The sequence below is a fragment of the Lepus europaeus genome, chromosome 18, assembly GCF_033115175.1.
Source record: "Lepus europaeus isolate LE1 chromosome 18, mLepTim1.pri, whole genome shotgun sequence".
NCBI lineage: Eukaryota > Metazoa > Chordata > Mammalia > Lagomorpha > Leporidae > Lepus > Lepus europaeus.
In genome coordinates, this window is record NC_084844.1 from 72,581,665 (window position 1) to 72,653,515 (window position 71,851).

The 71,851-nt window shown below is 44.1% G+C and overlaps 1 protein-coding gene, 2 long non-coding RNA genes and 1 pseudogene across 5 annotated transcripts; 1 reads left to right on the forward strand and 3 right to left on the reverse strand.

Annotated features, from left to right (window-relative positions):
- Positions 1 to 2,079: 2,079 nt before the first annotated feature.
- LOC133776544 (zinc finger protein OZF-like) lies at positions 2,080 to 6,620 on the reverse strand. The gene is made up of 2 exons (XM_062215529.1): positions 6,533 to 6,620; positions 2,080 to 4,463 (listed from the first exon to the last, which is right to left on the reverse strand). Exons 1-2 carry the CDS (start codon positions 6,615 to 6,617, stop codon positions 2,995 to 2,997), a joined length of 1,554 nt encoding a protein of 517 aa, XP_062071513.1. The 5' UTR covers positions 6,618 to 6,620; the 3' UTR covers positions 2,080 to 2,994.
- A 255-nt stretch (positions 6,621 to 6,875) lies between these two features.
- LOC133776545 (uncharacterized) lies at positions 6,876 to 46,554 on the reverse strand. 3 transcript variants are annotated; one of them, XR_009868433.1, is made up of 5 exons: positions 46,455 to 46,554; positions 45,385 to 45,464; positions 39,385 to 39,514; positions 31,565 to 31,697; positions 6,876 to 6,997 (listed from the first exon to the last, which is right to left on the reverse strand). It is a non-coding gene; the product is annotated as an uncharacterized LOC133776545 (long non-coding RNA). The 3 variants fall into 3 exon arrangements; XR_009868435.1 differs by lacking the exon at positions 31,565 to 31,697; XR_009868434.1 differs by lacking the exons at positions 6,876 to 6,997; positions 31,565 to 31,697 and adding an exon at positions 38,764 to 39,253.
- A 17,233-nt stretch (positions 46,555 to 63,787) lies between these two features.
- LOC133777368 (uncharacterized) lies at positions 63,788 to 69,019 on the forward strand. The gene is made up of 3 exons (XR_009868539.1): positions 63,788 to 64,809; positions 65,798 to 65,928; positions 68,020 to 69,019. It is a non-coding gene; the product is annotated as an uncharacterized LOC133777368 (long non-coding RNA).
- The window catches only part of LOC133747012 (adenomatous polyposis coli protein 2-like), a 3,790-nt pseudogene continuing 955 nt past the window's right edge, over positions 69,017 to 71,851 (reverse strand).

Genomic DNA, 71,851 nt, shown 5'->3' on the forward strand with positions numbered 1-71,851 from the left:
TTTGTAGTCATCTGTAGAGTGAACCAGCTAATGGAGGACCTCTCTGTGTCTCTACCTCTATCTGTAACTCTTTCAAATAAATAACAAAAATTTAAAATAAAGATAAAAATTGACATACCGTTTGACAGTTATCTTGCTCTTGGCTATATATAAGAAGGAAATTTTATTAGAAGGAAATGAGAAGAGCATATCAAAGATACAGCAATTTTCCCATAACACAGTTCACTGCAGCCATGATTTGAAACCAATCTAGCTGTCCATCAATGAAAAAAAATGGACAGGGGAACATCATTTAGATACAAAAAAGAACAAAATATTATTAAATTAATTGAAATAAGCCAGAAACAGGAACACAAATGTCACATAGTCCTTGTCACATGTGGAAGTGAAAGAAAATAATGGATCTGAACACAGAACTGTGATTATTAGAGGCTGAGAAGGGAAGCAGCTAGGGATAGAAGGGGATTGGATAATAGGTAACAAAATACAAAGAGGCAGAAGGAACTTCTGGTGTTCCATAATATAATGAGATGACTACATTCAACCATATTAGGTTCTGTGTAAAGAACTGGAAGAGAGGAGCTGGTAGTCTCAAATCATGGAGAAGAATTAAACTGTAGTTGCTTGGGGGCCAGCATTGTGGCACAGTGGGCTAACACCCTGGCCTGAAGCACCAGCATCCCACGTGGGCACCAGTTCTAGTCCTGGCAGCTCCTCTTCCAATCCAACTCTCTGCTATGGCCTGGGAAAGCAGTAGAAGATGGCCCAAGTCCTTGGGTCCCTGAACCCAAGTGGGAGACCTGGAAGAAGCTCCTGGTTCCTGGCATCAGATTGGCACAGCTCCAGCCATTGCAGCCATCTGGGGGAGTGAACCAGCAGAGGAAGACCTCTCTCTCTCTCTGCTGCTACTTCTCTCTGTAACTCTGTCTTTCAAATAAATAAATCTTTAAACAAATTGATAAAACTGTAGTTGCTTAGCTTGATCAGTTTCTACTGTGTAAATGTGTGCAAATACTGCACTACACCCTGTAATAATGTCTGACTAATACACACTGATCACAAATTATTTAAATAAAATTTTAAAAACCAGAAGCATTTCTTTATATTAACAATGAACTATTTGAAAATGAAATTAGAAAAACATTTCCATGCAAAACAGCATAAGAACCAGGATCCAATGTCTTCAGTGTTATCAGTGATGAATCAGATTCACAGCCCTCAGCACTCAGCTTTTGCCATAGACCTTACCATGGCAATTGTGGGCATGTAATAGTAAATCAATGGACAGGAACACTTTGTCTCTAAATCTGTTAAATAAATAAACAAGGGATTCATCAAAGAAAAAGAGATACCAATTTGGATGCCAGGTCACAAAAACACATGCACTTGAGCTATCCTCCACTTTGTGATGCCAACAATTCTTTCAGACATGTTACATTTTCAGAGACTTTTCTGTTATCTTGCTAAGCTTCCTGGAAATCTGCCTTACAGCAAAGGGTTTCCCAATTCCATTACACTCATGATTTTTCTTTTGTGTGAATTATTAGTTTACCATCTAGAGATTATTTATGGTACAAAACTTTTCTATGCATGCATATTTTCTCATTTGTGAGTCTATTCATGGGAATTGAGGACTGATTTATAGCAGAAATACTTTTTCCAAAGTCATTGCATGGAATTTTGTTCCTTATGAATCCTCTGAAGTCTGCTGATGTCTAATTTCTGGCTAGAGGTTTTATCATATTTACAGCATGCAAAGAATATTACCTTTTGTGAATTCTATATCTATACAAGCCTGAAATAAAGAAAAGGTTTTTACACAATCATTATACTCCTAAGAAACCACCTGTGTCAATTCTCTGATGTACCATTGACTTCTGACAATATTTTCACACTAATAATATTTATAAGCTTTCTCACTTACATGAGTCTGTTAGATAGGATGTGATTTCCAGCAAAAGGTTTTGTCACAATACTTACATGAATTTTGGGGAAAAGCTCTTCCACCTTCATTATATTGTTAAGGTCTCTCCCTTGTTCAAACTCCATGATGGATTATGAGGCATTACTTATGTGAAATGACTTTCTCACATTTATTTCATTCATTAGATATATATGTTGTGCATTCTAAGGAGAGATTTGGGCAGAGCTTTCCAACACTCATTACATCCATTATGTTTCTCTCCCATGTGAATTCCCTGTTGTCTTATGAGGTATGGCTTGTAATTAAAGGGATTTTACTTTCAAAGGGGTTTTTCCCTATATGAATTTGATGATGTACAATGAGGGCTGAATTATGGTAAAAGGCTCTGAGTCATTACATTCATAAAATTTCTCCCCATGAGAATTCTTTTATGTTTGATGAGGTCTGATTTGTACCACAAAGGCTTATTCACATTTATTACATTCATGCATTTCTCCCCTTGGTGAATTCTCTAATATTTCATGAGATATAACTTGTACAAAAAGGTCATATAGAAAATTCCCTGTGTGAATTCTCTGATATCTTATGAGTTATGAATTATAGCAAAAAGGCTTTCCACCTTCCTTACATCCATAAAACCTTCCTAAATTGAGCAACACAGATATAGGAAAACTAAACACACCCGCAACCAGATGGAAATGATATCAGTAATAAAGACCCTCGCCACAAAGAAAATTCCAGGACTGGATGGCTTCACTGCTGAATTCTGACAGACATTTAAAGAAGAACTAACTGCAATTCTTCTCAAGTTATTCAAAACAATTGAGAGAGAGGTGATTCTCCCAAATTCTTTCTATGAAGCCAGCATCACCTTCATTCCTAAACCTGAAAAAACTACAACAGAGAAAGTAATTATAGACCAATTTCCCTGGTGAACATACATGCAAAGATCCGCAACAAAATTCTGGCCAACTGAATCTAACAATGCATCAGAAAGATCATCCACCCAGACCAAGTGGGATTTATCCTTGGTATGCAAGGATGGGACCAAAGGCTTTTCCACAGTCATTTCATTTATAAGCTTTCTCCATGGTGTGACTTCTCTGATGCGTTCTGAGGTTTGACTTCTGGCCAAAGATTTTCCCACAGTCACTGCATTCATAAGGTTTCTCCCCTGTGTGACTTCTCTGATGATTTGTGAGTGCTGATTTCTGGCTAAAGGCATTTCCACAGTCATTGCATTCATAAGGTTTCTCCCCTGTGTGAATTCTCTGATGATTTATGAGGTTTGACTTCTGGCCAAAGGTTTTCCCACAGTCACTGCATTCATAAGGTTTCTCTCCTGTGTGAATTCTCTGATGATTTACGAGGTATGACTTCTGGCCAAAAGCTTTTCCACAATGATTACATTCATAAGGCTTATCCCCTGTGTGACTTCTCTGATGCTTTCTGAGGTTTGACTTCTGGCCAAAGGCCTTTCCACAGTCATTGCATTCATAAGGCTTATCCCCTCTGTGACTTCTCTGATGCTTTCTGAGGTTTGACTTCTGGCCAAAGGCTTTTCCACAGTCATTGCACTCATAAGGCCTCTCCCCTGTGTGACTTCTCTGATGAATTATGAGGATTGACTTCTGGCCAAAGGCTTTTCCACAGTCATTGCATTCATAAGGTTTCTCCCCTGTGTGAATTCTCTGATGATTTATGAGGTGTGACTTATGGCCAAAGAACTTCCCACAGTCATTACATTTATAAGATTTCAACCCTGTGTGAATTCTCTGATGTCTAATGACACCTGACTTCTGGTGAGTGGTTTCTTCACAATCATTACTCACATGAGGGTTTTCCACTATATGAGTGCTGTGATGGAGGGGATGGCAGAATTTTTTAGTGAATGACTTCCCACAAGTTTTACATGCATAGGATTCCTTCTCTATATTTGGTCTATGATTCATTCTAAAATGTGATTGGTAAATGACAGGTTCCACAGGCCCAATATATTTATAAACGTTCTCTCTTTTGGGACTTTGTTGATGTATACTGAGGTTAGACTTTTTATGGAAATCTTGTAGTATTTGAGTTGTCTTGCCAATAGTGGCAGTTGGCTTATTGCAGGTTTCTACCATAAAAAGCTTCTCAGATTCATAGAATATATTCTTCCTTTTGAAGACTTTCCCTTGTCCAATTTGTTCAAGTGCCTGCTCCATGGTCTGAATTTTGTGCTGTTCATTAAGAGGCTCACAGAACTGGAGAGTGTTCCCAGGTGCCTTAGTAGCATCAAATTTCTCTCCAGCTTGTAGCTGATCAGGCCCACAATGGGGATACACATTCTGACATACACTGCATTCTTCAGGTTTTATTCCTGAATAGTTTCTCTTTTTGATACTCAGTTTTGGAATATGGCTTATACTTAAATTAAGTGTTTTTCTGAATTCAACTCTCTTGGGAGTTAATGTGTTATTATTTTTCATAACATTCTGATTCAGATTTTTCTCCAGACTTTTCTGGTTGGTCTTAATCAGTTCATCCAGTTTCATGGCAACTGAAGTGAGAAAAAAAAATGTCACTAAATCAAATATAATTGCTTCTCCTAGCATACTCATGTAAAAGGAATGAAGTTACTTGTATTTAAGAGGGATAAGATGTTAGGAAAAGTTCTGCATTGGTGCCTCCTCACATAGGGCACCAAAAAGTTAGGAAAAGAGTTGTAGAATAGAGGAGACAGTGTATCAATTTACAGCCAGACGGAATTTATTCAGAGAAAATTAATCCACAGAGGTGGGTGACTAACTGGCTGTGTGTACAAGATGGAGCAGGTGGCAGAAGGCCCCAACTCCCAGGGGCTAGACCTTTATAAGGAGGGCTAAGGCTGGGCATGGGGGTAGGGGCCAGCAGTGGAGGGGAATTCCAGGAACTGGGTGGGGGGCCTTGGGAACCTGGAAAATAATGCAGGGTGGGGTATGAAGGCAATAGGCTGTGAGACCCAACTGAGTTTCAAGGGCAAGGAATACATTCCAAAGTTTATATCCTTTGAGCAATGAGGGAGAATGGCTCAGGCTCATATGCTCATTCCATCATAAAATTTTAACAAAATGATTAGAAGATACATATTTATGAATATACAGGTTTTCTCCATAATACATTAATATATTAAATTGTATCCATAGATTTTCCAATGTTCATCCATGATCCTGTTTACTAACAGAATTTTTTTCAAGTATGATTGAGTGGTTTTTGTGGTAAGATCTCTTAAGTCACTGCTTGAGATGCCTGTATCTCAAAACAGTGCCAGTTTAAGCCGAGGCTACTCTGCTTCCAATACAGCTCTGGGATAATATATACTGGGAAGCAGCAGATAATGGTTCATGTGCTTGGGACCCTGTGATAGAGATGAGTAGGTGAAATTCCAGGCTTCTGGCTTCAGATTAGTCATAACTGTTGCTAGTATTTGGGGAGTTAAATAGAAAATATATTTCTCACTCTTTCTCCCTCTTTCTACTTTCACAAAAATGAATAAGACTTCACAGAATGGACTAATATTTAATAAATATATTCATCTGTAATCTAGAAACCAATTTTTCCCTGTCCATTTTTTAATGTATTTTTATTTATTTATTTATTTGTCAGAGTTAGACAGAGACAGAGACAAAGATCTTCCTTCCATTGGCTCACCCCTCAAATGGCAAATACGGTTGGAACTATGCCAATCCAAAGCCAGGAGCCAGTTGCTTCCTCCTTATCTCCTTTGTAGGTGCAGGGGCCCAAGCATTTGGGCCATCCTCCACTGCCCTCCTGGGCCACAGCAGAAAGCTGGACTGGAAGAGGAGCAACTGGGACTAGAACCCAGGGCCCATATGGGATGCCGGCACTGCAGGGGGAGGATTAACCAAGTGAGCCACAGTGCAAGCCCCTTTTTCAATTTTAGAAAAATTGTGGGTTTTATACTTCTGTGATATTTCAACCATAAATATGGGAGTTTTACTAGATCATTTCCTTGAAGGTAAAGAGTGAAATGTGTCTATACTCTAAGAAGGATCACATTCATGGGACAAGATTTGAATATGTGGTTGTCTCATGTTCTGTCTTCCCAGGGAAACAGCATTTGTGAAATTTTTCTAATGAAATTCTCTGTTTTATATGCACTCTTACAGTTTCCCCATATTTCTAAGGAAACCTGACATCCTCAGCTTCTTTGAACTGCAACAGTTACAGAAAGTCCCAATAGACCACCTTGGCTATACATTCCCACCAGTTTAAATAATTTGTTTCTGCAATCCAGAGTCTGCTCAATTATTGAAAATTGATTTCTAACTCATTGTGCAGACGTCAGCCCTGGTTACCTCCTCTTGTTTCTTTCTATAAACACCCCTCTGTGATAATTTGAGTTTCTGGAGGTTTTTCATCAGTTGTTGATTTTCACATAAAACTTCATTTCCTTTGCCTTTACCAGAGATACTGATCTCCATAGATACTGTAGAATGTCTGTGTCTGAATCACAAGACCAGCTGTCTTCAGGAGTAAGACTTGGGAAAAAATCATGGAAAGAACACCAGTCAATATCTGCTGCACTGCTTCTACTTTGGCCTCCCTGCCCGTTATGTGCAGACTGACCTGGAAGGCTCTGATGTAGGCATTCTTCCCCCATCCAGGGCTCTGCTCCTTGCTCCAACTTGAAGATCAAGTCAGGTTTGGTCATGCAGTACCCTATTAATGGAAACAATGTAGACTTTGTGAAATCACTATCTTGGGTTAATTAAAGAAGTACAGCTTGGTCCAGAAGCTATGGAACAAATGTTCCAATTTGAAATCCTTCCCAGGTGGTAGATATTCAGATTCTTCATGGACTCAAATTCTATACCTGTCCCTCATTAAACTTTATGAATAGTGCTCACTTCTTTGTCAAATAGCGAGAAAATGTTACCATTGGGCATGTGAAGTGTGACACTTACCCAGGGAGAACAGGCTGCTGTAGGTCTCCAGCATCACATCCCTGTACAGGATTTTCTGAGCTTGGTTCATGTTCTGCCATTCCTCCCAAGTAAAGAACACAGCCAGGTCTTCAAATGCTATCATCACCTGGGATAAAACACTCCTGGTCAACATGTCAACTCTGTCACATAACAAACAATGGCAGTTGTATATCTTCTACATGGGTATGGAGGAAGAAGAAGCAAGAATGCCATTTCATTTTAGATTGGTTGAGCATTTGGACAGCCTCACAGAAGCATTCAGCAGGGGATCAAACCTATGGTATAAAGGCTGTGAAAAATGCCCAAGCTGGAGGGAAACAGGAATTTCTGTTCACAAAGGCCAGACTATGTCAAGGGTATTTGCACAGTAGGCTGAAAGGGAGACAAAAGTCACTCTGGAATGAGCAATGTTCAGAAGAATGTAGAAGTATTCAGGGAAAAAGACAAGAAACCATCAGGGAAGTTATGAAGGGATTGAACAGTGAAGAATTTCCAGGAAAACACTATACACAGTCAATGCAATTATGGCAGAGAAAAAAATATTTTAAAAGAGACAGTAGGACTTTAACTTAGTGTTTATGATGCCAGCTCAGATATTCTCTCTACATTAAATTTCCAAAGTTGGATTTCAGTGCCAGCTCTGGTTTCCAGCTCCCGGCTAATGCAGAACAGGGGAAGCAATGGTGATGCCAACCAAGAAGGAGGCCTAGATTCCATTCCTGACTCTTGGCTTCAGTTGTGCCCCATCCTTGCTTGATATGATTATTTAGGCAGTGAAGAAGTACATGGGAGCTCTCTAGCTTTCTCTCACACCATCAACTTCTTTCTCTACCAAGCTCATAAATATTTGAAAATAAGGGAGGAGATTCAAGAAAGAATAGAAAGCAGCTTTGGCTTTTTCTATAATTATTCTACTCATAAACATTTAAAGAACTGAAATAACATTATAACAAATTAAAGTAAAAGCAGTGGAGTTATTTACCCAAGGACAGAACCTGAGAAATTCTGCAGTATAATCTGCATTTGTGACTGAGGGGAATACAGAGAGATTTGTTTGAGAACCTGCAGTAGGCACCAGCATTGTGGTGCAGCAGGTAAGTCTCCACCTGCAATTCAGGCATCCCATGTGAACAAACAATTTGAGTCCTTGGTGCTCCACTTCCAATTGAGTTCCCTGCTAAAGTGCCTGAAAGAGCAGTGAAAGATGGCCTGAGTATTTGGGCCACTTCCATGGTTATGGGAGACCCAGATAGAGTTCCAGACTCCTGGCTTTGGCCTGGCCAACCATTGTGTCCATTTGTTGAATGAACCAGTAGATGGAAGATATCTCTTTCTCACTACCCATATCTCCCTATCTCTATTACTCTGCCTTTCAAATAAGTTAATAAATAAATCTTGGGGCTGGCACTGTGGCACAGTAGGTTAATGCTCTGGCTTAAAAAACCGGCATCCCATATGAGCACCGTTTTGAGACCCAGCTGCTCTACTTCTGATCCAGCTCTCTGCTATGACCTGGGAAAGCAGTAGAAGAAGGCCCAAATCCTTGGGCCCTTGAACCCATGTGGGAGACCCAGAAGAAGCTCCTGGCTCCTGGCTTTAGATCAGTGCAGCCCAGCCATTGCAACCAATTGGAGAGTGAACTGTTGAATGAAAGATCTCTCTTCTCCCTCTTTCTCTCTGCCTCTCCTCTCTCTGTGTAACTCTGATTTTCAAATAAATAAAAAATAAATCTTTTAAAAAAATCTTAAAACATAAAAGAACCTGCAGTAGATTATTTTCCCGACATCGTCCTAGCTCAGGATCAAGTTCATGTCCTCAAACTATTAAGGACTGCATTGCTCTAACAATTAAAAATAAATGCAACTGATTTGTGTTTTAGCCCTAGGTAACTCTTTCCCTTGCAGAATGTTAAGTGTTTACTTCCAGGGTGGCACTAAAACACTGCCCACTACATCATCTGTATAACACTAAAGACTCTATTGGACATCATGACCCCAAAATTTAGAATATTGTCCTTGAAGCTTCAACTGAAATCATATAACAAATATATATTTTGCTATGGCAACAGAAAGGTGAGCGACAAAACTGCCTTATCTTGGATAACTGCAATGCTTCATAGCCATGACATATTCACCATTCATCTTGTTTTTATATATTTCCTGAGAATAAAATTCATCTTCCTTTATCCATTTCCATTAATAAATTATTATTAATCTAAAAAGAAAACTGACAGCAAGTTGGGGAATAAAAAAACCACTTACAGGGGCCAGTGTGATCGCCCAGTGGGTTAAAGCCCCAGCCCGCAGAGCCAGCATCCCATGTGAGTGCCAGTTTGAGTCCCAGCTTCTCTACTTCAGATACAGCTCCTGCTAATATGACTTGGAAAGTACTGGAGGATGACTCAAGTGCATGGACCCCTGCAACTATGTGGGAAACACAGAAGAATCTCCTGCCTCTTGGGTTTAGATTGTCTCAGCTCTGACCATTGTGGCCTTTTGGGGAATGAACCAGCAGATAAAAGATTCTCTCTGTCTCTCTCTTGCTCTCTTTCTCTATCACTCTCTGTGACTCTGTCTTTCAAATGTATAAAATAAATATGTTTTAAAAAGCACACAATTTGCAGGTGATGTATTAATTTTCTTTGCTTTTTGAAATATCAGGAGGTGCCCTGAACCATACCTGGAAGAAAACGTGAATGCAAGGATTTAAAAGAAAATTTCTCATCTTTCCTTCTACATTACACTGTAGAAAAAGGAATGGTAAAATGAATAAAGAATCTTGAATATATAAATAGAGAAAATGTCAACTTCACCATGGAGGAATAAACGTTTAAACATGGAAATATATAGGCAAGTGCCCCGACCTCTATTAAGTGGCAGAGATTAACCAGAAGTTATCATTGCTTTAATGAAAGCATTGCCAAAATTTTATTAAATGACAATGTAACAACAAAAAACAATAAAACTTAGTTATTGTTCAAATAAACTATGTTCAGTAAAATTTACACTAATGAAAGTTATTTTGGGGACTGGCACTGTGGCTTAAAAGGTAAAGCAGCTGTCTGTATCCCATATGGGTGCAAGTTCAAATCCCAGCTGTTCTACTTCAGTTCCAGTTCTCTGCTATGGCCTGTGTAAACAGTAAAAGTTGGCCCAAGTCCTTTGGCCTCTGCACCTGCTTGGGAGACCTGGAAGAAGCTCTTGGATCCTGGCTTTGGATTGGTGCAGCTCTGGCCATTGTGGCCAGTTGGAGAGTAAATCAGCAAATGGAAGACATCTCTCTCTCTGCAAACGGGATTGTCACAGAGTATCCAAACTTCCACATTTTTGCAAACTAGGTCTTGTATAAAGTTCTGTAACCTTGAAAGAGTAGTGCAAGGCAGGCTACACAATGCAGGAAAACAGAAATTTTACTAGAAGATGATATACCATGAAACCCCAAAATTGCAATTGCCACATAGTGTAAGTCAGCCTGCACACACCTCACGAGGATTTCTCAGGGAATGCAGGGACATTTCACTAGTAGCACTAATCTTACAGATAGGTAAATAGTGACAGAGGTGCAATAGACATTCACCCACACACATTTCATCCCAAATGGCCTGAACCCCCAGCTCCATCCCATTGCCGTCTTGGATGAGACAGACTTTCTACAGAATTTTTAGAACTGTACTCTGTACACCTGGAGACACATTGGTCTTCTTTCAGTGCACCAATTTCTGACCAAAAAAATCCTTAAAATCTCAACCTTATTCACCTTTTCTCCAGTCTTCTTTCAGTGCAGCATTTTCTGACAAAAAATTCCTTAAAATTTCAACTTTCTAAAATATGTTAATAAAAATTCACCCTTTCTCCAGCTCCAGAACTGAGGCTGTGCCACTGGTGTCTCTTCCTCGACCAGCCAAGATCTACAGGGTGCACCTGAATACCTGACTTAACACCTCAGATCTATGGCTGTCACCTATGCCACCAAGAGACAGACACCTGTCCTGCTCTCCAAGGTTCCTTTCACCCTCACACTAACACCCACAGACACAGAAACCAACCACACAGCTCTTGAGCATATGAGGAAAGCCCCAGGGGTCAGGAATTCTGTGAAGATGGTGGGAGTGGTTGGAATGGCACATGCTGAGAAGGAGGCCAGAGGAGATTTCCCATGGTCCTGACCTGCTGACATCATGGGCAAATGAGGCTAGATTCCCAGATACCAATGCATGCCTGCATTAGGAAGAAATGAAGATGATCCATATATCAGCTGGAAAATCAGCCTCCTGGGACACAGAGGGGATATATCAGAACTTTCCTGACCACATGAGATACCCACATAATTATCCAATTCCTCAGTAATTCTTGGTTTGACATATTTACATCTGAAAGAAACATAGTATAAGTGGAGAAATTCAAATATGGAAAGAATTCTTGGCAATTGTCATTAAATTTATTGTTATTTTTAAATCTCATAATTAAAATATGGTTCTAAAAACCTCACATATTTTTTATGACTTATTTTATCTATTTGAAAGACAGAGATACAGAGAGAGGTAGAGCAAGAGAGAGAGGTCTTCCACCTGCTAATTCACCCCCCAAATGGCTGCAACAACCAGAGCTGAGCTATCCAAAGCCAGGAATGGAAACTTCTACTTGGTCTCCTGTGTAGCTGCAGGGGCCCATGGACATGAGCCATCTTCCACTGCTTTCCCAGGCCATACCAGAGAGCTGGTTCAGAAGTGGAGCAGCTGGGATTGGAATCAGGGCCGATATGGGATGCCAGCACTGCAGGCCAGGGCTTTTACCTGCTGCACCAAAGCACCAGCCCCCTAAATATATACTTCTTACAGATACTCAGGAAAAGACTCCCAAGAATTTTTTTAACTTAAAATATTCGAAGAAACTAATGTTCCTCAACAACCCATTTTTAATCTTTTAAAATGATGCTTGATCTTACCTACTAAAACATTTTTTCACCCATCAATGCATCATATTTTGCAGTGAGGAAAATTATTTGAATCTATTCAGTGTATTAAAATGGCTGGAAATTGGGGTGAGTGCCTTCTAAAATGTTCATGAATAATTGAAATTGCACTACCTGGTAATTCTTTACCCAAAAGTTCCTGAAATTCATCTATGAATCACTCCATTTAGTTAAGTATTTAACAAAACTTTATTTTTTTGAGATCTGAACTTAATTTGTGGTTTCTCCCACAAATTAGGCCCAGAGACAGATAAAGGGATGCCATGGACTTCCTGCTTTTACTCCTTTTCCTGTATAAGTGAGAATGGACATGAAATTATGATTTGAGTGGTAGTGTCATTGGGCACTGACTTTTGGCCCACAGCTATTGGTCAATTTTTACTAGATATAATGTCTGAATTGTGCTGTTCAAATTCCTGTATCATCTCTGAGCTGGTAATTACCTTTCAGTGACTTTATTCTGCAACTCGAGGGAGGTCAGTCTTCCTTATTTTTTATTTTTAAATATTTACAGGATTTCTTTATTTATCTGAGAGTAAGAGTTATAGATAGGGAGAAGCATTGACAGAGATGCCTTCCACCCACTGGTTCACTCCCAACTGGCCACAATGGCCAGAGCTGGGCTTGACCTGCTATATCACAGCAGCAATCTCAGTAAAGCTTTTTAAAAATCTAAAGAAGGAAAATGTAAAATGCATAAATTATAGTTGTCTGCATGTATACATTTCTGAAAAGTACACAATTTGATCCTATTGAAAACCTAAAATTCATTTTTAAATTATATAATTGAAAAAGATAAAAAAGATGTTCTGTCTTATGTCTCTACAGCATAAGATATAAATCAACTTTCCCAGGTTCTATATGCATTTATTAACAAAGTTTCATAGATGTAATCAGTAGAGTGGCTCCAATAAGTCTTAACCAGGGGTGCAACTAAATTTAACAAGAGTACTCAATAGGAATTTTAGAAGAATTTCAAAATATGTATCAGAAGAAAAATAAGTACTTTACTTGGTACTATACTATTGTCTAAATTTCCAGTTGTCAGATGTACTAAAAAAAATCCCAGAAGTGGCAAAGTTAGTCCAACATGATGTGTAATAAAATAAAGTTTTTAAGTTACAACTTGGCTAGAGAAAATGAGAATTTGCAGATCCCAGATTAAAATAACCAAGAAGGCCCAATAAAAGAAAACTCAATGTCTTCCTATACTAACATTTACTACCTCATATTTATTTAACAGAAAGGTGATTATTCAAGCTATACCCCATTAGGTAGCCCAATTATACCTGCTAAATCCAGTAAAAAATAGCACCTCATGATAGATTACTAAAATCATATTGCTATATGCCATCCACCATGTCCACTGTACCTTATAGCTAATGTTAACACATCTGATGCATCTCAATAGATAAATGCTGTGTCTTAACCAAGTATGGCAAATGTGTTTTGTTCAAAGTTTTTCCAAAAGCCCCTCAGTCTCAGTTTGCCTTCACCTTGAAAAGACACTTCTGAGGTATACAAATCAGTCCAGCTTCTTTGGGCCTCCCTCCAATGAAAGGGGCTAAAATCCATCAAAATAAACTCTAGGCACTGTCCTTGTGTTCTCAGTGACTTTTTCACTCTAGGGGTTCACAAACCTAAATTCTCTAGATCACCTGTGATGTCCATTAGTTGTCAAAGACTATGATGCAAGTAATTTCCCCTCTTGGAACCTTGTTATTAACTGTGCTGTATGAGAAATGAAGTCTCCTACACAACTTGTGCTTACGATTCTCCAAACTATGTTGTCTGCTAGGACTTTGGCCATGAATATAGGACAGTAAAACCTGAGCATGGTTACTGAGGTGTCCTTAATTAAGGATAGACTGTGGCCAGCACTGTGGTGCAGTGGTGTAATCCTTTACCTGCAGTGCCAGCACCCAATATGTGCACCAGTTCTAGTCCCCATTTCTCCTCTTCCCATGCAGCTCTCTGCAATAGCCTGGGAAAGCAGTAGAAGATGGTCCAAGTGCTTCGGTCCCTGCAAAAATGTGGGAGACCTGGAAGCTCCTAGCTTGGATTGGCCCAACTCTAGCCATTGCAGTCATTAGGGGAGTAAACGAGCATATGGAAGACCTTTCTCTCTGTCTCTTTCTCTCACTATCTGTAACTACACCTGTCAAATAAATAAATAAAATCTGTGTGTATGTATGTGTGTGTATATATATATGTGTGTGTATATGTATATATGTCTATGTGTGTATATATATATATATATATATATATATATATATATATAATGAACCAAAACGTGGCATTCTCCATTTGGCACAAGGGACAGGCTCCAATATCTACTGTCTATGTCAGTATGTCAGTATAATGCAGGAGGTTACCCCTCTACCAAACAAGAAAAGCTATTTAAGTTCAGCTGGACACCATTTGCTGACTATTGACCTTATTTACTGTTAGTCTGGATGCTTTCATTGGTTGCAATCCAGAGACCCAATTTTCCCATAGATGTTAACATCAGCAAACATGAAAATTTGGTAAGAAAAGCTTAAGCTGAGAGTTATGATTAATAACTATTTTAACAAAATTTCTCAGAACCCATCTAGTCCAAACCTTGGACGATTGGAAGCTGTTGTACTTGGCCCACCCATAATCAAAATGGATTCCAAATTCTTTAACTGCAAGGAGAGTATCATAGACATTAATGCTCCAAACTGATCCAGTTCCCTGCTAATGTGTCTGGAAAAGCAGCACAGGATGACTCAAATATTGGGGCTCCTGTACCCATGTAAGAAACTGAAAGAAGCCCCTGGCTCCTGACATCAGTCTGGCCTAGCCACAGTCATTGCAGTCATTTGAATAGGAAAATCAATCTCTCCCACTCTCTCTTTGTAGTGCTGCCTTTCAAATATATAAATACATCTTTAAAAAAGTAGATCACTTCAATCAATTTGCCATTGCTCAGTCATGATGACTTTTACTACCCGAAGTTCTTTTTCAAAAGATTTATTTATTCAAAAGGCAGAAAGGGGAGCTGGTGGTGTAGTGCAGTGGACAAAGCTGCTATATGTTACACTGGCAATCCTGTATGTGCACCAGTTCAAGTATCAGCTATTCCAATTCTGATCCAGCTCCCTGCCAATGGACTGAAAAAACAGTGGAAGATGGGCTAAGTGCCGGGCTGCTGCCACACACATTGGAGGAGAAGCTCCTGGCTTCAACCTGGCCACACTCTGGCTATTGAAGTCATCTCAAAAATGAATCAGGTGATGGAAGATTTCTGTCTCTCCCTCTCTCTGTAACTCTTTCAAATAAATAATTAAATATGTTAATATGATAAAAAAGGCAGAGACAAAGAAAGAGGGAAAGAGAAACATAGAGATCTCCCATCTGCTGGTTCACTTTCTACATGGCTACAACAACTATGCAAGACCAGGTTCTCAAGTCCCCATTTAGGTTACAGTTCTCCAAATTAGATGACAGGAATCAAAGAATTTGAGCCATCATCCATTGCTTCCTGGGGATATTAACATGAAACAGATTTGGAAGTGGAATACCCAAAACTCAGATTAGCACTGCAATATAGGATGTGGGCATCTGTTGTGATGGCTAATAAATTGGAAAACCTAGAGGAAAAAAATGAACAGATTCCTGGACATACACAATATACCAAAATTTAGTCATAAAGACACATAGAAAAGCTAAATAAATCACAAACCAAGACAGAAATTGGATGAGTAATAAAGACCCTCCCAACAAAGAAAAGTCCAGGATCAGACAGCCTCATTATTGAATTCTTCCAGACTTTTAAAGAAGAACTAATTCCATTTCTTCTCAAACTATTCAAAACAATTGAAAGAGAGACAATCCTCTCAAACTCCTTCTATTAAGCCTGCATCACCTTGATTCTTAAACTAGAAAAAGACACAGTGGAAAAAGAAAACTATAGAAAAATATCCCTGATGAGGGCCGGTGCCATGGCACACTGGGTTGATCCTCCACCTGCAGATCTGGCATCCCATGTGGGTGCTGGTTCTGGTCCCAGTTGCTCCTCTTCCAGTCCAGCTCTCTGCTCTGGCCTGAGAGGGCAGTGGAGGATGGCCCAAGTGCCTGGGCTCCTACACCTGCATGAGAGACCAGGAAGAGGCATCTGGCTCCTGACTTCAGGTCAGAACAGATCCGGCCATTGCGGCCATTTGGTGAGTGAGGCAGTGAAGAGAGGATCTTTCTCCCTGTTTCTTTTTCACTTTCTGTAACTCTACCTGTAAGTAGAGTTAAAAAATTTTAAAAAAGAAACATATCTGTGATGAATATAGATGCAAAAATCCTCATAAAAGAAATACGTAATTGAGTCCAAATGACCACAATGCCTGGAGCTGGGCTGATCTGAAGCAAGGAGCCAGGAGTTTCTCCAGGGTTTCCCACATGAGCGCAGGGGCCAAAGTACTTGAACCATTTTCCACTGACTTCCCTGCCCATTCACAGAGAGCTGGATCATTAGAGCAGCAGCCAGGATACAAACTGATGCCCATGTGATATGCCAGTGTGGGTGGCAGAGGCTCAATCTAGTATACCACAGCACTAGCCCCCCAAAAGCAATCACAGATTCAATATGATCCCAATCAAAATACCAACAACATCCTTCTGAGATCTAGAGAAAATAATGTTAAAATTTGCATGGAAATGCAAGAGACCCCAAATAGTTAAAGGAATCTTAAACAACAAAAACAAAGTTGGAAGCCTCATAATACCAAAATTCAAGACCTATTACAAGACAGTTATAATCAAAACAGCCTGGTACTGGCACCAAAAAGTCATGTGGATGAATGAAGTGGAGTAGAATCCCCAAAAATTAATCCACAAATCTACAACCAACTAATTTGTGACAAATGATCTAAAATAAATCCCTGGACAAAGAACAGTCTTCAAAAATGGTGCTGGAAAAATTTGACCTTCTCATGCAGAAAAATGAAACAAGATCTCTACCTTACAACTTATACAAAAATACAGTGTAAATTGATCAATGATCTAAATCTATGATGTGATACCATCAAATTCCTAGAGGGAAACATCAGAGAAACTCTGCAAGATACTGGCATCGGCAAAGCCTTCTTAGAAAAGGCTCCAAGAAGCACAATCAATGAAGGTATAAATACTCAAATGGGATTACATCAAGCTAAGAACCCTCTGAACTACAAAGTAAACATTCAACAAGATGAAGCACCTGACAGAATGGAAGAAAATATTTGCAAACTAGGCAACTGAAAAAGTAAAATATCCAGAACTAGAAAGAGCTCAAAAAACTCAACAACAAAAAACAAACAATCCAGTCAAGAAATGGGCACAGGATATAAATCGGCATTTTTCCAAGGATGGATTTCAATTAGCAAGCAGACACATGAAAACATGCTCAGGAACAATAGCCATCAGAGAACTGCAAATAAAAGCCACAATGACCTTTTGCCTCACCCAGTTAGAATGGCTCTCATACAGAAACCAAAAGTCAGGAGATGGAGGTTTTGTGTAGCAGGTTAAGCTGCTGCCTGCAGTGCTAGAACCCCACATGATTGCGATTTTGAGTTCAGGCTGCTGCACTTCTGATCCAGCTCCCTGCTAATGTGCTTGGGAAGGCAGCAGAAGATGGCCCAAGTACCTGGGCCCCTGCACCCACTTGGGTGACCAGGGAGATGCTTCTAACTTTGGCTTCAGATTGGACCAGCACCACCTGTTGGGTCATATGGAGAATAAACTAGCAGATAAAATATCTATGTCTCTATGCCTCTGCCTCTCCCTCTCTGTAACTCCACCTTTCAAATAAAGAATTCTTTTGAAAAAGTCAACAAAAAATAAAGGCTGGTGGAGAGGTAGAGAAAAAGGTACTCTAACCCACTGTTGGTGGGAATGAAGCTAGTACAGCCATGATGGAAGGCAGTATAAAAGTTCCTCAGAAATCTGAAAACAGATATACCATATGATCCTGCCATTCCACTCCTGGGAATTTATCCAAATGAAATGAAATAGAATATGCATATGCACGAGTTATCTGTACCCTCATGTTTATAACAGCTCAATTCACAATAGTTAACATGGAATCAACCCAGATGTCCATCAACTGGTGACTGGAAAAAGAATATGAGCTATATATACAGTCTAAAATACTATTCAGCCATAATTGAGAATGAAATCCTATCTTTTGTAACTAAATGGATGCAACTGGAAACAATTATGCTTTGTGAAAAAAGCCAGTCCCCACAAGACAAATACCGTATGTTTTCTCTGATTGATGGTAATTAATATATAGACAACAAAATGTAGCATGAGTTAAATTGACATTTTGAGATTTGATTATTGTTCACAGCGCTTTTCTGTACTCTTTGATAGAGTATAGAAAATATACTCATCGATATTTCTGCTACTACTTGAATTCTTTATTTTGTAGAGGGTTAAAGCTTGTGATTCTAAAATTAAATCAAAGCATGGAGTTGTAAAAGTTGAAAGAAAATAAAACAAGAAGGAGGGAGTTGGAAGTATGAGACAAAGGGAAGATAGGGTAGGATGTATCAGTTTGCTCTTAAATCTGTATATATAAATTACATGAAATTTGTTCACTTAATATGAGTTTTAAAACATAAACTTAACACTAGAAGAAAAAGACCTGAGATCAGTGTTTTCTGGATCACCACTAATAAAATTTAGTCTTCATTTATGTCTGATCATATTTTATTTTTATTTTATAAGAAAATTAACATTACCATCCCTAACAAGCCCATCCTGAATCATCCATATCTATCAGTTCCCACTATGCTAATAATTTCTCATGAACTTAAATCCATATCATCTTAAAAAGATGCAATGTGGGGCTGGTGCTGTGGCATAGCAGGTAAAGCTGCTGCCTACAGTGCTGGCAACCCATATGGGTGCTAGTTCAAGTCCTGGCTGCTCCATTTCTGAACCAGCTCTCTGCAATTGCCTGCAAAAGCAGTAGAAGATGTCTCAAGTCCTTGGGGCCCAGCACACACGTGGGAGACCCAGAAGAAGCTCCTGGGTCCTGGCTTTGGATCGATGCAGACCAGCCATTGTGGCCAACTGGGCCACAATCAGCAGATGGAAGACCTCTCTGTCTCTGTCTCTCTGTACCTCTCCTCTATTTGTGCAACTCTGACTTTCAAATAAATAAATCTTTTTTTTAAAAAACCTGATTCATGTTATTATTTATGTCTTTTAGAGGCTTTGCAGATGTTGATTATGTGAGCCATGAAAATGCATAAAATGCAAATCCTAGAATAGGCAACGCCATGTTCACTAAACTGGTAAAATCCAGTGCATGTGTTGAAAAAAATACACTAGCAATAAATTTGAAAAAGCTGTTAAGTATTATAAGTGGCTGTCAAAGAGCTAAAAACCTGACAATGACTCATTATGTCATTAATTTAATACATAATTCTGAGAAAAGCAGAAGTATTTGTTAAAATTTCTGCTAAAATGTACTAGATTTATAATATTTGAATGCATCTTTCTTATGTGTAATGTAGTCCTGTGCTAATTTAGAGTATCAGAAATTTAAAATATTGGACTGATGCTGTGATGGAGCAGGTTAACACCATGGCCTGAAGTGCCAGTATCCCATATGGGGGCCAATTCAATACCCAGCTACTCCACTTCTGATCCTGCTCTCTGCTATGGCCTAGGAAAGTAGTAGAAGACGGCCCAAGTCCTTGTGCCCCTGCACCCATTTGGGAGATCCAGAATTAGCTCCTGGCTCCTGGCTTCAGAACAGCACAGCTCCAGCAGTTGCAACCAGTTGTAACTCTGACTTTCAAATAAATAAATCTTTAAAAATTAAGAAATGTAAAATGTGAAAGGTTCTTAAAAATGTATTTATTTATTGTGAGGCAGAGTTACAGATATAGAGAGGAAGTGAAAGAGAGGTCTTCTATCCACTGGTTCACCCCCAAATGGCCAGAAGAGCTGGAGCTAGGCCAATCTGAAGCCGGTGCCAGAAGCCAGGAATCAGCAGCTTCCTCCAGGTCTCCCACATGAGTGCAGGGGCCCAAGCATTGATATCATATTCCACTGCTTTCCTAGGCCATTAGCAAAGAGCTGGATTGGAAGTGCAGAAGCAGGGACTCAAACTAGTGCCCATATGGGATGCTGGTACTGCAGGTGGAGGCTTAACCTACTATGCCACAGAGTGGGCCCAGTGATTGGTTTTAGGAAGACACCTTTCATGTAGAATAGGCTGCAATATTGTAAGGTAAGGTTTACCTTTTATTTCTCACACATCAGCATTCATCTTTTAGCAACTATAAATATTGAATATCATACATATATACATAAATATAGGTAACTGCAGATTTTGTTGTCATTCTTTCTAATCCTCTTTTTAATGTCTGCTTACAGGCCATCTTATGGATTATTATATTGATGTTACCTGTACACAACCAACAGACATTTCCACTGTAGAATGCATTTATATGTACAGGTATTTTTGTTTGTGTGTACATGAATGCACATTGTATGGAGATAGCACTGACAGTAATACTGTGAGAAATCCTAACACTGATTTCAAACTTTCTGTCCTCCCTAGAAATGACTGTCATTGAAGCAGACCACAGGGCCCCTTTTGATGTTATGGACTGAAATGTGCCTCCCTAAAACTCAAACACTGAAGTGCTAACCACCAACATGACTCTACCTGAAGAAAGTGCTTTTAAGCAGGTCAAATGATATATGTGTCTGTCTGAAAAATTGAGCCTTTTAGGACCTTGATCTTATATTTTCAAGCTCCACAACTCTGAGAAGTAAAATCCCATGATTTAAATTATATTCTCTCTGGTATTTTCTTAGCAAATTAATACATCCTCATTTCTGCCAACATTTCATGCAGTCATCTAGAAGGTTCTCATGATTGGCAGAGAAATATAAAAATTAAAACTATGACTATAGATGACCAACTATCTACAAACACAAAAAAGATATCCCAGAAGCAACTTACTACCATCCTCCAGTACCCAGAGAAAAACAAGAATGAATCAAGTTGCAGGGCAGTAGAAAAAGTGAATAATGAAAGATCACTACAGAAATAAGTAAGTAAAGGGCTGGTGCTGTGGTGCAATGGGTTAGAGCCTTGACCTTGCATCCCATATGTTGCTGCTATGAGACCAGCTACTCTACTTCCAATCCAGCTGCCTACTAATGCACCTGGGAAATCGGTGGAAGATGGCCCATGTTCCTGGGTGCTAGCACCCACATGAAAGACTTGGAAGAAGTGTCTGGCCTTTCAAAAAAAACTAAAAAAATAGAGGCAGTGTTAGCACTGTTGGAAAAACAGACACATAGTTCAATGGAAAAGAATAGGCAGCTGAATAAACTGACTTTTCTACAGGCAACTCATATTTAACAAAGAAACTAAAAAAAAACAGGAGAAGAAGATTCCTTTTAGCAAATGGTCTGGAGAAAAGTGATTATCCATATGTAGAAGCCTGAAAATATACCCCAACACCTCATACACTATGTAAAAGTAACTCAAGATGAATTAAAAATCTAAATACAAAACCAAAAACTAAGTAAAGATAGAGGAAACTATGAAACATTAGCTAGAGAACAGTTTTGGGTAAGATTCCAAAAGCACAAGTAACAAAAATAAAACATATGAATTTGAGTGTATCAAATTAAGATACATCTTCACAACAAAGTAATCATCAGAGTGAAGATTAACAAACAGAATGGCAGAAAACATTGAAAACTCTACATATGACAAAAGATTGATAGCCAGAACATACATATATAGAACTGGAAAAACTCTAAACAAGAAGCAAAATGTACAGTTAAGAAATGGGCAAGGCCAGTGCTGTGGCTCAACAAGCTAATCCTCTGCCTTGCGGTGCCGGCACACTGGGTTCTAGTCCCAGTTGGGGCACCAGATTCTGCCCCGGCTGCCCCTCTTCCAGGCCAGCTCTCTGCTATGGCCCAGGAGTGCAGTGGAGGATTGCCCAAGTGCTTGGGCCCTGCACCCCATGGGAGACCAGGAGAAACACCTGGCTCCTGCCTTTGGAACAGCGTGGTGCACCAGCCACAGTGCACCGGCCGTGGTGGCCATTGGAGGGTGAACCAACGGCACAAGGAAGACCTTTGTCTCTCTCTCTCACTGTCCACGCTGCCTGTCAGAGAAAAAAAAAAAAAAAATGGGCAATGATCAGAATAGATGTTTCTCAGAAGAAGAAATCTAAATGGTCAAGACATATATGAACATGCCCAATATCACTCACCATTAGGGAAACGTAAATCAAAACCAATAGCAGACTCCATATGTGGGAGAACACAATGCTTGGGTTTTCATTTGTGCAACAAGTGGCTTTAGAGGACCCTGTTCACCTCTAGAGGGCAGAGTCTACATGGCAGTAAGGAAACCTTAATGTTTTCTAATGGGCCTGTTAAATTTGACCAGTGCCTACTATATTTGCCACAACTTTCCAGTCTCACCACTTTCCTTCTTCTTCCTCTCTCTGTCGCTTGCAAAAATAGTATACCTTCTATAAACTGAGGATACTTTTTTTTGTTTTTATTCCTTCTGTCCCTTATGATATTCCTCTAAGAAATCACAACCATCAAAGTATTCATTCATTTATGCAGTCTGCAGTTTGCATGGACTACTACATGGCAAAGTACTAGGTTAAAGGAAAGGTATAGGCCAGGAACTGAGCAAGGTTCACAATGATGAAGCCATTGAGTGAATGAACCCAATGGTAGACCTCTCTTTCTTCCTCTCTCTGCCTCTCCTTCTCTGTCTGTGTAACTCTGATTTCCAAATAAATAATCTTTAAAAATTAACTAACTAAATAAATATAGTAGTAACCTGGTGGCAATACCTTTCTATCAGAACATGTGAAGCACTCAAACACAGTTTGTCACGGAAAGTCAGCCATAGTTTTCCAGGGCACATCTTCTACTCCACTATGTGGACATATCTGTGGGGGGCAAGGGGCACTTATTTCTTCCCCTCTTCTTTCTTACCACTCTCACAGTTATAACTTCTATAGATGCTTCCACAGACCAGTCTCTATGAAAATGTAGAACTAATTTCCTCCCATGTCAAAAATGTCACGGGTTTAAACACAGAACCCAAAATAAGACAAATAACTGCCCTTCTTTAATTACACAGTGTGGAATATAAGATTCTCAGTGGATCACTGGGTAACTGTAAAGTACTAGGCAGAGAAAAACTGTTACTTATCTGTATTTATGATGCTGTAATTCTCCACTTTATGCAAACTCAGATTAAAAGAGCTCCAGTTAGTGGGCAGCACTGTTGCATAGTGGGTTAAGCTACTTCCTGCAGTGTCAGCATCCCATATGGGTGCCAGTTGGGATCCTGGCTGCTCCACTTCCCATCCAGCTCTCTGCTGTGGCCTGGGAAAACAGTAGAAGATGGCCCAAATCCCTCATCTCCTGCACCCACCTAGGAGACCTGGACAAAGCTCCTGGCTCCTGGTTTTGTATCAGAACAGCTTAGGCCATCTATCTCTGCTTATGCCACTCTGTAACTCTGCCTTTCAAATAAACAAATAATTATTTTAAAAAACAGCTTCAATGCAGAAGAAGCTCCTGGCTACTGGCTTCAGATCAGCACAGCTCCAGCTGCTGCTGCCAATTGGGGAGTGAACCATTGGATGGAAGATATCTCTCTCTCTCTCTCTCTCTCTGCCTGCCTCTCTCTGTGTAACTCTGAGTTTCAAATGAATAAATAAATCTTTTTTTTTTTTTTTTGACAGGCAGAGTGGACAGTGAGAGAGAGACAGAGAGAAAGGTCTTCCTTTGCCATTGGTTCACCTTCCAATGGCCGCCATGGCCAGCATGCTGCAGCCAGCACACTGCACTGATCTGAAACCAGGAGCCAGGTGCTTCTCCTGGTCTCCCATGGGGTGCAAGGCCCAAGCACTTGGGACATCCTCCACTGCATGCCCAGGCCACAGCAGAGAGCTGGCCTGGAGAGGGGCAACCGGGACAGAATTTGGCACCCCGACCGGGGCTAGAACCAGGTGTGTTGGCACTACAGGTGGAGGATTAGCCTATTGAGATGTGGCGCCGGCCAATAAATAAATCTTAAAAAAAAAAAAAAAAAAAAACTCCAGTTATTGACAACACAGTAGACTTGCATTAATTTTAGTTCACTTTTCACTTTGCAAAGAGATCAGTGGCAGGTAAAAACAGTTGACAACCTTGCTAACTGGAGAAGAAATAGCTGAAGACAGAAAATGAAAAGCAGCCAAATAAATCATCAGCTATGATTCCATGGCCTTGTAGAAGAAATACAGCTACAACCTGAGACAAAGAAAGAGAAATGAACCCCATCCAACATAAACCTTGAAAAGTGGATGCTCACAATTAATGAGTGAAGCAGCTGCCCACTGATATCTTGTCTAGGGAGTGAAGATGCCCTAAGTTCTGCTTCTGAAAACTCCAGTCATAAATCTGTCCTCGTAAATCTGTCCCTGGCATCTCTTTTACAAACATACTGGACCCACCGATAGTTGGAAATGTGATCCTAAGTCATGTAGGCTGCATTTAAACCCACCAGTACTATAACAGCTGAGGTATGATGCTGGTGATCCTATACATATTCTAAGAAACTTGAGTTTAATGCTCAATTCTCAGGAAATCATTCCAGCTGAGCCTAGGGCCATTAATATAAACTCCTTGGACCCTCCACTCTCTCTGTGCCTGTTTGAAAGAAGGGAGTTTTCCCACACCAGGTTTCTGTAACAGCTTCAAATTCCAGATTGGAAAAATCTGATAATCAAATATGGGAAAGGGATCAATGCACAAAGCTGCTACACAGGCTGCACACTGCTCCCTCTGGGAAAAAGCTGAACACTCAGGGCCACACCCAGCAGGTGTGTCCATGGGGACCCCACCAGGAAGATGAGGTGCAGGATGAGAGCAGTGGGGCAGATCCTAGTCAGATCCTCCTTCCCACCCCTCTGTGCCCCAGGCTCTCTGCTGAAGACCATCCAGCCCCACCCTGCAGGAACCAGCCCAGGAAACAGCAGGAGGCCCTGCCAGACTGCATTCTGAGACCACCCACAGTAGGAACCCGGCTTATTTAACTGGAGAGAAGGAGTCTCCCCGCCTTCCTTCCCTGTGCTCTCAGCTGCCCTGTGTGTGCAGTTTCCCAGAACGCTGCCCTCTCCTGTAACCACTAAATAAAGCACATTAGGGACAGGCCAGGCGCTGGGAGCCTGGGAAGCCTAGGTGGGAGACAGAACAGCCCGGGTCCCAGCCCTTGACCTCGGGAAAGCTGCCATGATCGCTGAGAAGTAAGTGAGCCTCACTGGGGGCCTCCAGCCGCCCTGGCACCCACCCTTGTCCCACACGCCTCCCCGCCCGTTCCTGTACCCCAAACCTGCTGCAGAAAGTCCCAGGAGTAGGTACCCTTTCTTCTGGAACCACGGGGAGCGAAGCAGGGAGAGTGGGGCAGAAAGAGTCCCTGGCACGAGGGACCCACAGGCGGACAATGAAGAGGGAAGCAGCAGCAGGAGGCAGGCTCTGGGTGAGCACTCGGAAACTGCTGTATTTGCTTTTGTTAAGTCCCTCCTTCCTTTCCTTCCCACCCCAAAATCTCAAGGATCAGTTGCTGTTCTTCCTTTTCTGAATCAAAATCTTAAAGAGTGACACCTACTGCTGCTACTGACCCCAAATTTTGGCTCCCTCATAACCTCTGTCTCTTCCAGAAAAATCTTATTTACTGCTTTGGCCCTAGAAATCATAAATGACTATGGTAGAATGTAACTTTTAAGAGAGGTGTAGAAGGCATGGTTTAACATCCAGTTTTGAGAATACAATTTTTATTTGTGTTTACAGTTCTTTTAAGATTTATTTATTTATTTGGAAGTCAGAGTTACAGAGGAGAGGCAGCGAGCGAGAGAGAGGTTTTCCGTCGGCTAGTTCACTCCCCAATTGGCAGCAGTGCCACAGCACTGACCCCTTATAGTTCTTTTCAAATCATTTTACACTGTCTTTTTATTCATCTAGTACGGAGACAAACAGAGGAATGGACACAGAGCTAACATAGCTGAATATTCAAGAAGACAGGTTAAGGGGTTAAATGCCTTATATCATTTATATACCTTCGATTAATTCTGGGGACAGTATTATCTGGAGTTTACAAAGGAGAAACTGAATGGAAAGAGCTTGGAAAAACATGGTGTTTTTTAATATCATTTAAAAGTCTAAGTTAAAAGCCAATCAAGGGGCCAGCACTATGGCATAGCAGGTAAAGCTGCCACCAGCATTGATATTCCATATGGGTGGAGGTTGAGTCCCAGTTACTCTGCTTTCAATCCAGCTCTCTACTATGGCCAGGGAAAGTGGTGGAAGATGGCCCAAATCCTTGGGCAGCTGCACCTGTGTGGGAGACACAGAAGAAGCTCCTGGCTGCTGGCATCAGATCAGTACAGCTCTAGCCATTGTGACCAATTGGTGAGTGAACCAAAAGATGGAAGATGTCTCTCTCTCTCTCTCCCCTTCTACTCTGTGTAACTCTGACTTTCAAATAAATAAATAAATCTTTTTTAAAGAGCCAATCAACATATAATACTAGTTTTAAAAATCTTTTTTTTGTCTTGGGTCTCAGTTTTTAAAATCTGATTTCTCATAGGGAAAAAATGTGAGAGATACAAAGAGTACCTACAAAAATAATTTACACTGTAAAGAACCACATAGGATTATTAACTTGTCTAGAAAACAAAGGAGATTCAAAGTTTCTATTATTTCATGGTAATTTTTTCTTATTTTTAATATCAAGATAGTATGTAAATATGCAGTGCTAGGTATTTGTGTGTTGTTTGATATGTTTTATTTTTAAGCAGAAATTCAAAGAGATAACTGGGTAACATGGGGTTCTATATCTCTGATTACTTCTCTCAATTAGAGATCATGGGATTAGAGTTGGTGCTGGATTAAGAATGCTTAAATCTTTATCCACTGACTTCACACCACCATTCACTATGAAAGACAATATTCTTTGGGTAGATTGCTCTTTCTTGCCAGACTGTAAACTTCATGGGGTCTAGAAACATATTTGCTTTGACACTAAAACTCAGCATCTTGACAGTCAGTCTTTTAGTTGAATGAATAAATGATATACAAAATAAATATTTCTGCCCCTCAAGAACTGCCTAATAGAGAAGAAAATAAAAATTGATTTGATGACTGTCAGTATTAGGTGAATATATAATTTGTTGTTCTGATATAAGCTTGGTCATAAAAAGGGCATATTAATAATGACACAGAGTTGAAGTGTATAAACATCTAGGGCCAAGCAGGTTAAATGTTCACCCTAGCTATGTAAGGCATTCCATGTCAATAGGAGAGGAAGGAGGAAGAGGGGAGGGAGTGTAGGTGGGAGAGTGGTTACAGTGGAAAGAATCTCCATGCTCATTAATTATTAGCAAAGAGAGAATCTATGATCATTTGTTGCTTAAGAAAGGGTGATAGGCATTATTTAATTATAATGCAGGCATTAATGTTTTCCTGTCTCTGAAATAGGAAGTCTATAACTCAGAATTCCTTGCTGTTTCATCAAAAACAATTCAAAACAAAAACCTAATTAAGCATAAGAGGAAGTTATGCATTAGAAGTGTATTCTAATTTCTAGGAGATTCAGTGGTTAGAAAATTCATCCCAAATCTTGCTGCAAAATGTCCCATATATTTTCCATGACCACTACCCGTAAGCATAAACTCTTTTTTTTTAAAGATTTATTTATTTGAAAGTCAGAGTTACACAGAGAAAGGAGAGGCATGGAGAGAGGAGAGGCAGAGAGAGAGAGAAAGACCTTCCATCTGCTGCTTTACTCCCCAATTGGCCACAATGGCTGGAGCTGAGCTGATCCAAAGCCAGGAGCCAGGAGCTTCTTTCAGGTCTCCCACTTGGGTTCAGGGGTCCAAGGACTTGGGCCATCTTCTACTGCCACCACATGACACCCCACGGCACACTCCTCCCCCCCCCCCAGCAGTGTTCTGCAGCTCCTGCTCCTCTCCACTTTCACTGGAAGGATCTGCAGCTCCTTTTCTTTATGCAAGTAAGTCTGATTCAGATGATGTCCCTGATACACTTGGCTGGCAAGAGCCATGGCATGTGTCCATGACCTAGCTAAATGCAAAGCTGGAACATTTTTAACTTTTCACTGCCATGGTGAGACAAGGACTCCATCTAATGAAGTAGGGCATTTTTCAGGGAGTCTAGAGAATCAAATATGACAAAATGACAAATCTTAACCAAAGACTGTCATGGTAGAGAGGAAAAGAACCCAAAATGTACTTTTCTATCTTTTCTTTTCTGATATAAGTGCCTAAAAACAAAGCCAAGGAGGGCTGCCACAGACCCATTCTGAAAATTCCTTAATATCTTCATTTTCATCCAAATTAATATTTTATTTGAAGAAAATAAACTTTTACATAAATGAAAATGTAATACTACAGACAAGTGTACAGGAGAAAATAGGCACTCAGTTACCTTAGAAAAATCTGGGTCCATTAATGTGTTCTTCCAGAACCAATGCTGCCGTACAATAGAACCACAGCCTCTGACATTCCCCCTCCACCCTGATGGATCTTAGGTTTTCCTCCCACCTCCCCTCTCCTGTGAATATCTAAGTAGTAGGACAAAAGGAATCCAAAGATACAATGATGGTATTTAACATGGAATAAACATACTGTTTTAGTCAGTACAATCCTCAATACTACAATAATTATTTCTAGTTCACTGATTACAAAATTAAGTACATGAAATCTATTCCTAATTAATCATTCCATCGAGAGCTTAATGTAGACTTTCAGAGGTGAAAGAAATAGAGATATGTGTAGAGATGTGTATCTCTATAATACAGATTTACCTCTGTACTTTATAGACAATATACCATGTTTGTATTTTTTTTGCAGTCTGGCATAGTTTATTACATCCAGCTTGTCACTTTGGAAATTTTATAATTAGACATTAATATACAAAAAATTTTGAATCTTTACAGATAATATAGAGCACCCTAGGCCCTCCCAGGGCAGAAAACAGATCAAGAGCTCATACACTGGCTTCAACCACAAGGAGCAGATGAAGATATCATCGGAAAGATACCTATCCCTGCAGTGTGGCTGCTGAGCAGTTCTGCCCTTACAGATCTCATCTGGTTCAGGTCACTGAAGAAGGTTACAGGCTTTCTGACATTCCTAAAGATTTCACTGATGAGGATCTAAGATATCTTTACTCTGCTAAGAGCCTCAGAATGGTTTGTACAATAGAATGTTACTTTGTCCATGTGAATATGCCTTAAAGCAGTAGAAAGCACACTGATAACTTTCTAAATTAATTCCCTTTGCTGGAGCTTGGTCAGATGAGCTTCTCCACCTCCCCACCAGTCAGGCATTTTGCCAGGTTTGCCAAGATGTGGCTGGAATTGCGGGACAGATGGGCAAAGTCTGAAGCAGGAAGGTAAATGGTTCAGCCTCCTGCCATCCACACCTTGCTCTAAGGAAGGCAAAGCATGAGATGCCAGCAGGCAGTACCTGCACCCTTGTTCTCCTGCAGCACTGTGCTACCTCCCTCTAGATCACTTCCTCCACCACTGGCACCCAAGAGCCACCGCCAAACATGCAGAGAACATTTCTATTATACAAAGAGTTTGTGGAACACGGAATTCAAAGATAGGTGTAAGGGCCAGCATTGTCAAGCAGCAGGTTTAGCCCCTTTTTGCGATGTGGACATCCCATAGGGGAGCCCCAGCTCAGTCCTGGTTGCTCTGCTTCAGCTTCTTGCTAATGCAGCAGATGTTGACTTATGTGCTTGGGCCCCTGCCACCCATGTGGGAGACTCAGAGGGCATTCTTGTCTTATGACTTCTGCCTGGACCAGTGCCCCAGCTATTGCATGCACCTGGCGAGTGAGCCATCAGAGAGAAGATCTATCTCCCTACCTCTCTCTGCCATCTTAAAAAAAAAAGGTACAAAGAAACTGAAAGCCATGCATATGGAATATACATAGTATGAATTATGTGTTGCTCTCACAATTTATTTAGTTATTTTTGAACTTAACACCTTAAAAAAAAAACTTGAAAGACAGCAACTGAGAGCCTCCATCCACTGCTTTATTTTCCAGATGTCCATAACAGCTGGGGCTGGCCCAGCCAGGAACTCCAAGCCTTTAAGCCATCATCTGCTGCCTCCCAGGTGCACAAGCCTGACCCACTATGAACAGATGCCCCTACATTTTTTTATTTTTCCACAAACTTTTTGAAGTCACTTTTGCCAAAAGGTTCCTGACACCTCTCTTGTTGCTTTCATAGTGGCAGACTCTGGAATGCTATCTCCCAGTACAGAAGAGAGCCTCAGCAGTCCTCGGGGGCCAACAAGTAGGCGGATGGTGACAGGGTGAGCAAATCCCATACATCTTTGTTGTTAATGTAACTGTGAATGTGGCCAGTGCTGTGGCTCACTAGGCTAATCCTCTGCCTGCGGTGCTGGCACACTGGGTTCTAGTACCAGTTGGGGCACCGATTCCATCCCGGTTGCTCCTTTTCCAGTTCAGCTCTCTGCTGTGGTCCAGGAAGGCAGTGGATGATGGCCCAGGTGCTTGGGCCCTGCACCTGCATGGGAGACCAGGAGGAAGTACCTGGCTCCTGGCTTCGGATCGGCACAGGTGCCAGCCATAGCAGCCATTTGGGGGTGAACCAATGGAGGGAAGACCTTTCTCTGTCTCTCCCTCTCTCACTAACTCTGCCTGTCAAAAAAAAAAAAATGTAACTGTGAATGTCCATATAATTTTGTTCTGTTTACACAAAAATATCTTTGTTTAACAATTGAAGATTGATGCTGTAAAAACTGTCCTCAAATTTTTTGCTATTTTATTATTTATAAACCCATTTTGAAGATTTGTAGATCCGTAAGTCCCTTGAGGACAGTGCACCCTGGTTTTGATATCCTTCACAGAAATAAATACAAACTGATTTCCATGGTGGGGGGAATCACTACAAACTATTGAACTTGTCACAAATAAGAGGCTGGGAGAATGGCTGCTCTGGTTATGCATAGTAACTACTATAGCACTTAAATAGGTATAAAGAATCTGACTGTAGGAAATAAATATAAAGAATTGTCTTGGGCCCTCTGCCAGCTGTAATCCTCTCATTAGGGAAGTGACAGTCTGACAGCCATGTGAACACACCTGAGGGGGATGCAGCACTGCCCCTCAGGGCAGGCAATGAGCTCTTCCCCTTCAAATGGTGGCAAGGTTGCAGCAGGCACACAAGGAGTTGCTCTTCCTTTAAGTAACTGGGGAGTATTTGTCAAAAGTATTAAACTAAAATTTGGGGATCTCTGTATTGCCCTATCCTCACATTACTTAACATTCAATTACATTTTTTAAAAGATTTTATTTATTTATTTGAGAGGTAGAGTTACAGAGAGAGAGGCAGAGAGAGAAAAGGGGTCTTCCATCTGCTGGTTCATTCCCTAAATGGCTGCAATGGCCAGAGATTGGGCCGATCTGAAGCCAGGAAATCAGGAGCTTCCTCTGGGTCTCCCATGTGGGTGCAGGGGTACAAGCGCTTGGGCAGCTCACCCTAGCATGCTGACTGGTTCTACTGTTCAAGCACACATCCCCCATTCTCTTTTGGCGGGTCTACTGTAAAGAACGGGGAGTATCTACAGTAATTAATATCTTACTGTTGCTCTCGCTGTCCACCTGCAGGCCTGAGGGAAGAGCACCTAAATACACACTGTGGAGTTCTGGACGTAGTTTCCAAAATTCAGTCTCTTCGCAGCTTAGGGACTCTGTCCTCGTCAATCACCTTAAAGCCTGCAGGAGTAGGGAGAAACTGTGTTTGAAGAATTCGCAAATAAAGTGCATTGAAGTCAACCACTACCACCTCCACCACACCCCTAATTCAGGGTTCTGGCAAATCCCAAACGGACCAGGAGTGACTCAGGAGGTGACCTCGACTCTGAAAGGCTCCAAAGAGCCTGGTGCACCCAGGGTGAGCTCAGTTCATCGCCCTCCCGCCCCCGCCACCAGGACGCCCGGCTCCCAGATCCTCCAGGAGGCGAGAGGCAGCCCCGCAGGTCCAGGCACACGCGGACATGCATCCAGAGCTGTCCCAAAAAGCAGGCCTAGCTCGGGTGTCGCCTCCTGACAAAGTCGCTGTCTCCTACTCCCTCCCGGAAGGCTGCAGGCCAGCACCCTGAATCGAGGCCCTCCCGTGAAGGAAGCTGCCCCCATGGGAACCCTGCTCCACTTGAGGGCAGGGCTGGGGAAGAAGGGCTAAGCCAGCCTCCGCCCCAGAACTGCAGCCTGGGAAAGTCCAGGGCCCCAGCGCCCCTGCCGGGCGTGGCGTCTCCCTGAGTGTGCTCTGAGCCTGGTCTCAGCTATCAGCAGCTCCCTTGCTTCCAGAATCTGCTGCAGGGCGGCTCAGGCTCCGCCCGGCCAGGGGCCTCGGACCAATCCTCCCTGTCCTGGGACAGGACCGGCGCTGCCAGACTTGCCCCATGCCTGGCCGGCTATAAAGGCGGTGGTCATTGGCGGGCACCTGGTAGTTGCGGTGTGTGCGGGTGACGTGGGTGGTGTTACGTTCTTGGCCATTGAGCTCAATTTCGGACGTTTTCTCATGATGGGCTGATCTCACGCAGTGACAACCATGGAACAAATCACTATTCTGTGGCATCGGCCTCCCAGGAGCGTTGTGGCTTACAGGGGGGCACGGGTGAGCCGGTGGCACCTCCTGTGCGTGGTCTCTGGCCCGTCCAGTACCGAAGGTGGAAAGGGAAGCAGAGGAGCTGGCTCAAGGTAGTCCCGCTGCGGGTTCCATCAGGTGTGAAATGTCTCCCGATTGCGGTTAACCTTGCAGGGAAACTGTCCCCTTTTGTGGGCCAGAGACAGCATCTGCTTTATTAGCTGTGCAGTATATTGAAAATTAAAATTTGGGCAGTCCTATCTTTAGTCCTCACAGCAGCACTTACATTATGAGGAACACATGAAACTGCTCAGTAATTCGGTGCTGAGTTTTTTGTTTTTTGTTTTTTTTTTTGACAGGCAGAGTGGACAGTGATAGAGACAGAGAAAAAGGTCTTCCTTTTTGCCATTGGTTCACCCTCCAATGGCCGCCGCGGCCAGCGCACTGCGCTGATCGGATGGCAGGAGCCAGCTGCTTCTCCTGGTCTCCCATGGGGTGCAGGGCCCAAGTACTTGGGCCATCCTCCACTGCACTCCCTGGCCACAGCAGAGAGCTGGCCTGGAAGAGGGGCAACCGGGACAGAATCTGGCGTCCCGACCGGGACTAGAACCCGGTGTGCCAGCACCACTAGGCGAAGGATTAGCCTATTGAGCCACGGTGCCTGCCCGGTGCTGAGTTTAATATTAGGTTGGTAAGCCTGCTATTGGCTTTTGGTTTGTTTGTAGCTTTTGGATGACTTTATTTGGTAAAAATGCATTCAGGTCAGTAGTGTACTCAAGGATGGTCATTTAGTGAAATGTACTTTTTTTTAAGAGTAAAAGATTAGAAGACACGATTGAGCTACCTCAAAACTCCACCACTCCTGGGAAGGCCACAGTTGGCAAGAAAAGCCTGTAGCAAACTTTCATCAAGTAAGTTGAGATTCCTGTGTTTGCAATCTGAACAGCTCACTGCTGAGCCAGGAGGGGAACTGCTCTTGCAGACTTTCCCCAAAGGAAGCACTGCTGTGGTCAGAAGCATTCCAGGAGCTGCTGGCCTGCAAATGTGAATTAGTCTTGAATTTAATCTATTGCAAGTATCACAAGAATGCAGAAAGGCTGTGTCCTCAAACACAAATGAGCAGCTCCCCAAGGGGAATGAGACTTAACCTAGGTCTGTTTATCTCCCTTTATCTCAGCATATTCACCCCAGGTGGGGGAGATAAATCACCCTTCAGCTCTGCAATGGCACTGCTCTTGGTGGAGGCTGAGGATGCTTTTCATTGCAGGCAGTGTTTGCAAGAGACTTAGTTCCCTGACAATTTGTGCCTCTCCTACAAATACATTTTGGCATTAAAAACAAACTGAAGTATTTATGTTTTAGTAGTATGGCACCAACTTAAGTATTTTGCCTACTGGCATCTTTGTCTTTAAAGAGCTAAATCCTCAGGACTACAGGATTGAGTAAAAACTAGAAAATAGCTAATCCTAGTACTAGAAAAGCACAAGGGATTATTTGATCATTCGGTTCTTCAATTTCACATGCTTTTTTTTCTACTTTTCCCTTCCTACAGATATTCTGGCTGTATTGAAGGCTTTTTTAAAAACTGAATTCTGTGAAGAAAATATAGGCTTTTGGCTGGCTTGTGAAAACTTCTGAAAAATCCACCCACCCCAGAAGCTATCCTTAAAACCAAGGTAAATATATACAGTCTTCATAGAAAAAACCCCCAAAGAGGTAAGACCAAATTCCTCATTTCAGCATAAAGTGTACACCCTTGGCACCAAGAAGCAACAAAGGAAGTAAAGATATAAGACTAAAGCAAGGGCCAGGGAATCTGAAAAGCTTCCTTTCCTGGTGTCCTGGCTTTCAACTAAGTATCCCCAGACCTGGCAGGTGGAGCTCATCACAGGTTACAGCTTCTGATTTTCACTTTCAAAGAGCAGAGCTCCCTTCTCTAACGAAGGATAATGAGTGATCTTTGTTTCAGATGAGCTTGCTTTCAAACCAAAACTCTTATTATCCAAAATATACAAGAAGCTACAACCCCCAGCTGTACAACTGCCTGGAAAAGGGTGTACAACATGATGTTTTACTTATTTGAAAGGCAGAGTTGCAGTGAGTGGTCTTCCATCTGCTAGTTTACTCCCTAAATGGCCACAGTGGTCAGGGCTGGGTCAGGCTGAAGCCAGGAGCTTCCTCCAGGTCTCCCATGTAGGGGCAGAGGACCAAGCACTTGGGCCATCTTATGCTGCTTTTCCCAGCAGGGAGTGGGTAAGAACTGGAGTAGCTGGGACTCAAACTGGCATCCATATGGGATGCTAGTGCTGCAGGCATCAGTGTAGCTTGCTATGCCACAGCACCAGCCCCAGGTAGAACACTTATCCCTGTTTTTTGGAATCAGAGTTCTACTAGGGCTTGAGTGAAAAACCATAGATCGGCCGGCGCCGTGGCTCAACAGGCTAATCCTCCGCCTTGCGGCACTGGCACACCGGGTTCTAGTCCTGGTCGGGGCACCGATCCTGTCCTGGTTGCCCCTCTTCCAGGCCAGCTCTCTGCTGTGGCCAAGGAGTGCAGTGGAGGATGGCCCAAGTGCTTGGGCTCTGCACCCCATGGGAGACCAGGATAAGCACCTGGCTCCTGCCATCGGAACAGCGCAGTGCGCAGGCCGCAGCGCGCTACCGCGGCAGCCATTGGAGGGTGAACCAACGGCAAAAGGAAGACCTTTCTCTCTGTCTCTCTCTCACTGTCCACTCTGCCTGTCAAAAAAGAAAAAAACCATAGATCACCACAGACACCATGGTTGATGAGAAAAAGGGAGCCCCAGAGTAGAGGACATGTTCTGTTTCCTAAGGCAGAAGTCTGTGACTGCCAGAGACTGACATTCAATTCAGTTCCCTCAGAACTAATGATTCCAAGCTAGGTAGTGAGTCAGGAAGCTAGTGACTGTCCAGGAGATGCTTGTATCAGAACAGCTTCCACCACTGTACAGACACAGGCAGGAAATATGTGGTCTGAGGGGGTGGGTTTTGCTGGAAAAGCAGGACTGTGAGATAGAAGATAATGCAATGGAATGCTGTTGACCTAAACTCATTTAAAATCAATAGGTCTGGGATTCTGTGGCCTTAACTACCTAGCTGTATATCTTTCATTAAATCAGTTCATGTTACCACATAGTGGTTTTGAGTCCCAACTAACGTAACATGTTGACTATGTAGAAGAGTACTAAAGTTCTTGTGACTCCATTTCATGCATGCTATTCTTGTGTATTGCTGAACCTGAAATGATGTTTGAATTGTTAAACGGTATATAAAATAGTGAGTGCTTGTGTGTAGAAAACCACAGTGTCTATTACAAGTGCCAAAAACTCTTGAAGGCAGTTAAGCTTTGAAGTGGTCTTTGAATATTTGAATACATTTATTTTGATAAATAATGTCATTGAATACTTACAGTCCAGGTGTGAGCTGATTTGATGTTGATAACTAGAATTATGACCAACATAAGGGGAAGATCTTTGTAGTAGAGAAGAAGTGTGCATTACTGTGTCTGTGCAGGGAGAACTGACAGCCCCAGAGCTGAGATGAGGGTGGCAAGGAAGATGCTCTTTCTAAACCTAAGTCACAGCACATCCTTAGACCCACCCAGGGTAAAAAATTTTACCCAGGGTAAAAATTACTAACAGAATCTTTTATTAAACAACAGGGTCTTTGATGAGAATAGAACATTGACCTAAATCCCTTTTTGAGGATTGAGAAACAACTAAATAGAAGTGAACTGTATGGAGATAAACACCAATGTTACATTACTCAACTCTCCACTGCACCAATGAAGGAAGAAGACAAATGGGGAATATGGGCCTCCCCCTTTTTTGTCCTCTTTTCTTTGGTTCCAACTCACATGGGCTTCCAGAAGACATACATGGAAACTGTTCTCTTCGTGGTCAACATACATCTCAGAATTTCCCTTATTCATTTGCCTTCACTTGCCTAACAGATTTTGATTATGTTACTTTAGGTAATGAGGAAAGCAACAGAAGTGCACTTTTCTCCCTCATTTTTATAACATTTATTTGAAAGGCAGAGTTACAGAGAGGGTATAGAGACAGACCTTCCATCTACTGGTTCACTCCCCAAATGATCACAATGGCCTGAGCTGAGCCGATCCAAAGCCAGGAGCCAGGAGCTTCTTTCAGGTCTCCCACAGGAATGCAGGGGCTCAAGCACTTGGGCAGTCCTCTGATGCTTTCCCAGGCACATTAGCAGGGAGCTGGATTGAAGTGGATCAGCCAGGACTTGAATCAGTGCCTATATGGCAGTGGCTTTACCCACTGTGCTACAGTGTGGGACCCATATATGTATATATTTCAAAGACTCATTTATTTGAAAGGCAGAGTTAGAGAGGGAGAGGCAGAAGAAGAGAGATCTTTCAACCTCTGGTTCACTCCCCAAATGTCCACAACAGTGGAGGCTGGGCCAAGCCAAAGCCAGGATGTTGAATAGTGCATAATCTCTAGTTATTAAATTGAAAAGGCTGAAGCTGGTGCCATGGCATATTGGGTAAAGTCACCACCTGCAGTGCTGGCATCCCATATGGGCACTGGTGCATGTCCTAGCTGCTCCGCTTCTAATCTAGCTCCCTGCTAATGTGCCTTGGAAAGCAGCAGAAGATGGCCCAAATACTTGGCTCCTGAATCCATGTGGGAGACCTGAAAGAAGCTCCTGGCTTTGGATCAGCCCAGCTCTAGCTTTTTGCAGGCACTTGGGAGTAAACCAGCAGATGGAATATCTCTTGATGTGTGTCTCTCTGTAACTCCTTCAAAAATAAACCTTTAAAAAAATAAGGTTTATTGACATGTGCTATGATCCAATCCAGTAAAAGTAAGAGAAGCAATAACTATCGCTACCTATATTTTTATCTAATTTAAGTATTGTGTAAACTAAAATATACAATACTAGGAGTATACTATCAGTAATTACACTACTGAGGTGGGGACTGCGGTACACAGGTTAATCCTCTACCTGCAGTGCTGGCATCCCATATGGGTGCCAGGTTCTAGTCCTGGTTGCTCCTATTCCGGACCAGCTCTCTGCTGTGGCCTAGGAGGGCAGTGGAGGATGGCCCAAGTGCTTGGGCCCCTGCATCTGCATGGGAGACCAGGAAGAAGCACCTGGCTTCTGGCTTTGGATCAGTGCAGCTCCAGCCATTGTGGCCATTTGGGGAGTGAACCAATGGAAGGAAGACCTTTCTCTTTCTCTAACTCTACCTGCCAAATTAATACATAAAATCTTTTTAAAAAGTAATTACCAATACTCAGTGATTATAATTAAGAATTTTAATAACTATATTGATTCTTTTTTTTTTTTTTTTGACTGGCAGAGGTAGACAGTGAGAGAGACAGAGAGAAAGATCTTCCTTCCATTGGTTCACCCCCAAATGGCTGCTATGGCCGGCGCTATGCCAATCCAAAGCCAGGAGCTGGGTGCTTCCTCCTGGTCTCCCATGCAGGTGCAGGGCCCAAGGACTTGGACCATCTTCTACTGCTTTCCCAGGCCATAGCAGAGAGCTGGATTGGAAGTGGAGCAGCCAGGTCTTGAACCGGCACTCATATGGGATGCTAGCAGTTCAGGCCAGGGTGTTAACTACAGTGCCACAGTGGGGGCCCCAGTCCTAGCAGTTCTATGTTGTTTAGCATTTCGCCTTCAGTGTCAACTGCTAATAATACAGTAGAGTTGTAGAAGACCTGACAGTCATGCAAACCTTACCACAAGCTAGTACTGTGTAGAATAAATCCTGTAAATATAAAGACAATCTTACTTCACAGCAGAGGAAGAACCAGATGGGTAAAATGACTTGCTAATTTCACTTAACTCTTTCGGTACAGAAACAAGGAAGGGTCTCAGCTTTATGCCACTTGCCTCAACTAGATGAGCCTGCAATTTTAATGACACTCAACTTGGGCTCCCGGAGTTTAAATGAATTTTCCAAGGTTACATGACAAAGAAGCCCCAAAGCCAGAAGTAAAAATTATTGCTCTCATCTTTCTCTTCCTTATCCATTATGGAAGTCTGATTTACAGTTGTAAATTATTCTAATATCATTTACAACCAAGAAGCATTATTTTTTGCTTACTTTAACAATGAAACTATTTTTAGCCATTGAGGAATTTATTTTAATGAAAGATATAGACATACTTTTTTTTTTTTTTTTTTAATTGGAGATGCAGAGAGACAAACAAGTAGACAGAGAAGTGGTATTCACCCTCTAGTTCACTGCTCAAAAGTCCACAGTGGCCAGGGCTGGCCCAGGAGCAGGGAACCCCATCATCTGAGCCATCACTTGCTAGCTCTCAGGGTTTGCATTTCCAGGGAGTTGGAGTCAGGGGCTGGAACTGGGAATCAAACCCAGAAACTCCAATGTGGGATACAGGCATCTAAACCACAAGGCTACACCCTGGCTTCCAGACTTGTTTTTTCACCAGTCATCTGAAAATGAAAGTTAGTTCAGACCTGAAGTCTAAGGCTCTGGAGTCCTCAGGTGTGTGTTCTATGCATGAGAGTTAGTTGGGTTGCCCAAGCAGAGTCTACAGTTTAGAGAGAACAGCAGAGTGAAATGTGTGTCAGAGGATGTCAGCACTGGAGAGTGGCTGTGCTCTAGTCAGAGGCTGAGGAGGGCGAGTCCACAGAGAGCAGCAGCACCAAGGAGTATGCTAGAATGTAGGGAGAAAAAAGGTTGAAAAACAAATATGTTAAAAAGATTTGTTTATTTATTTGGAAGACAGAGTTATAAAAAAAGACAGGGAGGGAGAGGGAGAGATCTCCCATCTGCAGATTCACTCACCAAATGGTCACAATGGCTGGGACTGGGTCAGATCAAAGCTCGGATCTGGAACTCCATCCAAGTCTCCCTCATGGTGGCAGGGACTCAAGAATTTGGGTTGTCTGCTGCTTCTCAGATGCACTGCAGAGAACTGGATGGGAAATAGAACAGCTGAGCTGTAAATAAGTGCCCATACGGGATGCCAGCATCACTGGCAACAGATTATCCTAATGCATCACAACACTGGCTCCAACAAATGAATTTAGGTAAAACAATTCAAAATGCCAGGGAAATAGCAAATAAAATGTCAGGGATGAGCACTGTGGTGCAGCAGGATAAACCACTACTTAGGAGGCATACCTCATTCTTAAGTATGATATTTTTTTAACCACTTTTGTACAAGAGGGTAACAGGATGAAAATTGTTCTCCAAGGAGTCTGATCTGATAACCTCACATAGGATAGACTGAGATGAGAAGAAATTGCAAGACAGATTACGAGTGCAGAAAAGAGGAAACTAAAACTGGAATGAAAGCATGAGGAAGGAAATGCAATCCATGTTTTGCAAGAAATAAAATCAAATATATATACTGTTTATAGAAAAATAGAAATAAAAGCAAATATGAGAGAGTTTCAAAAGTTTGTGGAAAATGGAATTAAAAGATAATCTTATTTTATGCAACAAATTTTGAAATCTATGCATGTGAACAGTCTTCAAAAAGTTCATGGAAAATGTCTATTATACAAAGATGGTACATGGATTTCAAAAAATTTTTTTAAAGAAAATCCATTTATTTTTAATTTTTTATTTATTTAAGAGGTAGAGTTACAAAGAGTGAGAGAGAGACAGAGAGAAAGGTCTTCCTTCTGCTGTTTCACTCCCCAGATGGCCGCAACAGCTGGAGCTGTGCTGAACCAAAGCCAGGAGCCAGGTGCTTCTTCCCAGTTTCTCATGTGGGTGCTAGGGCCCAAGCACTTGGGCCATTTTCTATTGCTTTTCCAGGCCATAGCAGAGAACTGGAATGGAAGAGGGGCAGCTGGGACTAGAACTGGTACCCATGTGGGATGCCAATGCCACAGGTGGAAAATTAACTTTGTTTATTTTTATGAAAGACAGTTATAGGGGGGTGGAAAGGGGAGATACAGATCTTTCATTTTCTGGTTCTCCCAAAATGACCACAAGAGCCAGGACTGGCCCAGGCTGAAGATGGGAACCACAAGTCCATATGAGTCTCCCACAGGGGTGGTAGGAGCTCTTCTGCCAGGAGCATCAGTAGGAAGCAAAACATCCAGGACTGCAACTCGCACTCAAATAAGGGATGTTGGCCTCACATGTGGCAGCTTACCCTGCTGTGTCACAAAGATGGTCATTCAAAATAAATTCTTGAGGGTTAAGCCACCTTTTGCAGGGCCAGCATCCTATATGGGTAGCAGTTTGAGTCCTGGCTCCACTTTTGATCCAGCTCCCTGTTAATGTGCCTGGGAAAGCAGTGGAAGATGGTCCAAATGCTTGGGCCCCTATACCATGTGGGAAACTCAGAAGAAGCTCCTGGCTTCAGCTTGGCCATTTGGGGACTGAATCAGCAAATGGAAATCTCTTTGTAACTGTGACTTTCAAATAAATAAATCTTTAAAAAACATTCTTGTGCACTTAAAAGACCTCTTGCAATACAGGTGCACAGTTACTTATTCAGGAGAAATGCTAATTCAGGTGCAAGAAATGCTGGTATCAGGGATGCCATGGTAAAGTAGTAGTGTGGAGAGGCCACTTAAGGGAGTTTTATGTAGAACACAGGCAGCGGTGTTTTAGAGTTTAATAGATAGTGTTGGTTTAAAAATTACATATTGGGACTGGTACTGTGACATAGAGGGTAAGTAAGGCCAGCAGTGCCACCATCCCATGTAGGTAATGGTTTGAGACCCAGCTGCTCTGCTTCCAATCCAGCTCTCTGCTGAGGCCTAGGAAGGCAGTAGAGGATGGTCCAAGACCATGGGCCCCTGCACCCAAATGGGAGGCCTGGGAAAAGCTCTTGGCTCCTAGCTTTGGATCAGCCCAGCTCTGACCATTGTGACCATTTAGGAAGTGAGCTAGTGGATGGAAGACCTCTCTCTTTCTCTCTGCTTCTCTGTAACTCTGCCTTTCAAATAAAATAAATAAATCTTTAAAAAAAAAAAAAACTTAAAATAATTATGTATTAACTTCCAACTGGGAGATCAGTAATTAAGTCAAGGTAAAGTTAGTCATTTAAATAGCCATCTAGTCAGCCAGTAATGATGACCTCGTTTCATTTCTAAACACAAATTACTTTAAATGGCTTTAGAGATGTACTTATCAAAATAATGTGGGCAGGACTCCCTGGGGCAGCATGGAGGCTGTGGGAGAATGCAGAGCACCTGAACCAGTGAGCCCTGGGCAAAGTGTTGTGAAGCTGATACAGACTCCCAGTCTCTAAATGACAGACACATGGTTCACAAATGGAACCAGAAGAAAACTGCCTAAGTAGCATAGTAATAGGAACAGGCACAGAACCCTGGTGTTCCTTTTGGTCCTCTGCAATTACTTCCCCTTAGCAACAGGCAGAGCCTGCAGCCTTCTGCCACCTACCCTCTCCCCACAGAAAGGAAGAGTTGGAGGGGCCTATGGAAGTGGTGCATCTTGGGAGGCTGAATCTCTAGAAGAGAGGGCAGAGCAGGTGTGGAGCTCACCTGGCAGTGCCTGGGGACAGTTTCTCCATTACTGCATTTTAATGGGGACAGCAAAACCCTTCCCATAGCCCTTCCCATACACACTGCAGAGGCTTAATTGGTGAATCCTTCCAGACAACAGTGATTGGGCCAGGAGCTAAACACAGCAACTTCCTCTAGAACTGTGCTGGGGGAACAGTTCCCACTCAGATGGAGGGAATGGGGACAGGCTACACCCCCCCACCAAACACAGGTCAGGTCATAAGGCTCTCACCAGCTAGCAGCTCTCTGGTCTCACCTCCCTGGTCTTTGTAGCTGACAAGCTCTTCCCAACCTTGCTGCCTGGGAGGGACACACTCAGATGTCACCTTCATGGAAAAACTAGTTTTTTTTAAGATTTATTTATTTCTTTTAAAGAGTTACACAGAGAGAGAAGGAAAGGCAGGGAGAGGGAGAGGGAGAGAGGGAGAAGGAAAGGCCTTCCATCTGCTCTTTCACTCCCCAATTGGTCACAAGGGCTGGAGCTGTGCCAATCTGAAGCCAGGAGTCAGAAGCTTCCTCTGGGTCTTCCCACATGGGTCCAGGGGCCCAAGGACTTGGACCATCTTCTACTGCTTTCGCAGGTCATAGCAGAAAGCTGGATTGCAAGTGGAACAGCCAGGACTAGAACTGGCACTGCAGGCAGCAGCTTTATCCATGACTCCACAGTGCCAGCCCCAACCTAGAAGTTCAAGTTGACATAGTGGCACCACACTGTGGTCCCCAAGTCTAACGTAACCATGGGCAATGCTAATAGATTGTGTCACAGGCTGAGGGAGGTGACAGGCATGCTCTGCTGCAGAGCTGTGACATAGGAGAAGGGGCTCCAGACCAGGAGAGAGGGGACCCTGGGGTTCCCCGCCCTTCCTCTCTCCTCAGTGACCACTCTCCAGACCACCTCTTCTCTGTGGCCACAGACAGCTCTGAAAGCAGTGTCTTGGGGCAGGGAGGGAGGGTTGCAGGAAAGATCTCTGAGTAGTTGGTCCAGAGGGAGCATTCCTCTTAAAACATTACAGTGCTGTCTGCACCCACTCCCCTGGCCTTGATGGTCATTTGTCTATTAATGTCCCACTTCAGATGATACCTCTGATGATACCTCCAAACTTTGCTGTTGGACAGGAGGTGATTGGTGAGAAAATCCTACCTAGAGTTTTAAAAGATTTATGTATTAAAGAGCACTTCCAATCACTGGCTCACTCCCCAAATGTCTGCAAAGCCAGGGCTGGGCCAGGCTGAAGCTAGGAACTCCGTCCTGTTCACACACTTAGGTTATCACCATTGCTTCCCAGGTGCCTTAGCAAGAAGCTCAACTGGAAGCAGAGGTGTGACCTGATTTTAGGTCCTCCAATATTGGCTGTGGGCATTCCAAGTGGCAGCTTAACCCACTGTACCATAACACCCTCTACTTTGATATTATTTATTTATTTACATATTTATATGTTTATTTATTTGAGACACAGAAAGAGACCTTCTATCTGCCATTTCACTCTCCAAAGGCCTGAAATATTTAGGGCTGCACCACACTGAGGCTGGGATCAGAGAACTCAATTTGGTCTCCCCACATGGTTGGCAGGGACCCAACTACATAAGCCATCACCTGTGCCTCCCAGGTTGCACATTAGCAGGAAGTTGGAATTGCAAGTGTGCCAAGACTTGTACCAGGCACTTTAATTTGGGATGAAAGTTTCTCAAGAGCCGTCTTAACCACTGGGCCAAGCACTCACCCCCCACCTCAGTTTTTAAAGAAAAACAAGGAATTCCATTCTCTTTCTATTACCCATAAATAAGAGTGTGGATAATCTCAATTGCTTGCTCCAAGCCTAATTCCTTTTGCCACAAAGAGAATCAACTTCAGATAATGGTAGTGCTGTGAGTCACAGAGCAGAGGTGAAAAGAACCCGTGTTCTCACTGACGTCACTCAGCCATTGAATTTATCAAGCCCAGGACCACTGTGTCTGGCTCTCCTCATTGTTCAAGCTGGTTGGAGATGGGCTTTTAGTGACCTGAACTAAAAACATCCCAGTGAAAACACCATGTACTCTACAAGATGTCTGGGAGAAGGATTTTGAACTAAACTATCCACGGTCACCTAATGGGCCACTAAAGAGTTGGACTCATAATTTTGTCTTAGTACAAAGACAAAGCCACCAGGATTTCTTCTGTTTGATTCATCTTCCATTTGAGGAAGGTACTGTAGTGCCTAAAAAGGGGTGCAGGAACCTCAGTTTTCCCACTCAGCTGTGTGGCCCTGAGAAAGGTGTTTAGATTCTATGGCTCCACTTTCTCACCTGCCCATGGAGAGTATCACAGTGCTTGTTTAGAGGGTTATTGTCAGTATCAAAGAAATGAAATGACTCACGTGTATTATAGTTTATTCCAGCTATGAGTGGCACACAAAGTAAATATTTAAAAGTGTAGCTTAGGGGCCAGCATTGTGGTATAGTGGGTTAAACCACAGCCTATGATAGGCATCCCATAGGGTGCCAGTTCTAGTCTTGGCTGCTCCACTTCTGCTGGAGCTCCCTGCTAATACACCTGGGAAAGCAGTGCGGAATCCAAGTACTCAGGTCCCTGCACCCAGGTGGGAGGCCTGGATGAAGCTGCTAGCTCACAGTTTCAGCCTAAGTCCTAGTGGCTGCAGCTATTTGAGGAGTGAACCAGCAGATGGAGGATACCTCTCTCTGACTTTTCTTTCTCTGTAACTCTGCCTTTTAAATAAATAATGTCTAAAAAAATAAAACCACCTGTAGCTTAACACTTCTCTCACATTTAAGGATTCAAAGATATTCATTCCAGGAGGGGCTCATTTGCCTTGTTGCCTTATCCATAACATCCCCTCATGGTACAAAATGGTTCCTGCAGCTCCAGTCATCCACCCTCCATCCCATCCAGAAGGACAATAGCAAATGAGAAGAGCATTTTTCTACTCTAAGAATATTTCCTTGGCATTGCACCTAGCAGATATGATTGACATTTCACAAAGAACAGTTCAGAGCTAACAGAATTTACACATCCAGAGTCTAGAACCCAAAAGATTTTACAGGACCCAAGATGTTAGCAGGAAACAAAAGGCCTGGGGCAAGTGTTCTGAATGTATTACACTTGGTAATTAAGCTTTCGTGTAGAAATAACAGCAAACCCGATTTAAGTGGCTGAAATGTTAACACCAAATAAAAAGGGAACTTCAAAAACTTTTCACATGACATTAAGCAAAAACACAGAAAACATTCAAAATCAAGATCATGCACTGTATGCCCTGAAACTCTTAAGCACTGCAAACATGAAGATGTACTGTACCTGTATCTTTATGGGGAATCAAGAAGGCAGGACTGCCTGTTGCTCAACCACCTACACCCACACCTGAGCAGTTTCTGGACCTGTAGGGAAGATGTTTTAGAAAGGGAAATATGTGATCAATGCCATATTTCTGACACCCCCACCTTCCATAGGAGCACAGAAGCCATCATTTAGTTCCCCTAAAAGTACTTATCTTCCCCATATACAACTGATATCATTTTTTCCCTAGTCTTTTGTCTAAAAAAAGAGGCACCAAATTTCAAGATTTTGTTTTATAAGTCTATACCTAGAGCCCTCAGCGCCTTGGTTATTTTTGCTCAATACCATGCAATTTGAGCTTACAATTCTGGTGTTTGGGAAATGTTGCCAAATTAGCATCAACAACATATTTTCTTTTTTTTTAAGATTTATTTTACTTATTTGAAAGAGTTAGAGAGAGAGAGATTCAGACAGAGAGGTCTTCCATCCGCTGGTTCACGCCCCAGATGACCGCAACAGCTGGAGCTATGCCGATCCGAAGCCAGGAATGAGGAGCTTCCTCCGTGTCTTCCACGTGGGTGCAGTGGATTGGAGCACCCATATGGGTGTTTGGCCTTCCTTGATTATAAAGTTGATTCTTAGTGAAATGTTACATAATTTCTAAGAAGAATGAGAATTTACTATAACTAGAGAACCTAATGGAAAGCAGTGTGCAGTACATTGCACGCGTTCCAGCCCACGTTTAGCTAACTGGTAAGACAGGCAAACAGGGCCTGAAGGCTGGAGCCGGCCTCACTTCAACAGAAGGCCACAGCGCAGTCCACGCTCCCCGATCTCCCTCCGTCCTCTCCACACAACCTGGGGAGAGGCGGACTGCGCGCACACAGACAGAGGGAGGCTCTGGAGCGAGCCGAGGCCGCTGGTGCAGGGACGGGGCCTGTCGCCCATGTCCGGAGCCGGCCCAGCCCTCAGCGGTGGGGTCCGCGGATGGAAGAGCTCAGGTGGGGGAAGTCCAGGTCCCTCTGTAGCTGGTTCTGGCAGGATCCATCCGCCCACGGCCCCTTCTGGGAAACCTGGCCCCACACACTCACCACTTCCTGCTCCCGAGGTCCGGGGCTTCCTCTTCTCAGAGAGGAGAAGGCCGAGCCACCACAGGGACGCTCTTCCCGCTGTAGTCTGGACGTGACTAGGACACAGGGATCTCGCGAGATGATGAAGTTGTCTGCCACCACCACCAGGGCCCCTGATTGGACAGCTGCAAAGCCAATGGGCGTGAGGGGTGTCACAAAAGCCGTAGCCAATCAGCACGCTCGCTGGCACAGTGGGCGTGGGGAGGTTGTTGCCAGGCGACGGGAGTGCAGGCCGGGTTTGGGGTCTGAGGCCGGTGGGGTCGCTGTGGCCTCCGTGTTCCTCGGGGCTCTCGGGACCTCCAGAGTTCGCCATGAGCTGCAGAAGCCTCTCCAGGTGAGTCCCCGCCAACTGCGGATCATCGACTTCTGGTCTTTGTTTCTTCACATCCGGAACGATTTCTCTTGTGGGAAGTTTCTGTGATGTTCCTTTGAACGTTGTTTAAAGATATTGCGTGGTTAATCCTCTTGGTCCATTTCTCTTGTAGATACGTGTTTTCTAGTCTGTCTTTCGTCTTTTTAATATTTCCTGTGTGTTTCTTGCTGTTAGCAATGACATTTAAAAAAAAAAAAAAAGATTGTTTGAAAGGCAGAGTTAGAGAGCGAGAGAGCGAGAGCGATAGAGAGCAGGAGAGCGAGAGAGAGAAGGCTTCCATCTGCTGCTTCACTCCCCAGTTGGCTGCAACGGCCAGAGCTGCACAGATATGAAACCAGGAGCCAGGAGCTGCTTCCCTGTCCCCCATGCGGGTGCAGGGGTCCAAGGGCTTGGGCATCTTCCACTGCTTTCCCAGGGCATAGCAGAGAGCTGGATCGGAAGCAGAGCAGCTGGGATTCAAACCGGCTCCCACATGGGATGCCCCGGTCATGATATTTTACCCAGTCATCTCATTACCCTTAGCATATTTTCATGTGTCTATAGGCCATTTGTATTGATTGCATCCTTTGAAAAATTTCTGTTCATGGGCCGGCGCCATGGCTTAACAGGCTAATCCTCAGCCTGCAGTGCCGGCACACCGGGTTCTAGTCCCAGTTGGGGCACCGGATTCTATCCCAGTTGCCCCTCTTCCAGGCCAACTCTCTGCTATGGCCCGGGAAGGCAGTGGAGAATGGCCCAAGTCCTTGGGCCCTGCACCCGCATGGGAGACCAGGAGAAGCACCTGGCTCCTGGCTTCGGATCAGCACTATGCACCGGCCGCAGAGGCCATTGGAGGGTGAACCAACAGCAAAAAGGAAGATATTTCTCTCTGTCTCTCTCTCTCTCTCACTATCCACTCTACCTGTCAAAAAAAAAAAAAATTCTGTTCATGTCCTTTGCCCATTTCTTAACTGCATTATTTTGTTGCAGTTGAGTCTCTTGAAATCTTTACTCATCACATATTAACCCTTTATCAGTTATATAGTTTGCAAATATTTTCTACCACTCTTCACTCTGCTGAGTGTTTCCTTTGCAGCAAAAAAGCTTCCTAGTTTGGTGTAATCCCTTTGTCTATATCTGCTTTCATTGCCTGTGCTTCTGAGGTCTTTTCCAAGAAGTCTTTCCTATGCCAATGTCTTGCAGAGTTTTCCCAATGTTTTCCTCTAGTAATTTGTTTAATTAGGTCATAGATTTAGATTCATGATCAGTTGTGAATTGATTTTTGTATGGGGTGTAAGTACAGGTCTTGCTACATACGTCTGCATATCATATAGAGATCCAATTTTCCCAACACTCTTTGTTGAAGAGACTGTCCTTTCTCCAGGGATTGATTTTAGCTCGTTTGTCAAAGATGTTGATTGTACCTGCATGGATTAATTTCTTTGGTTTATATTTTGTTTCATTGGTATACATTGGTTCCAGTCCCAGGCTGTTTCATATGTAACTGCCCTGTAGTGTGTCTTGAAATCTGGTATTCTGATACCTCCAATTTTTTCTTGTTTAACATTACTTTAGCTATTTGGGGGGGGGGGGTCTCTTGTGTTCCTATACAAATTTTAGCATTCTTTTTTCTAGATCTGAGAAGAATGTTCTTGGAGTTTTGATTGAGATCTCATTGAATCTATAAATCGTTTTGGGTAGTATGAACATTTTGATATTGATTTTCCTGTGCACAAACTTGAAATATTTTCCCACTTTTTTGCGTTATTCTATTTCTTCCTTTAATGTTTTGTAATTTTCATTGTGGAGATCTTTCACATTCTTAATTAAATTTGTTCCAAGGTATTTAACTTTTTGGTAGGTATTGTGACTGGTATTGCACTTACAAGTTCTTTCTCAGCCTGGGCTCATCAAATACAGACATATTTATCTTATCCAATTCCCAAGGGTTTCAAAGTTCACTTTTTTGGTGCATTATGAAAATTATTATCCCAGATAATAATTATTGTCAGATCATTCATAGAGAGATAAAATTAGAGATGTGGATGTTAATTATAAGTGTAGATGTTGATGAATCCACCATAGTTTACTGTAGTATTTTGGGTTAAATTTTAAGTCATTCCTGATTACAAACTGATGAGTATCATAAAACTTGTGACAGTGAAGTGTGTTCATAACTTACATTCCTACTTTCTTTGTATTCTGAATAATTCAAGCTAGACATGGAAGGAAGTCAAAATGTAAGCTTCCTAGCCCACAGAGTTGTTAGTCTTGGTGCTTAGCAACAAAGACTCCCTTCCATTGCCCCTAGTACATTACCTTGCATCCTTACCTAGCCACTTACAGAGCACAGTTTTTTGTTTGTTTGTTTGTTTTGTTTTGTTTTGTTTTTGCTAAATTTACAGTATGAAAGAGGGCAGACAAGGACTCATGTTCTCTTGTAGGCATCCTAGAAAAATCCTAAATACAGAAAAAGAGGGGGAGTGGTTTGGTAGCTCATTTACTCTTTCCAATATTTCCATTCATGTAAGTCATTCATAAACCCCATATAGAGGAAGAAGTGAGCTGGTGTCAGGAGCAGTGCTCTAATGTTTAGGCATCTTACTTTGTGGAGGGGGTTGTATCACTTGTCAGCCTAAATTCAAAAAAGATACTCTGTCCCAAAAAAACAAGAAGACTAGCAAAGTCAGCATACACAAATTGTTGTCCAACTATGGCCATTATGTTAAAGGGATATTTAGAAGAATGTGAATATTGTGAATATTGAGCAAGGAGTTGCTCTCATATGACATGGGCTTGAATCCATTGTAAGAACAATATGCATGAGTACATTCTTAGAGAATATTTCTGCAGTGGTGTCTGTGTTCTTACAGATTTCAGTTTTGTAAAAATGATGCCAAAGTATTATATTTACTTGTTTCCTCAAGAGACACAGTCAAGTATTTTTCTTTGAAGTGAAGAAATTGTAAATGGTTGGGAAGCAATTGATTCCGGTATGTGGTAATTTGCAGTAACCAGTCAGGATGGCAAAAAATGTGTGTGTGTGTGTGTGTATACAAATTTAAAATGCAAACCAAGAAGTGAAAGCTGTTTTTGTTGCTTTAAAAATGAACATTTTAAATTCTCTCCTTAAAATATATTTCACTTTATACACTCTCAGTTCTTATTCTCAAGATGTTAAAGTGTATCACATTTTTTTTGGAAAGCAAAGGAAAATGTTCCATTTTAGAATGTTAAAAACATACAATTTTAAATTTTGCTGAACAGTTTGTAATAGTTGAACTTGTATTTTTAAGCATAAATATGTTTTCTTCTTAATGTATTATTACAGATATGTTATTTTAAAGGTAGCAGAATCTATGAGGTAAATGATCCAACAGATTTGTTTTCATTAGATCAAACTTGCCCATGGGGTATCTAAACTTAGAATGAATTTGATATCACAACACTATTTACATTCTTTGCAAGAAAAGTAAAGGGTGTTTTGTCCCTAAATTTCAAATCACAGAATGAGATAGTCCAATTTATTTTTGGTTCTCAGTGATGTATTATTGTGTTTTGTAACACCATGCATTCATGAAAAATATTTTTTATTCAAAAGTTCACATTTGTACCACATTTTTTTAGCTCTGTAGGTCTAAAATTTTTCTAAAGGACAAGCTTTCTAAAATACAAGTTTATATGTGTTGCCTAATGTAATAAATTTCTTTTTTTTAAAGATTCATTTTTATTTATTTGAAAGAAAGAGTTACATAGAGAGGCAGAGATAGAGAGAAAGGTCTTCCATCCACTGGTTCACTTCCCAATTGGCTGCAACAACCAGAGCTGAGCTGATCTGAAGCCAGGAGCCAGGAGCTTCTTTCAGGTCTCCCACGTGGGTTCAGGGGACCAAGGACATGAGCCATCCTCTGATGCTTTCCCAGGTGCATTAGCAGGGAGCCATATCAGAAGTGGAGCAATCAGGACTTGAACCAGCACCCATATGGGATGCCAGCACCACAGGCTGGGGCTTTAGCCTGCTGTGCCACAGCTCTGGCCCCTGTAATCAATTTCTAAAGTGTATACACTGACAAGAAGAATTACACAAAGTACACTCATAGAACAAGCATATCTTTGCTAAATTTAAAGATGATGGCTTTACCTGCTACGCCATAATGCTGACCTCAAGTATTTGGTTTGGAGCAATATTCATCTGCAATTTCCATAGAGTTTATCAGAAAGTATCATTTGATAGTAAATCCCTTTAGTGGGTATATGAAATAGACCAAACATTGAATTTGTAAAAAAAAATGGCTTTCATTCAGATCATGCCAAGTCTAAGGCTTTGCCACTTCATGGTTATAAAACCTTGGGCAAACCAGTTCCTTACCTCTTCATGCCTCAGTTCCATTGTCCTTAAAATTAAGATAATAGGAGCTATCTCCATTTTTCTGGAAACATAAAATGCTGGAAATATCGCCTGGCATAAAATAAATGTTAGCGATTATTGTTATTATGTATTTGCACTTTCCTAACTAAAGGTATTTAAATATCTGTGATTTTATGCTTAATGTTGTAGTGTCCACATTTAGATACAACTCAAAATTTATTTGAAATTATATCTATTCCTTTTTTAAAACTTCATATTTTGCTTGACATACTTACTCAAACTAGATTCAATTCTGTTTAATTTGATGAGTGAGCCATTTCTTATCTAATTCCCTAGATAGTGCAACTTATTCACTCATTTGTGCTTTGTGATGGCACCTGCATCTTTTTCAAAAGAGTAACTAAACTGTATCATTTTTGGTCAAAACTAAATCACTAGGGTAAATTGGTATTTAAAGAAAGGGACTATTCTCTGGCAGTAATCTTAAACTAGTACATTGATGCACTTTGGTAAGTGCATTGGAGATTCGCTGATTGTGTATGTGCATTTGTGAATGTGTGTATGGTGTGTGTGTAAATGTGTGTGTGTGCTCCATTTAAAGCTACAATAAAATTGTAGCATTATCCAAACAGATCATTCTAGAAAATCATAGTTTATAGTAATTTTTGCTCTTTGGAGATCGTGATGTTTAGATGATGCCTAAAAAGTTACGTGATTTTTTTTTAAAGAATTCTAGTAACATACAACACTGAAATTCATATAGAAGGGGAAAATAGTTGGGTTCAAAGATATCATTATACTACAGAACCAATCAGCCATAATTCAGGCCCCCAAATTAAGCTAGTTGTATGAGAAAATTTAAGCAGTTGTATTGATGTCACATATTGTTTGCAAACAAATGCATCTTTTTTAAAAGATTTATTTATTTATTTGAATGTCAGAGTTACACAGAGAGAGAAGAAAAGGCAGAAAGAGAGAGAGAGATCTTCCATCTGCTGGTTCATTCCCTGACTGGCCGCAATGACTAGAGCTGTGCCGAACCAAAGCCAGGAGCTAGGAGCTTCTTGTGAGTCCCCTGTGTGGGTTTCTGCGGCCCATGGACTTGGGCCATCATCCACTGCTTTCCCAGGACATAGCAGAGAGCTGACTCAGAAATGGAGCAGCCAAGACTTGAACCAGCATCCATTTGGGATGCTGGCACTGCCAGGCTGCAGCTTTACCCACTATGCCACAGCGCCAACCCCAAATGTATCTTAATATAACTGTATTTGATAAACATATAACATTAGTGTTAATAAATAATTATAAACCTCAACTAAGGCAATTTTCATTAGGTAACAAAACCATGAAATACAATTCAATTTATCTAGTCCAGATATTTTTTCATAAAGAAAATTTAGACAAAATTGTATTGATGCCAAAATATTCACACTGATTCCCAAGAGAGCAAACATATGGTAATCATTTACATTAGACAATTGCTTGATAAAATTCATCCATAAATTTAATGTAGTCTAGCATTTAATAAATCCTTGAAATTAATTGAATTAATTTGAGGATATGCTTTGAATATAGAGTCTATAAAAAGTGTAGGGCAATAATTTATACTGACCATCATTTAATGTGTAGAAGTAAATGCCCATAATGTTAATTGTGTGATAGAATAGTAGATTTTCTTGAAACTTTCAATATTCTTGTTTTCAATGTTGTCTTGTTTTACAATGAGAAAAACATTCAAAAAATTATTTGAGAGGGAGAGACAGCAGCAGAGCTCCCATTTGTTGGTTCTCTTCTCAAACACCAACAATGTAGATCTGAGTCAGCCTAAAGCTAGGAGCTGGAACTCAATGCAAGGCTCCCACATGAGTGGGGAATCCTACTAGCTGAGCAGTGAGCACTGCCTCTCAGTGTCTGTGCTGGCAGGAGGGTGGAGTAAGCATCCAAAGCCAAGATGTAGACCCAAGTACTCAAACATGGGACACTGTGTTCCCAAATGGCATCTTTTAAAAAAAAGTTTTATTCCTTTATTTAGGAGGCAAAGAGAGAGAGACATCTTCCATCCTATGGTTTATTCTCCAAATGGCAGCAATGGCCAGAACTGGACCAATCCAATGCCAGGAGCCAGGAGCTTTTTTCAGGTCTCCCATATGGATGCAGGCACCCAAACCCTTGTGTCATCTTCCACTACTTTTCCAGGTCTTAAGCAAATAGCTGGATCAGAAGAGGAGCAGTCAGGACATGAACTGACACCCATATGTGTGCCAGTGCTGCAGGTGGAGGCTTAACCTACTAAACTACAGCAATGTCCCCCTAAAATGACATCTTAACTGCTAAGCAAAATGCCTTCCCAATTTTATCTTCATTAGAAAGCAAGTTATACCTACATCCTTTTTGTAAGCTGGCTGTGAGTCGAAGTATAGGAACTAGTTGTCTCCCTCCCACAGATTGGGCTTGTTGTCTACAACACTCTTGTTCAGAACTGACCCTAAGCCTTTTGGGTAGACCCCCTCATGCAGCACAGTCCCCTAGCCCAGGGCAAGGCATGAGTGGAGAGGGGTGGTGAGGACCAGGGCATCACTAAATCAGGTGACTGGGAATTCCTCTGGGCAAGGCTGGTGGATCACACTGCTGCTGGTGATTGGGAGCACACACCACTGATGCAGATTCTCATTGTTGGGAAGCAAATCACGCATGACCCCACCAGCTCAGTGGCCAGTGCCTCACACACCCTTTCCACTGGTTGGCTGGCTGCAGACTCTGCCTGTGCCCACAGCATAGAGCAGGTGGGCAGCTACCTGAATGAGGAGAGGGCAGCCATAAGCAATGGAGGAAAGAATTTCTGAAAGATCAGAAGAAAATTTGAATTTCTGGAGCAAAACTGCAAAGTATTTCTAAAGCACTTAAAGTCAGTGACTTGCAGCTGGGTGTCTGATTTTAAGAAATACCTTGGGGGCTGGCGTGATGATGTAACAGGTAAAGCCACCACCTGCAGTACCAGCATCCTATATGGGCACCAGTTCATGTCCTGGCAGCTCCACTTCTGATCCAGCTCTCTGCTATGACCTGGGAAAACAGTAGATGATGGCCCAAGTCTTTGGGCCCCTACACCCCTGTGGGAGACCTTGAAAAAGCTTCTGGCTCCTTGCTTCGGTTCAGCGCAGCTCTGGCCCAAGCGGCCAATTGGGGAATGAACCAGTAGATGGAAGACCTCTCTCTCTCTCTCTCTCTCTCTCTCTCTCTCTCTCTCTCTCTGCCTGTCATTCTCTCTCTGTGTAACTCTTTCAAATAAATAAAAATAAATCTTAAAAAAAGAAATATCTTGAAAACAGAACCATTGCATATGTCAGAGGTAGAGAATCTGCCTCTGGGGACACCCAATTTTCATCTCCACATTTTGTTGACTCCACCTTGCAGCCCCTCAGACTTTGAACCCTAAGTGTTCATTTGATTGCACCAACACCATCTACCGAATACTTCAAGTCATTTTCCGATATGCCCAAGCTGCACATTGCTGCACCATTCAGAGGAAGAAAAATTCCAGTGTCTCTTCTCTTGCCTTAGAAACTTCAGGCCTAGAAAACTAGGGAGTTTGAGTAGTCCTGAATTCACAGATACTGAAATATGTTGTACAAATTAATGCCTACTGAAGGATCCTGCTGTGTGCAATTTTGATTGCATGATTTCACCACAGTTTGTGCAATGTCCACTTGTTACATTGTAGTCTGAGATTGCCTGTAATTAGGGTTGATGCATTTCCTACAGAAGGGGCCATTTGTGAGACAATGAATAACTGCTTCCTGGCGGAAAGAATATCAGCTCCTGCCTATTGACTTAGTAAATTGTCCACTTTGCAGGAAGAGACCCTTACAATACAGAAAGCATTGAAAAGAACAAAAGTGAAAAGTTTCAAAAACCCCGGTGAGGAAAAGCAGACCTGTATTTGAGGATACAGCACTGAAAACCCAAGCAATGGCCCCTTTCCCTAACCCTAAAAACCTGGGACTAAATCATTATCTTTCCAAAAGGAAATTTTAAATTGTGAATTAGATTGAGGATATAAACCTTGAAATAGAGAAATAATCTTGCATTACCCATGTGGATCTGATCAAACATTTGACTTGTAAACAGAGAACGGGCACACAAAAGGATTGGCCTGGGATGTGTGGCAGGATTCTGTAATTCTCTGTTGCTTCCTTTGAATACAGAGGCCCATGATCCATGGAATGCAGTGCTCTCTAGAAGCTGGGGACAGACCTCCACTTACAGCCAGAGAGAAAACAAGGACTTTGGTCCTACCACAAGAGAATGAATTCTGCCAAAGACCCAGTGAGCAAAAAATGAATGGACTTATGGAGCCTCCAGAATGGAATATGCCCTGCATTTTAGCCTGATAGACTTCTGACATACAGAATATCAGAATGTAAATTAGTGCTGCTTTAACACACCAAGTTCTGTAGATATTTGCTATTTTAGTTATAGAAAATGAATACACAGGAAAGCAGTTTAGTTGGAGGTGGAGAAAAAAGAATGTTGGAAAATAGAATTCAAAATTATTTTTATTTGGTGTTGCAGATATCAAGATAAATGTGTAAGTAGATAAGTTATTTTGAAACAGGTAAATCCTGTAATAACACTCAAGTTCAACTATGGTGTTATTCATTCCTTTCATTTATATTTAGAATCACACCTGCCTTTAATTGTTACATCACATCAGAAAAATGTGATTTGGATTAATGTAGGAAATAATCAGTGGAATTTAAAGTTAAAATAACGTTTTCTCCACCATGAATCAGCCTAACCTTGTTCCAGTGAGAACTGACATAGGATCAGGGTTATGCTGGAGGTAAGACAGAGGATACTTACTGAGGAAGTTTGGTATACTTACTGGTTTCATGGTGTGCATTTCATGGAAGTCAAGAAATATCTGGGCCAATGGCCAGCTGTATTATAAAAGATTTCATCATATTTTATAGGTAGTACAATTAAAGCCGCTTCCAGTGTACAGTCACAAGTTACATTTTTCCAACTTTAAGCAGCAAAGCTAGGTTAGCAGCTAGTGGGATGAGGGGGAGAGAGAAAAAGGAAAGATAGAGCTTGCTTGCTCTATTTCTTAAATTATTTGCTTTAAGAGGTCCTAGATTGGGTCCAGCATTGTAGTGCAGCAGGTTAAACCACCACTTACAATGCCAGCCTCCCATATGAGCACCACTTTCTGTTCCAGGTGGCCCACTTCCAATCTAGCTCTCTGCTAATGCAACTGTCAAGGCAGTACAAGATGGCCCAAGTACTTGATCCCCTGCCACACACGGGAGACCCAAATGGAATTTTGGTTTCCTGACTTCAGCCTAGAACAGTCCTGATCTTTGTGTCCATTTGTGGAATGAACCTGCAAATGGAAGATTCTTGCTCTCTCTTTGCTCACATGTGCGTTTGTGTGTGTATATGTATATGTAAATATATGTATGTATATATCCCTCACTCTTTGTAACTCTGCTTTTTAAATACAAATTTTTTAGAAATAAATAAACAAGAGGGCCTGGCTTGTGCTTATTAACTACTGCTATTTCAAGGCATCCAAGATCCTCCTACAGAATAATAAACCAATTCTTCACTATAAAACTTAGCATCCTAACTCAAACTTCAAAAAGGAAATTGCATGCATTCTTTAATTTTATGCCTATAGCTTTCTCCCAAGAGGAACTCTTTTGTAAGAACATCTGGAGGGTGATTAATCAAGTACAATCTATCTAACTTGTCTAGAAAAGAAGAAAAATAAAAGCACAAAGTCATCTAAAGATTTGGGACCACACAGATTAATATAATTACATTTTAGTATTTTATCTTTCATAGTTTATATGAAAAGCAAGTTCCTAGAAAATTTAGTTTACATTGCTAAGATATTTTTCTCAGTGAATAACCTCCTTTTGTAGTGCAAATATATTATTTCATCATCAAATTGAAGAGTTAGTTTTTTAGGTTTATTTATTTATTTGAGAGACAGAATCACAGACAGAGGGAGAGACAGAGAGAAAGGTCTTCAAATGTCACAATAACTGGAGCTGGGCCGATCCAAAGCCAGGAGCCAAGAGCTTCTTCTGCGTCTCCTATGTGGGTGCAGGGGTCCAAGCACTTGGGTCATCTTCCACTGCTTTCTCAGGCCGTGGCAGAAAGCTGGATTGGAATAGGAGCAGCTGGGACATGAACTGTCACCCATATGGGATGCGGGTGCCACAGATGGAGGCTTAGCCTACACCACAGTAACAGCCCCCAAATTAATTTTTTGTGTAGGCTTCTTGATCTGAATATAACATTCAACCTTATACCTAACTATTCCTTTGTAATGATTTGATTTCCTTGAAAATATTCAGGTATTATGTTTAAGTATATTTTAGAAAGTATATTATAATCAAGATATTGTTCCCTGTGAATTGAATCCAACATAAAGAAACTTGCTAACATAGGATGATTTGATAGACATGTATTTAAGGAAATTTCTTCCTTTTATTTTTTAAAAAAATTTCCTAGGACCTAATAGAATTTTAAGACACAGTGTTAGGATTAATAGTACAGAATTTGACTTTGTGTAGATACAAGTAATAAAAGTCTTTAGAAATAATATTTTCATTTTGAATACAAATAAAGCTCCAGTTTGCAGCTCATGTTCAGAGGTTCTGATATACATGAACAACTTTTTAAAAAAGATTCCACCAAGGCTGGTGTGGTGTGTGACTATAGAAGTTGAATCAATGAGCAGAGACTAATGCCACTGACAGATCCATTGCTCATATTAATAGTACTATAAAATGTAAAACCCTGTATTTATAGCTAAATATCTTAAAAGCTATAGTCAATATACAAGTGATATTATTATGAATAAGTACATTTCTGGAAATAGAAAATGACAAATCAAATTTTGTTAAATTTTGTATAACCTAGAAAATTTGATTTTTTCTGAATAGTATACTGTTTTCACTGAATATTAGAATTTTATGGGAATGCAATATCAATAATGATACATATGGATAAAATTAGTATAGTAGTACAAAATATAAAACGAATCAAGGAAAAATGTGTAAGGGGCACATCTTTGGGCCACCAGATAAGATGCCACTTTGGATGCCTGATCCAATGTTGATGTGTCTGAATTTCAGTTCCTGACCTTTTTTCACTTCACCTTTCTGTCAATGTGCATTCTAAGAAGCATCAGATGATGACAACAATATTTAGGTCCCTGCTACCCACAGGTGAGACCTGGGTTGACCTGGGTTTCTTGCTTGGCCTTACCCTGCCTCAGGTTTGGCTGGCATTAGGTAAGTAGACCAGTGGATGGAAGATCTATGTCTAACTTTCTCTCTGTTAGTGTCTGCTTTTCAGCTAAATAAAATGATTAAATGAACTTTGGAAAGTATAAAGTCATCATATGATGTGCAGTGCAGTGATTAAAATAAAAAGTAAAACAGATGTGATGGCCACAAACTTCAAGGCAGATTTTAATTGGTTTTGGAGTAGGAACATTGGCATGTGAGAAGAATATTGGAGCTGTGTGTGGACAGGGAGCTAAGCTGCTATCTGCAATGCCAGAATCCCAAGTCAGAATGCCAGTTCAAGTCTCAGCTATTCTGTTCCTGATCCAGCTCCCTGCTAATGTGCCTGGGAAAGCAACAGATCATGGCCCAATACCTGGGCCCCTGCCACTCACATGAGAGACCAGGTAGGAATTCTGGGCTCCTGGCTTCAGCCTGGTCCAGCCCCAGTCCTGTGGACATTTTTGGAGTGAATCAGCAAATGGAACAAAGATCTCTTTCTCTCTCTCATTCTGTCAAGTAAACAAATATTTAAAAAAATAAGAATGTTGGTTTAAAAAGATGATATTGCATGTAACATAAGTATACCATTTAGGGTTGGGACAGAGCAATTGAAAATTTTTTAAAGATTTATTTTATTCATTATTTATTTATGTATAATTAGAGAGAGAGAGAGAGAGAGAGAGAGAGAGAAAGATTTTGGCATCTGTTGATTCACTCCCCAAATGTCTGCATTGGCTAGGGCTAGTCCAGGCCAAAGCCAGGAGCCAGGAGCATCTTCTAGGTCTCCCACATGGGTTGAGGGGCCCAAGCACTTGGGCCATCCTCCACTGGCTTTATCAGGCACATTAGCAGGGAGTTGCATCAGAAGTGGAGCAGGGGCCTGCTGGTGTAGCAGGTAAAGCCTGGTACTGTGGTGTAGACTAAGCCTCTGTGGTGCCCGCATCCCATATTGGTGCCAGTTCAAGTCCCAGCTGCTCCACTTCCAATCCAGCTCTTGGCTATGGCCTGAGAAAGCAGTAGAAGATGGCCCAAGTCCTTGGGCCCCTGCACCCATATGGGAGACCCAGAAGAAACTCCTGGCTCCTGGCTTCTGGCTTCAGATCAGCCCAGTTCTGGCATTGCGACCATCTGGGGAGTGAACCAGCAGATGGAAGACTTCTCTCTCTCTCTCTCTGCCTCTGCCTCTCTGTAACTCTGCCTATCAAATAACTAAATAAATCTTTTTTTTAAAGTAGAACAACTGGGACTTAAAGTGGTGTCCATATGGGACCCTGGTGCTGCAGATGTTCACTTAACCCACTGTGCCACAACACTGGCCTCCAGTAATTTAAAATCTTAAATATTAAAGTCCTCATTCTGATGCTTTATTCAATGTCTCAATCAAATGCATTGTGTTCTGGGGACAGGTGTTGTGGTATAGCAGGTAAAGTCATCACTAGGATTATCTGCAAACTATCTTCGAGTGCCTGGCGTCAAGTCCTACCTGTGCTTATGATCCAGCTTTCTGCTAATGTGTATTCTGGAGACAGAAAGTGATGGATGAAGTAGTTGGATTGTTGACACTCATGTGGGAAGATTAGATGAAGTACTGGACCCCGGGATTCAGACAGGCCCAGTCCTGGTTGTTGCAGGCATTTGGGAGAGTGATCAAGTGGATGATAGTTCTTGCTCATTCTCTCTCATTCTCCATTCTGTCACTCTGCCTTTCAAATAAATAATTTTAAAATAAATATACGTTAATAGAAGACAATGTGCTCTGGGTTTAAATATGTCCCCAGTTTCCTGCCAACGGTTTTCCTCTAAACATTTTTTTTTATAGTTACACAGAGAGAGGAGATGTAGACAGAGAGAGGCAGGGGCAAGGTCTTCCATCTGCAACTGCCAGAGCTGTGCTGATTTGAAGCCAGGAGCCAGGAGCTTTTTCTAGGTCTCCCACACAGTTACAGGGGCCCAAGGACTTGGACCATCTTCTACTGCTTTCCCAGGCCATGGCGGAGAGCTGGATTGGAAGTGGAGCAGCCAGGTCTCAAACCAGCATCTATATGGGATGCCAGTGCTTCAGGCCAGTATGTTAACCAGCTGTGCCACAGCAATGGCCCCACAAGTTTAGAATCAATAATGACAGGTGGCCTTTTACAGCTTTTGTAATTTTATTTCTACTCTTGTGTCTTAGGACTCTACTTGAGATTATGAAATGCTTATAAATTAATTTCAGTTTTGTTTTTATTGCTGGACCTCAATTCTGTATTTTTGGGAAAAAGGCCACAGTAGTGAAGTGTCATTTTTATCATATCAAATCAATGGTAAATGCTACTGACATGACTATCATATCATTTGTGATGTCAACCATGATCCCCAGGCCATTGTATTGGTTGTCAGGTTCTTCACCATAGGATGTGTGCTTTCTCATTCTTTCACTACTCTATTCTTTGAAAACCAGTCACTAAGCATAATAAACCCTCAAAGGAGGAGAAATTCACTTCCATGACCTTGAGGAGATTTTCTCCAGATAAACCTAGTTTTACTAGCACTCAATATTGTTGTATTTTGAACCTTGGTTATTTTAAGAGCTGTGTCATGGCTGGTGCCGTGGGTCACTTGGTTAATCCTCCATCTGTGGCACCAGCATCCTATATGGGCACCGGGTTCTGGTCCTGGTTGCTCCTCTTCCAGTCAAGCTCTCTGCTGTGGCCCGGGGAAGCAGTGGAGGATGGCCCAAGTGCTTGGGCGCCTGCACCCACATGGGAGACCAGGAAGAAGCACCTGGCTCCTGGCTTCAGATTAGCACAGTGCCAGCTGTGGCAGCCTTTTCAGGGGTGAACCAATGGAAGAAAGACCTTTCTCTGTCTCTCTCTCTCACTATCTGTCAAACAAACTTTAAAAAAAAGTGTTTAGAATATAAATCTATTTCTTATAATTTACTGAAAATTTGAATATGGGAATCATTATTTATTTGATAGGACTTTGGTCTGCAATTCCTTTGTATTACAATTTTTTACAAAAAGAAAATAAATATTCATAAATAAATAATAATACATTTTGTTTACTTGCTTAATGGAACATGTTAGTCACTAATCAGAAAATTCAGGTGAGCAGCATATTGACTGCGTGTAACGGCTCCAGTTCTTCAGCTCTCCTTTATTCATGTCTGCTGCCACAGAGCATTCTTGTGGCTTCCCACTCCTCTCTAGATACCAGCCACATTTCCTGGTTTGTACAGTGAGATGTGTGCAGGTCAGACAGAAGAGATTTGGAAAATCATGTACATCTCCATCCAGGCTCTTGATCTTTTATCACGGCCATAACCATATGCCTGAGCAAGCCTTCTATAGTCTAAAAGTCATGCCTGTATTCTGCTTTGGAGTCTGTTTGTATGGAGCCAGATGTAGAGCCAAGGTGCCCTAGTCAGGAAAGCTGAGGCCATCCTAGGTTAGCTGCCATCCAGATGAATTCCAGATATATAAGTTGAGTCTAGCCCAAGTGAACTCCACCTCACAAACACATGACCTAATTATGTATATCTTGCTGTAGATCACTGAATGTTTTGTATTGTTAGAATATATACTGATATAATATCTTCATATTAATATCAAGAAAATGTAACTTTAAATTTCATTAGACTTTCCAGTGTGTTTGTAACATTTTAAATATAGTGAGCAGCTGGGACTTGAACCGACACCCATATGGGATGCTGGCACTGCAGTTGGCAGCTTTACCTGCTATGTCATAGTGCTGGCCCCTTCCTATGCATTGAAAGCATGTACATATTAACTTTCTCACATTTTAGTAGAAAATGACCTATAAGTGTTACTTAATTTTACTTATCACAGTAAAGAACCAGTGTTAGCAAGTGGGCATTAAGACTTGCTCAAGGGGCTGGCACTGTGGCATAGAAAGTTAAGTCACCACATGCAGTGCCAGCATTCCACACGGGCACCAGTTTGAATCCCAGCTGCTCCATTTCCCATCCAGCTCTCTGCTAGTGCTCCTGGGAAAGCAGTGGAAGATGGTCCAATTCTTTTTGGGCCTCTTCTACCCACATGGGAAACCCAGAAGAAGCTGCTGGCTACTGGCTTTGGCCCGGCCCGGCCCTGGCTGTTGCAGCCATTTGGGGAGTGAACAAGTGGATGGAGGTTGTTGCTTCTCTCTCTCTCTTGCTCTTTATCTCCCCTTCTTCCTCCTCTTTTTGCTCTCTCCCCTCTAACTCTGCCTTTCAAATAAAGGAATAAATCTCTTTTTTTTAAAGAGTTTTTCAGAATTTTCTGAACATTTCATTTTCTCATCAGGGAAAAAATATCACTAATCTCCTTAACTCAAGATCAGGTTTCCTGAAAAATTGCCAGTTGGTCACATTTCTTCTTTTCACATGATATGGGATAAAGACTTTTGCTTATAAACATATTTAAAGTGACTTTTGCAGTCTCCTTTCCCCCTTATAAACATCCCCATTGCATAAGGCCACTATAGACCTTAGCCTGCTGAACTTCCTATAGCTCCCCACCTCTCTTCTGTGTTGGACCTTGAACATGTGCCCTCCCTTTAAATTCTGTACTTTGATAAAATTCCATTTATAATCAATAGTCATAACTCCCAATGCAATCATTTTGAGTCTATAGATATTTTCTCTGAAGTCATGATGTTTCCATGTTTGGAAAAAGAAACCTTTTTCACAAGTGTTTTTCTTGGGAATCATTATTCCAAAAATGTATTTTTCCCTATGTATTTTTAAAAATCTTTATTTATTTGAAAGGCAGAGTTACAGAGAGAGGTCTTCCAATCCACTGGTTCTCTCCCCAGATGGCCATAATGGCCAGAGCTGCACTGATCCGAAGCCAAGAGCTTCTTCCAGGTCTCCCATGTGGGTACAGAGGTCCAAGCACCTGAGCCATTTTCTACTGCCTTCCCAGGCCATAGCAGAGAACTGGATTGGAAGGGGAGCAGCTGGGACTTGAACCGGCACCCATATGGGATGCCGGCACTGCAGTTGGCAGCTTTACCTGCTATGCCACAGTGCTGGCCCCTCCCTATGTATTGAAAGCATATACTATATTCTCATTTATAACAAACTTATATTAATAAAGCTCTTGAATTCTAAACAATTTCTTGTATCATGTCATTTAATTTTGAAGTTCTTCAGCATGGAAAGGAATACAGAAAGCAAATTTTGATAACAGTTATTTATTTATTTATTTTATTTGTTTAGCACCAGTGCTTATTTCAAGGAGATGAGCTCAAGGACCAGGGTGTGTCCAGTGGAGTCCCAGGGTCTCCTGTTTCTCACATGACCTTCAGGTTAATGGAACTTTTTTTTTAAGATTTATTTATTTATTTGAAAATCACAGTTACATACAGAGAGGAGAGGCAGAGAGAGCGAGAGAGCGAGAGCGAGAGCGAGAGAGAGAGAGAGAGAGAGGTCTTCCATCTGCTGGTTCATTCCCCAATTGGCTGCAATGGCCAGAGCTGCACCAATCTGAGGCCAGGAGCCAGTAGCTTCCTCCAGGTCTTCCTACATGGGTGCAGGGGCCCAAGGATTTTGACCATCTTCTGCTTTCCCAGGCCACAGCAGAGAGCTGGATTGGAAGTGGAGCAGCTGGGACTTAAACCTGTGCCCATATGGGATGCTGGCAGTGCAGGTGGTAGCTTTACTTCAATCCTCATGAGTTTTTTGTGTTTGGCCATATGCTCCAAGCGGCAGGGGTCACCAGTCTTGATGTGTCCTGTGAGAGCCCCCCCAGCCATTAAACTGAGCTGGCCCAAGGTTCCAGAGATGCCCTCTGGGAGCCCCGCATCCTGCGATCAGGTACCACCAGCTTCCCCTTCCCCCACTCTGGACACCTGGCCCCACACACTTACCATTCCCAGGTGTCCAAGATGGGCTGTGTTGTGGTGGAAAAGGTCAGAGAACAGCAGATGCCGCACTAGCTCCTGAGTCTCCCAGCGGCAGAGACCCCTCCTTGGACCTCTCTCCTCCAGGAATTTGGAACTCTATGGTGTCACAATCCAATGTGATTATGTGGCAGTGATGTCACCATGCCTGATTGGACAGCTCACATAGCCGTCAGCACACAGGACCCAGAAGTCACAACAAATCAGCATCTTTACAGCAGGGATGTGTACTCCAGGCCACTCCACATGGTAGAGAGATGAGGCCTGGATTCAGGTGCCAAGGGCCTCCTCCAGGGCTGCACCCTTTCACCAGTGGGATCCTGCCACCTGCTGGGACCCTCCTGCCTCCCCACAGGTCTACCTGGGAGAATCCCACCTGGAGGCTGCAGTAACCTGCTTAGGGTGAGTTAAGAGACTATTGGCTATTTATTGGCTTTGGTCTTTTTCGTTTTCTTCATATTGCTGACTCATTTCTCTGTGGGGTTTTTAATATTAAGAATGTTTACAGATATTACAAATTCAATTCTTTTTTTCATCTCTCCTAGATATTTGTTTTCTAGTCTGCCTCTTGCCCTTTAATATTATTTTCTGTTTGTTTCTTGCTGGTACTTAGTAATTAGTGGATTTTATGCATTAATCTTTCCAGCAATATTGTTAAATTTATGTATCAGTTGTATTTATTAATAGATTTTATAAATTATCTAGCTACTTATGTGTCATCCTATATAATTCTTTGTGTGTGTATGTATATATATATATATATATATATATACACAATTTCATTCTTTATAAATTGAACTTTACACATTTTTTGCCATTTTATTTCCCTGATTACCCTTACAACAGAAAGTTGAAAAGAAATAGTGGTGGCATCTGGGTGTAGGCTTACATCCAGGGAAAAGCTTTCAATGATTCTGTATTAGTTGTGTTGGTTTTTGTAACTTTCTTTTAATCTTGATCAGATTGAAGAAGGTACTTTCTGTTTGTTTTCACTTAGAGTAAGTTTTTTTTCATTAGAGGCTGAATTTTATTAAATATTTTCAACATGTAATCTAAACAGTCACATGATTGTCTTTTTGCATTTTTCACCTATTTGGATGGCTGTTTTGGGAATCTTGACAACTCTTGTATTTTTTATCTCTTGCTTGTGATCGATCTATTATGTTTCCCTATATCATTTCATTTATTATAATAATACTTTGTGGTCCCCATGAATCGTGGGCTGGCTACTGTGGTTCGCCGGGACCAGGAGGCCCGGGCAGGGTCGCAGCCTGGCTCCCCACGACCCCTTGCGGTCAGGGCAAGGCGGGCTCCCCAGATGCGCACGGCCTCACCGGGCAGTGGCCGCGATGGGGACACGCCTTGTGACGGCCTCACCTGCCACCTGCAGGCATGAGATCCAAGGCTAAGAAGTTCGTGGTGCTGCCCATGAGCCCAGTGCCGCCCACAGTGGAGCAGTTCCTGGAGGACGTGCATGGAGCACGGGCCAAGACCTTGTCTTCACCGCGCTGGCCCCGGAAGGTAGGGGGCTCAGGCCGGGGCAGGGCAGGAGGCGGCCCGAGGCCCCAGGAATGGTGGCTGGGGCAGGACCATGTGTCCCATGCTGCATGGGCATGGGGCTGAGGAAGGCGTTGGCCCCATTAACGGAGGGGGAGCATGCCGCGGGACAGGGGCCATGGTGGGGGTCGCAGGGGTCTCCGGCCTGGCCGGGGTGGAGCTAAGTGGGGTGTGCAAGGACAGGGTTCTGCATGCAGGATCGGGGTGGATTCTGTGGTCTCTGTGAGGTGCTCAGCTATACTGAGCCCTGGGCCCAGACGGACCTAGAATGCCGCACCCACCCTCCCTGGACAGGCCCCTTGGACCAAGGCCTGAGGATTCTATGGGAACCTACTCTTCTTTCTCTTTATTTTTTCAAAAAGACATCAGAGACAGAGGGAGATCCGTCCGCTGGTTTACTCCCCAAATGGCTGCAGCGGCCAGAGCTGGGCTGACCAGGAGCCAGGAGCTCCATCTGGGTCTCCCACGCAGATGCAGGGGCCCAAGCACGTGGGGCATCCTCCACTGCTCTCCCAGGGCACAGCAAAGAGCTGGATCAGAAGTAGAGCAGCCGGGACTCAAACTGGCGCCCCTATGGGATGCCAGAGTCGCAGGCGGCAGCTTTACTGCTACGCTACAGTGCTGGCCCCAGGAGCCTACTTTTTAGAATTAAGTTATACTGGGGCCCTGTGCCCGCGTAGGATCCAGAGGGAGCACCTGGCTCTGGCCTGGCTCAGCCCCGGCTGATGTGGCCATTTGGGGAGTGAACCACAAATAGAGGATCTCTCCCTCCCTCCCTCCCTCCATCTCTCCCTTCCTCCCTCCCTTCCTTCCTCTTCCCTCTCTCTCTCTCTCTCTCTCTCTCTAGCTCTAGCTCTATCTCTATCTCTATCTCTATCTCTATCTCTATCTCTATCTCTATCTCTATCTCTACTGTCAGATGAATTAAACAACCCCAGCCATACTACCACATTCCATGCCAGGCTCTGTGTGACTCAGGGCTTCTTGGCATCGCCACAGACTGCTGCCATCAGCTGGAGGTTCTGTGGGACAGGGCGCCTGGCAGAGCCTGTGCTGAGCAGCCTTTCAGTCACCGGCTGCCTTTTGTCTGTTGCGAGTCACCTGTAGTGAGCAGGCATCAGGCCAGGGTTCGAGGCCAGGTTCCCAGCCTTGGCCAGGGAGGAGCTGGTGGCTGTAATGCCACAGGAGTGGACCCACTCCCTCATTTCAGCAAAATGTGTTCGCTGACCAGGTGGCACCAGGCTGCCTGCTTCCTGCTGCTGTTCTGGCCCTAGACTGCATGGGAGGTCGTGGACCACATGTGTGTGTGGGGATTGTGGACCATGTGTGTCAGCACACTGCCATCCCATTGCTGCTTCTGAGGGTCACAGCCACGCTTCCCCTCAACCCTCCATGCAGTATCGCTCCAGGTGCATCTGCCTAGGAAGTGCCACAGCCCATTTGGCAAAAAAACAAATTGCATTCCACTGCCTCGGGCTGACCTGGGCCCCTTCTTCCAGGCCTGGGTGCCAGCTGGGCTATGTAGGTACCCAGGGCCAGCTCCCCACCCCCAGTGGGCCCTGTCCATCTCTCGGGCCTCCCTTGGCCCTGGCCCTCCTTGGGGACGGGGCTCTTAGAGGGGCCATGGCTATCGTGTGGTGGGCAAAGCCGCCGCCTGTGATCCAGGCTGCTCTGTGTCCCATCCGGCTTCCTGCTGGCTGCCAGGGAGAGTAGCTGCCGGTGGCCTTGGTGTGGGCCCTGCTGTTTCCATCATTGTGGAGGAGAGCATTTCTAGAACAATGTGCGAGACGGGGATCTGGGGACCTAGAGCTCTGGGTGGGCGGCAGGGACCCCGCTATTGAGACTGGTATGTTTCGGCTGGCTGGCGTGTGAGACGCCAGGTCACGCGTGGGCCCCCGAGAGTGACTGTGGGGCACCTAGGCCACCCGGGGTGGGCTTGTGCTGTGCAGGGGTGGGGTATGCAGGTGCCTGCGTCCCCAGGCTTGGCTCCCTCCTGCTGGGTGGCTCTGGTCTTGGGGGCTCCCTTGTGACTGATGCTCCCTCATGCTGTCCCAGACCCCCCAGGAGACCCCAGGAGGAGTGAGGACCCCGAGGCCCAGAGGGAGCGTCTGTACCAGCAGAGCCAGGCCTAAGTGACCGCCAACGTATGGCTGCAGCGGGCAGGTGAGGGGCTGAGGCAGCAGTGCCAGGGCCTGCAGTGAGCCGGCGCCAAGCTGGAAGTGGACGTTGGCCACGTGATGCGCTCAGTGCTGCCCGACGCCTCTGCCGCTACCTCCTCTGGCTGACCTGCGCCCTTCCCCGCCCCCGGCACAGGCTGGACCCTGTATGGGCGCCTGAGACCACCTCCCCCCAGCGGACTCTGCCCATCTCACGGGGCCACTCTGCTCCCTTGCCTGGCGCTGGATCAGCGCACCACTCCCTGGCTGAGAGGAGGAGCCGGCAGCCCTGGCGGGGCCCCGCAGGCCTCATGCTGCCACTCCTGGGCAGGAGCCTCCCCTTCATCACTGCGGGAGAGGCTGATGTGGGGGACAGCCGAGCGTCCATGGGCTGGCAGGGCCTCTGTCCCTGGGAAGATGTCCCTGCATCCTGGGGGTCAGGACTGAGCCCCAGGGCCACAGGAGTTTCTCTTCCGCTGCCTGAGCTTCAGAGACCCCAGCCACAGCCTCTCAGCCGGGGCAGAGACTCCCCAGCCCACTAGGCACTGTCGGACCTGACAGAGTCTGGGCCACAGCCAAGGACGGAGCTGGACAGAGACGTCCCAGTGGGACAGTCTTCCTGGGCCAGTGGGGACCGCTGGCCTCCCTGCTCGTGGCCGGTGTGGGAGGCCCGCATCTGCCCCACTCATGCAGCAGAGGCAACTGGACAGCTCTGTTTTTTAAAGTTGTGCAACACTGATGCAGGGGATGTGGTCCTTCCGCCAGCCGGCGGCTTTACATGGGGTGCTGGCGGGTGCCGCGCTATGTACACATGGGACAGATGCTGCAGGGCGGCGTGAGGAACAGGAGGGTGGGTGGAGGGAAGGCTGCCAAGTGGCCGCTGATCCTCAGTGGCCCTACAGACTGGCAGGGAAGCCCCCCAAGGCGATACCCAAGCCCTCTTGGGCAAAGGGCGCGGGGGCAGGGCCCTTGGCCGGGACCGGCTCATCCACTTCGTTGCCCAGGAGGGCGGCCGGGGCGCTGGTTGGGGCGGGGGCTGCTCCGGGTTCCCCAGGCTCAGGGACATGCTTGCGTTGGTCTTGGGCTGGGCCACCTCTTCCATCTGCACTGCGGCGTCCCAGGTCTTCCGCGGCGGCGGGTGGCCCCGGAGCAGCAGGGCCGAGGAGGGCAGGGTGCTGCGCGGGATGTGCGCGACGCCTCATCCCGGATGCGCCGCCACATCGTGCCTGGCGCGACCACCCTGGGCAGTGGCTGGGCCATGCTGATGTGGGGCTGGGAGGAGTAGCGCTTGAAGAGGGGTAGCGCGGGGGGCGTGCGCACTGGAAGGCGCGACGGGCTCTTGGAGCTGCTGCGCCGGAGCGCGCACGTGCTGGGGCCGGGACCGGACCCTGGCCGGGTCGGCTGCTGCCAGGGGGCCGCCCTCAGCTCGTCGCAGCGCAAAGAACAGAGGAAGATGGCGGGGAGCGCCGGCCGTCCGCGGCGGGGCGACGCGCCCTGGGAGGTGGAGGCGGAGGCGACGGAGGCGGCGGCGGAGGACAGCTCCATGCGCCGGCAAGGCAGTAAGCCAGGCGACTTCTTGATGAAGGTCAGTTGAGCGGTCCGAGGACTCGCTGCCGCTGGAGCGGGCGGAGGCCCCACGCACCAGGCCCAGTCGGCCCCACGCGCCCCCGCCACCCCCTCGCTGCCTCTGGGGCTCGGCTCTGGGGCAGGTCTGGCCAGCGGCGGCGCCCCGCGCTTGGCCGGCCTCTGCTTGAACGGGATCTGGACAGGCGACTTCTAGGTCTTGTGCTTGGCACGCGCGGGGCTGCCGGGCCGGGCAGAGACCCTGCAGCTGGGGTGGCGGGGGTCGACTTCCTGGGCAGAGGCTGAGAGGCGGGCGAGGTCTGGGAGGAGCTTGAAGAAGGGGTGTTGGACAGAGGAGCAGGGGGGCGTGGCGCTCCTGGGGGCGGGGGTGGCTCACCGCCGCCAGCTCGGAGATCTTGCCTGGCCTGTGCAGGCTCAGAGAGCTCTGCTTCCCGGGCGCTGGCGCCTTGCCTGCGGCTGCTGGCTGTGCCGAGCTGGGGGTCTCCGCCGCCTACTTCGGTGTGGCGCGGGGGCCAGGGACAGCTTTGGGGTGGGGCCGGGTGGCCGGGCTGGGCACGTAGATCACTGTCCGCCACTACCTTCTGAGCAGCGCGTGGCTTCTGGGGGCCCCCAGGGGCGCGGGGCCGGCCCCTGTCCTGCGGGCCCCGGGGCTGCTCCTTGGGGGGGTCCTTGCAGTCTAGTGGCTGAGTGGCGCGGCACTGGAGAAGTTGACCAGCGTGCCCTTGGCCTAGTCAGTGCACGAGTCGTCCTCCCGGGCCGGGGCGGGCACCAGCATGTAGACCCGGACGGGCAGCGCCCTGCGGCCGGGCACCTGCGCCAAGGCCACCTTGCGGAGCCGCGCGGGCACGACCGCCCCCAGGCACTCGCGCAGCAGCTCCAGCTCCTGGTCCGCGGCCATGCGGGTCCCGGAGCCTGCGGGCGCCGGCCCCTCTTGGCGTCCGGCGGCTTCTTCTCACCGGCGTTGCCCGGCACCACCGCCACCACCACAGACGCCGCAGTCTGGGCAGGAGGGCGGCAGCAGCCGCAGCTCCATGTCCTGCTGCACCTAGTGCTCGTGCAGGGCGAGCGGGCTGAGACTGGAGGCGCAGGAGAAGTTCTCGTCCGGCTTCTCCACGGTGAAGCGGACGCTGCCAGCGTCCAGCTCGGATGGCAGGCAGCAGCGCTCGCGGCAGTGGACGATGTCCAGGAAGCGCTTCACGTAGCTCTCCCACCGCAGGCTGAACTGGCTGCTCTCGGGCTGGCCGGGCCGCGCGGCCTGCGGCGTCTTGCTGCGGCTGGGCAGCATGGTCTGCCCGGGGCTGTCAGGCAGCTCGCTGGGGCTCACTGTGCCGCTGCCCAGCCCACTGCAAGGGCCGCTGGGGATGAAGCTGGCGATGGACAGGCTCTGGAAGCTGCCCAGGGAGCTCACGGAGCTGCAGCGGCTCAGCACCAGCGGTATCTCCTGCACACAGTTCTCAGAAGTGTTGGACGGCGTGACGTCCTCCACGCCCAGGCCCAGACCTCGGCCCCGCCGGGGCGCCGGGATGGCGACGGGTAGGGAGGCGGCCCCCGGCCCACGCCACGCCCCGTCAAGCTCCGCCTCTTCGGGGCCGGCCTCCTCCAGGCCCTGGAGGGAGGAGTCGCTGTCCAGGTCTCTGGCCTCTCTGGGGCCCGGGCGTCCGACCAAGGACAGCGAGCTGCAGCGGGACAGCGAGAGGGGCCCCTACTGCGCCACCAGCCTCTGCAGCGCCCTGCTGGCCGCGGCCGGCCTGGCGGCCCCCAGCTTCTCGGGCACCTGGCTCAGGCCCTCTGCCAGCAGCCAGGCCTGCTTCTGGGCCGCGGGGGGCGCCTTGGGGCCGCCGGGGGTGGGGGGCGCCTGCCCTGCCCGCGGACTCCAGCGGCAGCACGGGCTGATAGGTGGGCGACAGCTTGATGGTGCCCACGCGGGCGTCGGCGCCGGCGGCGTCCCGGGTGGGCCCTAGGCCTGGCTGCCCCTCAGGTCGAGATCGGGCCGAGCGCCGAGCGGGCCGCGGCTGCCCACCCAGGAGCTCCTCACGGTGCTCGGCCAGCGCGGCCAGCGGGCAGGGCCGCTTGTTTTCCCGCGGGCAGTAGCCATCGTTGGTGCTGCCGCTGTTGAGGCTGTCTTTGGACAGGCTGGCATGGGCCGC

Excerpts from the sequence above, each read along its gene's own strand:
- LOC133776544 (XM_062215529.1), bottom strand. The coding sequence starts at position 6,617 with ATGACCAAACCTGACTTGATCTTCAAGTTGGAGCAAGGAGCAGAGCCC. Across the intron at positions 4,464-6,532 it reads CCTACATCAGAGCCTTCCAG|TTGCCATGAAACTGGATGAA; the intron begins GTCAGTCTGCAC and ends TTCTCACTTCAG.